The 72089-nt window shown below is 42.0% G+C and overlaps 2 protein-coding genes across 5 annotated transcripts in view; both read right to left on the bottom strand.

Annotated features, from left to right (window-relative positions):
* Window positions 1-15519: 15519 nt before the first annotated feature.
* On the bottom strand, window positions 15520-64829 carry TGS1 (trimethylguanosine synthase 1). 4 transcript variants are annotated; one of them, XR_004374773.2, is made up of 14 exons: window positions 64581-64829; window positions 55688-55752; window positions 53922-54100; window positions 51047-51908; window positions 48748-48868; window positions 47895-47981; window positions 46558-46732; window positions 42695-43040; window positions 40185-40367; window positions 38996-39139; window positions 36758-36974; window positions 34757-34835; window positions 30203-30359; window positions 15767-15843 (listed from the first exon to the last, which is right to left on the bottom strand). XR_004374773.2 is itself a non-coding variant. In XM_032788438.2 (13 exons), exons 1-13 carry the CDS (start codon window positions 64679-64681, stop codon window positions 15727-15729), a joined length of 2676 nt encoding a protein of 891 aa, XP_032644329.1. In that variant the 5' UTR covers window positions 64682-64829; the 3' UTR covers window positions 15520-15726. The 4 variants fall into 4 exon arrangements, 3 of the variants coding, with proteins under 3 accessions (XP_032644329.1, XP_032644330.1, XP_032644334.1); XM_032788438.2 differs by lacking the exon at window positions 30203-30359 and having other exon boundaries at window positions 15520-15843; XM_032788439.2 differs by lacking the exon at window positions 30203-30359 and having other exon boundaries at window positions 15520-15843; window positions 40185-40361.
* Window positions 64830-68501: 3672 nt separating this feature from the next.
* Window positions 68502-72089, bottom strand: part of LOC116829565 (DGAT1/2-independent enzyme synthesizing storage lipids-like) — a 16798-nt gene continuing 13210 nt past the window's right edge. The window contains exons 5-7 of the mRNA XM_032788435.1: window positions 71517-71577; window positions 71002-71141; window positions 68502-68606 (exon numbers count right to left, since the gene is read on the bottom strand). Of these exons, the coding sequence (XP_032644326.1) occupies window positions 68502-68606; window positions 71002-71141; window positions 71517-71577 (306 nt within the window). The remainder of the gene's footprint in view (window positions 68607-71001; window positions 71142-71516; window positions 71578-72089) is intronic.

The following is a 72089-nucleotide window of genomic DNA, read 5'->3' as shown; positions in this document are numbered from 1 at the left end:
CCCCTGCTGCAGCTCAGCTGTGCTCATAGGCTGCCAGGAGACCCAGCAGGCAGAGCTACACATTCTCATTCCTGCACTTGGAGTGTCTTCACCAGGGCCGTATATCCTCATTCCAGCTCATTTCTGTTCACAAGTTTCCAGCTGGCTATGCTTTTTGGTTCAGTTGTCTCTCTTAGAAAACTACATGGTCCATGGTGACCAAACTGATAGTCACTTCTAAACCAAAAAAAGGTCACTTCACTAAACCAAACTTTGTAATCTCAGCTATGTCATCTTGGATTCTTTGCCTCAGCCCAGGCACCACTGAGTTCATCTTTAGCCAGCAAGCAGCTCCTTCTAGAAACTGGATCTCTATGTCCTGCTTTCACCATACAATTTGTTTCTGCATCCTGCCTGCCACCCCCCACCCCACCCCCCATACACTCATATGGGAAAGCCCTGTGCAATAAGTCACATAGCATAGTCACATGGAAATTGTGATTCATTATATGAGGCTTCACTTGTTGTATATGCTGTGAATGCTTGGAACATTGACCCCTTGTAAATTGCAATTCAGCATAAAAACAAAGTTGGTCCCATTATGCAATTCTCCCTGAGAATAATAATAAAAAACAATTTAAAGACCATTTCCCAGCACAAGGTTTCTTACCTAGACTCTTGGCCTTCTCCCAGGAAACCTCCAACTTCCTGCTCTTGGAACACTTGTTTTCTTGATCCCTCCTTGGAGCATCTGTGTGAGCCTGAGTTGTAATTAACTACTTGTTTGCTAGGAACACACCCCCTTCCACTGGTCCAACTGCTCTACAGTAAAAAGGAACTCCACCATTAGGCTCAGTGATAACTAATGTCCATTGGCACTGGCTTCTGAGTCTACATCTGGACCAGAGAGTGTGTAATCCACACAATCCCCTATCCAAATGTGTCAAGTATCAGAGGGGTAGCCATGTTAGTCTGGATCTGTAAAAGCAGCAGAGAATCCTGTGGCACCTTATAGACTAACAGATGTTTTAGAGCATGAGCTTTCATGGGTGAATACCCACATCATCAGATGCATGTAGTGGAAATGTCCAGGGGCAGGTATATATATGCTAGCAAGCAGCTAGAGATAACGAGGTTAGTTCAATCAGGGAGGATGAGGCCCTGTTCTAGCAGTAGAGGTGTGAAAACCAAGGGAGGAGAAACTGGTTCTGTAATTGGCAAGCCATTCACAGTCTTTGTTTAGTCCAGAGCTGATGGTGTCAAATTTGCAGATGAACTGAAGCTCAGCAGTTTCTCTTTGAAGTCTGGTCCTGAAGTTTTTTTGCTGCAGGATGGCCACCTTAAGGTCTGCTATAGTGTGGCCAGGGAGGTTGAAGTGCTCTCCTACAGGTTTTTGTATATTGCCATTCCTGATATCTGATTTGTGTCCATTTATCCTTTTCCGTAGTGACTGTCCAGTTTGGCCGATGTACATAGCAGAGGGGCATTGCTGGCATATGATGGCGTATATTACATTGGTGGACGTGCAGGTGAATGAACCAGTGATGGTATGGCTGATCTGGTTAGGTCCTGTGATGGTGTCGCTGGTGTAGATATGTGGGCAGAGTTGGCATCGAGGTTTGTTGCATGGATTGGTTCCTGAGCTAGAGTTACTATGGTACGGTGTGCAGTTGCTGGTGAGAATACGTTTCAGGTTGGCAGGTTGTCTGTGGGCAAGGATTGGCCTGCCACCCAAGACCTGTGAAAGTGTGGGATCATTGTCCAGGATGGGTTGTAGATCCCTGATGATGCGTTGGAGGGGTTTTAGCTGGGGGCTGTATGTGATGGCCAGTGGAGTCCTGTTGGTTTCTTTCTTGGGTTTGTCTTGCAGTAGGAGGCTTCTGGGTACACGTCTGGCTCTGTTGATCTGTTTCCTAATTTCCTCGTGCGGGTATTGTAGTTTTGAGAATGCTTGGTGGAGATTTTGTAGGTGTTGGTCTCTGTCTGAGGGGTTAGAGCAGATGCGGTTGTACCTCAGTGCTTGGCTGTAGACAATGGATCGTGTGATGTGCCCGGGATGGAAGCTGGAGGCATGAAGGTAGGCATAGCGGTCGGTAGGTTTTCGATATAGGGTGGTGTTAATGTGACCATCACTTATTTGCACCGTGGTGTCTAGAAAGTGGACCTCTTGTGTAGATTGGTCCAGGCTGAGGTTGATGGTGGGGTGGAAGTTGTTGAAATCGTGGTGGAATTTTTCTAGAGTCTCCTTCCCATGGGTCCAGATGATGAAGATGTCATCAATGTAGCGTAGGTAGAGAAGGGGCGTGAGTGGACGAGAGCTGAGGAAGCGTTGTTCCAGGTCAGCCATAAAAATATTGGCGTATTGTGGGGCCATGCGGGTGCCCATAGCAGTGCCACTGATCTGGAGATATATATTGTCATCAAACTTGAAATAGTTGTGTGTGAGTATAAAGGCACAGAGCTCAGCAGCCAGTTGTGCTGTGGCATCATCAGGGATACTGTTCCTGACAGCTTGTATTCCATCTGTGTGTGGGATGTTAGTGTAGAGAGCCTCTACATCCATGGTGGCTAGGATGGTGTTTTCTGGGAGGTGACCAATGCATTGTAGTTTCCTCAGGAAATCAGTGGTGTCACGGAGATAGCTGGGAGTGCTGGTGGCATAGGGTCTGAGTAGAGAGTCCACATATCCAGACAGTCCTTCAGTGAGAGTGCCAATGCCCGAGATGATGGGGCGTCCAGGATTTCCGGGTTTGTGGATCTTGGGTAGTAGATAGAATAACCCTGGTCGGGGCTCGAAGGGAATGTTGATTTGTTCCGGTGTTAGTGTAGGGAGTGTCCTGAGTAGATGGTGCAGTTTCTTAGTGTATTCCTCAGTGGGATCTGAGGGAAGTGGCCTGTAGAATTTGGTATTGGAGAGTTGTATGGCAGCCTCCTTTTGGTAGTCAGACCTGTTCATGACGACAACACCTCCTTTATCAGCCTCTTTGATGATAATGTCAAATGTGATTGCTGTAGTCAGCTCTTGTGGTGTAGCTGGGCAAGGCTTCCTGCATTTAACCTTTTCTGAGGAGACTTTCATATGAAGTACTTATACATCAAGAATTCATAGCATGCAGTTCATTACCACCTTTGCCCTGACTTGTCAGCTGTCTAGGTCACAGCACCTGGTACAAGATAATTAAGCCATTGGGACCGGTCCTGCTCTCAAGCCATGACTGTTTCACAGTAAAGCTGAGTGGGCACAAAAGCTACTTACCAGAATAAGAACTGCTGATTGTCCTGGCACAAAAATGTGACAAGCCCACAGTGGTCTAGATGGCAGTGTCCTAAGATGTGACAAAGATAATTTATTCAAAGTATATCAGTCTGTGGTATAAATGCAGCGAAGCATCCTTCTCTGCACTGCACATTCTGCTTTTACAGTGTTAGGGTGAAGAACGAGGAAGTGCTTTATTACCATCTACAGACCCTGTTTATGAGAAATTTCTTTCCATCCAGGTGTTGATGAGTTCATTGTGCTGTCCCCATAGACCACAGGTGTCCCCATGAGAAAGCTGTTGTATTGTCTGGGGTCAGTTTGGAAGGGAGGGGAAAGACTTGTGACATTTAGGGAGAAGGAGAATGGGCTGTCAGAAGACCACAAAATCATATACTGGTGAGTTTTTGAAGATGTCACTGGCTGCACACCCCACATGACATGCATACAGTACTGCAGATTTTCAATAAACACAGGTAGCTAGAACTGCTTTAAAACTCCCCATTTTCAAAGAACCACAGAATGGCTGGCCAACACGTCCACTGATTGCCAAAAGGAAGGCATTCGAAAATTCATTTGTGTATGATTTGTACAAGGCACCTAAAGAGCTGATTGCAGAGCCAGGAGCCCTGCTCCCCAGAGACCAGATATACTGGTAGTTTGGTACATTTGCTAAAAGAAAGAGTAAATGTTGAAGATACCTGGCAGTTAACCCCGAATTTTTGTGTAATAGGAAGAATAGTCAAATGGCCAGATCTTACTCTACATTACTACAGCTGTTTTGCACAGCTTAGCAGGTCACTGGACAATTCTCACCCCCACTACCCCCAGTTTCAGAGAATCCTTAGGTAGAGTATAGTCAGGGCTGGCTCCAAGTTTTCTGCTTTTTGTCTTCTTTTCTTCAATATCTGTTCATTTAAAATATATTAAAAAAAAAAAGCGTGGCAGAAGATGCAGGTAGAATTAAGGAAACACGCGAAAAAATTTTGCGTGTGATGGTTTACAGACCCACACTAAACAGACGAAGGCATGACATGTTTGGGTCGGGACGCACTGCCATCTACTGGAAGCCCAGTGAGAGGGAGGAAAGATTAAGCTGCAACAGGAAAATGAGGCCAGGGTACATCTACACTAGGATATCCGATTTTACATAAACGGGTTGCTATACAAACAGAATTGTATAAAGGAGTGCACGCGAAACACATAAACACATTAATTCAGCCGGTGTGCGTCATGGTCCGAGGCTCGTCGATTTTGGAGCATTGCGAACTGGTGGATAGCTATCCGTAGCTGATCCCATAGTTCTGCAGTTCTCCTCCCTGCCCCTTAGAATTCTGGAGATGAATAGCCCAGTGCTGATGGCCAAGAAAGTCATGTGTCGTCAAAGGTGGTTTCTGGGTAAATGTCCTGTCAGTGTCATCTTCCTCCGGGAAAGGAACGACAGAATCAATTTCGCGCTCCTGTTTTCGCCTGTGATTCTCCTGGCAGACTCCATCTAACAGCCAACGACATGGACTCCGTTCGCACATTTCGCCGACCGGCGTCCCCACGACCTCCCCCAGTCGATGCTGTTGATAACTGATGCGTACGAAGGAACAGAGAGTGATAACTACGTAGCAAGGCATCTACACAAGCAAGCATTCATTTTGCTTTTGCATGTTAGCAGAGACGGATACATTGTTCCTGTACCGTCTGCATGCCACGTAAATGCCATATGAGATGACGGTTATCTGTCCTTCCGTCCGTCGCTGCATCTATGGGTACCCCTGGCCTGAGATTGCCAGCCGAAACGACAAAGGCAAAACTGGGGATGGACTCCCGAGTCAATCCTCCTTTAGGTTTCTAAAATAGAGATCAGTCCTGCTTGCCCAATATGGGCAAGTTGACTAAAACCAGTGTATCAGAGCAGCACAGCGCTCCCTGCTCAGATCCCGCAGAAATGATGAGCTAACATATCCATTCATGGGTGGGGCCCCATGCAACAGACCCACTCATTGCTTCCCTCGTCCCCACCCTTCCTGGTACTGCCAGCATGCCCCCCTATTGTGTGTCATGAAGTTATAAAGGAAGCAGAATAAGAAACACTGAGTTTTAGTGACATACCCAAAGCGGGGAGGCTAGCCTCTTGTTGTCTTAAGTAACCAGACAGGATATAACGGCAGTAGCGAGACGAGAGAGCCCCAGCATCCACTACTATAATAGTCCCAGGTAGTGCAGAATCTTGTCTTTCTACACATAAAGGCGAAGGGCGATCTGAAGTTGCAGCCCCCAGTTGCTATGGTGAAGACGGAGTTACCGCAGCCGTTCGTCCCATTCTACTGGGAATGACCAGGAATCATTCCTATTTTTACCCACAGCGTCCCTCGCCCCCCCCCCGGCCAGCCTACCTCAGGCCAGCCAGGGTAATTCACAGTTATCAAGATAGGAGCACTCACGGGTTGATACCAGGACCCGTACAGTCCTACTGGCACCATCTGCACTAGGAGGATGAGAGAGCGAATATGTGCTTCCTGCTGGCACGCATCGCTTCTACCAGCAGCATTAGGTAGATCAAGAATGACATTCCAATAAGAAGTCAATAAACGATTTCTTTCACCCGGGTGGTGGTGGGGGGAGTACGAGATTGAGGAGCTATTCCGAAACCACGGCGACAAGTGGTTTTCTCCTACAGGCATGGAGACCCTCACAAGGAATGCAAATACTTTTCAGAGGACTGCTCGTGGACTGTGGGATGAGCTGGAGTCCTCATACCCCCTCTCCCATGAGGATGTCCATTTGAGTCTCTTGCTTACCCGTTACGTTTTGTCACGCGCACTGCGTCAGCCTGGAGATTTTTTCTAAACGCGTTTGGCATTGTCCTTCTGTATGGAGCTGATGAAAGAACAGATGTGTTTCCCCGATACAGGTCAGATCCATGTCTCCCGTACATTCCATGATGGAGCTCCTTTTGGATTTTGGGACTGCAGTGACACCTGGCTGATCAAGAGCTCCACCTGTTGGCACACAGGAAATGAAATCTAAATTTGCGGGCTTTCTGTTACCTGGCCACAGCATCCGAGTTCAGATTGCTGTCCAGAGCAGTCACAGTTGGGTGCACTGGGGATACCGCCCGAGGGCAAATACGTCGATTTGCGGCCACACTAACCCTAATCCGATATGGTAATACCGATTTTAGCGCTACTCCTCTCGTTGGGGAGGAGTACAGAAACCGATTTAAAGAGCCCTTTATATCGATATAAAGAGCGTTGTAGAGTGGACGGGTACAGCGTTAAATTGGTTTAATGCTGCTAAAATTGTTTTAAACACGTAGTGTAGACCAGGCCTGATGCCTGGAGTTGTAGCAGAGCAATTGCAGCATTGGTAAGGCCACTCTGGGAGCAGTGGTCCATATTTCCTCCCACACTTCTTTGGAGCCAAGAACCTATGAGAGGCCTCAGACTGGGATGTTGTCATCCCCTGGCAGACAATGCAGGTACTACTAAGGCTGACCATGCCCCAAATAGGGGCACCACAGACCGCTAGGAAGTGAGCAGTCTGGATACTGGGAACAGGATCCTGGGTCAGGATCTCTTGGAGTGGGAGGGTCTGGATCCCCCAACCATGCTGCCCCCTATCTTGAGAGAAAGGGGGACATAGGAGAGACTGAAGCCCCCGTACATGACTTCACAGGGTGCCCTCTAAAAGAAGCAGACTGAAAAGAAATGTGAAACCACTGCCTGACCACCAAGCCAGCCAGCTATCAAACTCCACCACTACAAAAATTGGTGGAAAATTCGAGTGGGTGTCCTCAGGCCCAGGTGGTAGCCCAGACTCCAAAGGAACATTGCTGGTGGTGGCTCTGGCCTGAAGAAATAAAAGAGGGGTGCAGGCGGCAAAAAGGGTCAAGCTGGAGCAGTTTCTCCAAATTCTCCCACCCAGAGTATGGAAGTTGGTGGTGTGACACTAATCACAGAGTCTTCCAAAAGTAGTGACACTGACAAAGTTACATGCAGTCTGCCAGACCTGGTTTGGGAAATACCAAAGGTAGAATCTAGCTCCACCATGCTCAATGCAGAGGAAGGGCAAGGAGGGGAAGTGCAAGAGAAACCTGGCTTCCCAGTTCAAGGTTGGGATGGCCAACTGACCAGAGATTGCCCTTGGGAATTCAATCCCACAGAGAGATGAAACAGGAGGGAGGCTCCAGCCTGGTTAGATGCACTTCCATGGGAACACTGTTCAATGCGGGAGACAAGCAATGGAGGCCCTACACTGTCTGGCAACTACTTCATGTGTTGACAACTGAGCCTCTTCCAATGGACTGCAATTCAGGGCAGAGCTGGGTGGTGGAATCCAGAGCTCACAAGGAGGGACCCCCCCCAAATATTGGTAGTCTCACTGCAGGTTAATGGGGTCAGAATGCAAAGTTTAATAGATCTGGGGTGTAGTCAGATGATGGTCCAAGAATGCCTGTTAGGGGTTGAGGGAGAGCCAGGTTCTTAGCAGTATCGGTGAGTGTACTGGCTTGAAAGTCCCTCTGGAATTCAGCTACAGCTAGGATGGGTCATTCAGAGCTTCGTTTACAGAAAAAAAAGTTACTCCAGATGTTAGAAGCAGGAATGAAGACAAAAACAGAGAAGATGCAGCTGCCCTTCACATTCCATTTGCCATATGGCTTGAACTTCCTGTGTCCCAAACACATGCTTCACAGCACATGGCATGGAAAAGCCTTAGAGTTCTGTTCACAGGCATACCACCTCTTATGCGTTAGCAAGGCATGTATCCTCTGGTTCCTTTCAATGGGTCCATTGTACAGTTGATGACATCTGATAGGCCATTGAACAGGCTAGGCAGTGCTGATGCCAATCTGTCCAGGGGTGTCACCTAGATGCACAGCACAAATTTGGAAATACATATACACCATACATATCTATAACTCCAATACAAAGGAGATACAAGAGTATAAACAAAATCATCATACTTGGCAAACCATATCATTTTCAGATACCTTACATGACATATCTGTTCATATTCCTTGCAATTTTATAATATTGTATCAACAATATCATAAATGGTCACCCATATTCCATACAGTGTACTTAAATGTATCATGTTAACCTGCTGAAAGTGTGGAAAGAGCAGGAGGGACTTCTTGTTGTTCCATTCCCTCCTGAACTGGGCCCCCAGGCTATGATGGTTCCCCACCCAGAGACAGTAACAATCAGATAAGAGTTACTACCTGAACAGGACCAGCAGATACGGATGGGAAGGTGCTGAGGAGTTGAGGTATTTTCTGCCACCTAAGGTTGGCCTCACCTGGTGTCTCACCATATAGAAACCAAATCTGGATGAAAAGCATGGAAGAATATGTGACCACTACTCAGGAAAGTGTGGGAAACAGTGTGGCAGGACCTGCAGAATATGATGACCCAGGGTATTACTGAGGAGTCACACAGCAAGTGGTGAAGTCCAATAGTACTTGTGTCCAAACCAAACAGTTCAACAAAGTTTTGCATTGACTTTTGAAAAGTGAACACAGTATCCAAGTTCAACATTTATTCCATGCCATGTGTCAATGACTTGCTGGATAGTTTGGAAGCTGCCAGGTATATAACCACTCTCAATCAGACCAAGATTCCCCCTCACACCCAAATCCCAGGAGATTGCCTTCTATACACCCATGGGTTTATTCCAATTTACAACCATGCCCTTTAGTCTGCATGGGGCTGCCACTATGTTCTGGAGGTTAATGGAAAAAGTATTATGATCACATAGGCAGTATGCAGCCACTTGTATCAATTATATTTGTCATTTATAGTGAGACCTAGGATGACGACCTGAGACACCTCACAGTGGTCCTACAGGCACACCAGAAAGCAGGACTGACAGCCAACCCTGCTAAATCTTGTTTGGCCAACTGTGAACAACCTGAGAAACAGTGCGTGTGTGTGTGCGGGGGGTGGTGGTGATGATGGTGATGCCCACTGGTGGGAAAGGTGAAGGCTTTATCAGAATGCTCGATTCCCTAATACACTGAAACAAGTGTGCTGCTTCTGGGGCTAGCAGGAAGCCATACGTATCTCATCCTTGACTGTGCCACGATTGTTTCCCCTTTAACCGATCTGGAAAAAGATGTTTCATCAAGGAAGAGCCTCTGGATTGAAGCCTGTGACAAAGCCTTCCAGGTATTACAAGAACCACTGATCCAGGAACTTGTTTTGTTTCACCCTGACTTCTCAATCCCTTTTATTTTGCAAGCAGATTAATTTGTCAGCCTTGCACCCATACCGTCACAATAAGTGGGAGGAGAGAAACATTCTGTCCTATATCTTAGCAGGAAGTTGTTCCCATGGGAAGTTGCCTATTTGATTATCAAGAAGGAGATCCTATCTGTAAAGTGGGCTGTAGAACCCCTTCATTTCTATCTATGGTGTTACCTGTTCTGGCTAGCAATTGATCTCACCTATGATGGCGACAGTCCACGAAAGATCACAACTCCTGAATCATGTGGTGGTACTTGTCTCTGCAATCGTTCCACTTCAAAGTACACCAAGCTGCAGAGCTCATAAAAATGAAGATATTTTCCATGAGATGGGGAGAGGTCTGTCAACACAAGTGCATCTGCAACTCTGGAGCTGACGGGGAGTGTGTGTGTGAGACAAGGTTTACAGACCCCATTCCAAACCAAAGCATGGAGCAGTACTGAGCCAGGGAGTCCTGCTTGCCCACTACAGTCCTTAATCAGTAATAATGTATATTAGCTGCATTTTTACTAGTTTAAAATGGTTACACTTCAAAATAGAAATTTACAATTTGCTAGCCCCTGAAAATCCATCTCTAGTACACCGTACCACACTAAGATATCCCAGTGACAGGAATGTTAGAAATACCTGAATTAGACAGACTAAAACAATTGATTGGGTGAATTAGTTTAGACTAAATACAAATCTCAAGGCTATTCCTCCCCACCCCGACCTCAGTACTTAGAATCACAGGGAAAGGAAAGAGTCACCATGTAACCGGGCGAACTCACCCCCCGCGGCGCCCCCTGCTGGTTGCTTCAGGGAATTAGCTCACATACACAGCTTGGAGCACCCTCTGCAGGCCGGTGATCCACCTTCTTGCTTCCGCTACTGGCCCCGTGTCCCTCCCTGGACCCCGGTGCCCCTTCTACATGGGGTTCTGCCCCCTGGCAGTAACCCCTTTCTCTGAAGGGTTTCCCCCTCCTGGGAACCCCCCTCCCCCCATCCCCACTTTGCCTCAGGGTCTTGGCAACTGCCCAGTCATTAGCTAGCCCCCACGCCCTGGGGCAGACTGCAGTATTAGCCTCTCATCATCGGCAAAGGGGTTTGGACCTGCTGCCGTGGCCTACCCCTGGGTTGCACCCTGCAACCCCAGTACCTCTTGGCCGACTTCTAGGCGACAGCCTGGGGCTTTCCAGGTAGGAGCTCCCCAGCTCCACTGCCTTTCCCCAGCACTGCTTTACCCGAGGTACCTGCTCTGGTTTTTGGCAGCCAGGCCCTTCTCCCTCTACAGGCAGAGGAAGACTTTTTGGCTCCTGGCTTCTCTGCCCTTTTATAAGGGCCTGTGGCTCAGTTTGGGGCATGGCCCCAGTTGCTCCCACTTCCCCAATCAGCCCAGCCTAAAAGGCTGCTTTCTCCAGCCCCAGCCCCTTCCCTGGGCTGGTTTTAACCCCTTCAGGGCTGGAGCAGGGATCCACCCTGCTACACAGCATGTAATTGGGTTTGACTCTCCACAGTGGCATCTCCTGCTGGCCATCCTAGGAATTAGCTCGGGGTTGCCAGTGCGCCATCCTCTGGTGGTGTCTCGCCCATTGTCACTCCTGTTTCTTGTCCAGGACCCACATCGCTCCCCAGACAGCATTGTCCTTTTCTGGACACAGTCCTCCAGCTGTGTCCCACTCAGCACTTTCCCCCCTTCCAGGAGACCAACAGTCTTCAGCCCAACCACTTGCCTCAGAGGCAATCTGCAGTACAGGTTCTAGCCACTCATCTCAGTGGCAGACTGCAGTCCATGCACGGGCCATTCCCCTCAGCGGCCAGTAGGGGCAAGGTGCTGAGGGGGGAAAGAAGCCCAGGCCCACCCACTACTCTGGGCCCCAACCCAGGGATTCTATAGCCAGCAGCCACATACTGCCCCTCCTCCAACTCCACCATCTCCTTCCCTGGGCCACTTTCCCCACATCCCCAGCACCTCCTCTGCCCTTCCATAAGGGCCTCAGTTTGGCAGCCATCAACCTGGAGCTTTCTCATACTCTGTTGACCCTGTCCAGAGCTCCTCTGTCTAGGGCGCTTCAGCCCTCTAAGCAGCCAGCCAGTCCTCCTTCCTCAAACTCCAGAGAGTGACTGCCTTTGCTTTGCTCAGCAGCCCCTTCTTATATGGGCCAGCCTAGCCATGCACTCCTCCAATAAACCTTCCTCTAATTGGCTGGCATTACATGTGTTTTCCTTACTGGTTGCCTCCTGCGCAGCCTCCCCAGGGTGGCTTTAACCCCTTACATGCCAGTGAGGGGCAGCCGCCCCATCACACAGTGATAACATTCAATATCCAGTGATTAGATTGTTTTAAGAAACAAACTGATGATATAAGCACTTTCAGTAATGTTATTTGTATTATGTAAAAATGTCTGCTTCAGCAGCTGCACTTCCTCTGGAAGAGAAAGCTTTTGATCTTATTGAGTAGTCTTTAATTTGCTGGGTTTGATCCTAACTTTAGTACACTAGTGTTTCTTCTGTGCAACTTTCACTCGCTAATATTCATACTTGTGGCAACCCCTTAGCTCTCCCTTCTTTTCAGCGACACCAAGGATATGCTCCTACTGCTAGTATAGACTAGAGTTAACTGGGGTTTTCTCTCTTTTATTTTGGCTATAAAGCTTTTTGCAATAGCTATCCAAAATTCCCCTAGCACTCGTTTCCATAGCACTGACTTTTATTACCTGCAGACGATCTACTGATGTACTATACGCAGCTAATCTTGTGAACCCAGTGGAATTAGCACTGATCTCTTGCTTAGTCTTTTCTCTGTTAATCTGCCATACTGTACTCTAAGGTGAGCAGGGGGACTATTCACTGAGAATTATCCACCATGTTGCATTACATTAAGGTGAACAAAGGAACCAGCATTGATTTAGTCTTTTTGGAATTTGTTCCTCTGATATCCTGGGGTTCAACCCAGACCAGAAATGGGTTTTGTCACTGAGTGCCTCTGTGCTGCGCAGTTTTGGTTCAGAGCCCTGACACCAACAGTGTGCACATAGCCTCACCCTGACTTCCACCAGCTTTCACCAACACCCTCCCAGTCCTGAGTTCTTCCCAAAACATCTTTTTCTGCCACACTCAGCTCCTCTTACTATAGCACCTGCAAAACCTTGTCAAGTTCACGGCTCTTTTAAGGAGACCAGGGCCGGCGCTTCCATTTAGGCGACCTAGGCGGCAATTCGGCGGCTGGGCGTCCTTCCGCGCTCTGGGTCGTCGTCGTCAATTCTGCGGCAGATCCTTCACTCGCTCCGGGACCCACCGCCGAAGTGCCCCGAAGACCGAGAGCTCGGAAGGATCCCCCCCCGCCGCAGAATTGCCGCCAACGACCAGGAGTGCGGAAGGACCCCCGCCTAGGGCACCAAAAACCCTGGTGCCGCTCCTAGGAGTGACAGTACACAGCAGTGTATTAACAGGATTGACAAACCCTGTACTTCCATCAAAGCACTGAGCTGGCTTATGATAAACGTAAAAACTTTTATTAACAAAGACATAGGTTTAAGTGCTATCAAGTATAAGGACAGAATGGTTACAAACAAAAGTAAAAATATGCTTCCAAGACTAAAACTCAGTGTCTTTTGTTCAAAGAAGTTTGTCTCACCAGTTATTCTTCCAGAATGACTGGCCCGTTCTTTAGCCAGGACCCACTCACGGAACTCAAAGTGCTTGGATTTTTTGACTCTTTAGGTCACCGATAATGATGGGGTTCTAGCTCCTTTTTTTCAATATTCTAGTAAGCCACTGAAAGGTACTTTGACAAGTAATCCCAGACAAAGTTTCTCTTTTCTGATGAGGTACAGACATTATGCTGTTTTCCTTCCCGCTTGATAGCTTTGTTTGCTAGTGTGTGTCCCTTCATTGCCTCTGCCCAATGACCAGGCTAGTCAGACAAGCAAATACACATTCTTTTGTCTAGGGTAGACTGGGCTTATGCATTGCTTGCCACACGTTTTAAGAACATAATTCTAGCACATATTTATAACTTTGTACGGACCCTGTAAATATACCACACAAAGATTTTCAGGACCAGTTGTGTTACTAGTTTGTAAAGGATACCTTACACCAGGGGTTCTCAACCTTTTTCTTTCTGAGGCCCTCCCAACATGCTATAAAAACTCCATGGCCCACCTGTGCCACAAGAAGTTGTTTTTTGCATATAAAAGCCAAGGCCGGCATTAAGGGATAGCAAGCAGGGAAATTGCCCAGGGCCCCGCGCCAGAACTAAGTTGCTCAGCCTTCTGCTTCAGCCCTTGGTGGTGGGGCTCAGGACGAGAGGCTTCAGCTCTGTGCAGCAGGCCTTAGGCTTTCAGCCCTGGCCCCCAGTGAATATAATACTGGTCCTGCCAGGCAGACCCCCTGAAACTTGCTCGCGGGCCCCTAGGGGGCCCAGACCCCTGGTTGAGAACCACTGCCTTATGTGCCATCTTTTTACATACAGATTATGACAACTGTGTGGCATGTGTAGTGAGTGCATTGGGCCTGACAAGAGTTGCTGACACAGAGGAGTGAATCACAATGGACTTGTGTGTCTCAGTCCCTATGATGCTGCTTCTTAGAGAGGAGTAACATTTGGCTCAGACATTCCTTCAGAAAAATAAATGGATGACAATTCCCTGTCCTCAAAGAAGTTGGATTTGTTGTCTTCTCTCCCCACCAAGGTCCCCTTGGAGTCTCTTGGGAAAGATACTGTTGTTCAAGAATCAACTCCTCGGAGATTCTACCCCTTTCTACTGTACGGGGGCCACACTGGTTGGCATTTCCCCTTGAGGCCTGAGTTAGGTATATCAATAGAGATCCCGGAGGTCTGATATAGGAAGTGGTAGCAAGGAGAGGGAGTTAGGCCCAAAGGCCTCTTAACACACTTCCTGGCAGTGGCAGTGTCCCATGGGGTGTCCAGTGCCCTCCATCTACAGTCTGAGGGAAGGAGGAGTAGATGGATGAGCTCAACAGAATGTGGCTGCAGATGTGGTCTGTAGGGACTCAGGTGCAATCTTCTATTGGGCACACTGCCCTTCTGGATTCTCCCCCCTCAGAGATGAGGGAGAGGAGTTGATTGCCCTGGATCCAGTTCATTTCCAATCCTGATTGCCTCTTTCCCTTCCCATGGCAAAGGGCCAAGCCAACCCAACCCTACCTGGTTTGGGACTGCACTTTGCCCACAGAGCCAGGTGAGTTCCCCAATGAGATATTCAATAAGGAGGAGTAAGACACAGATCTTTCCTTATGCTTATGGCTTTTCTCTCTGAAGCCTGCAGGGGCCCCAGCCACTGCAAACACTTCAGAAGGGGAAGCAGGCAAACGCAGCCATGGGACACAACTGGGAATTAGATAGACACATCAGTGAGTCACACTGCTAGTTAGAAATTTGAAATAAAGTTTGGAATTTCCTTCTGAAAGATTCTGCAGTAGCAAGGGCTGGGTGAACAACCGGCCACTGGGAAGGCAAATAGACTGGAGGGAATTTCAGGGGGAAGGCTATTGCCCTGCTACCAGGGACTGACAAATCGGGTCCGGCCCACAAGCCTCAAGCAGGCTGAAGTACCCCTGGTAACAAGTCTGTGGACCCTAGCATGATGAACAATGACCACATAAATGTTTTCCAGCTGAACTGAGAGCTGCTTAACTCTGACTTTGGTAAGTCTTTGGTAGGTTTTCCCATATAGTAGCTTATTATGTTTAATTATTTAAGCATGGACCATAGATCTTTATACATTTTTTTTTTTCAGAGAAACTCCATTTTCATTATTTGTTTCTGGAATTAGTTTGTACTAAGTACTAGATCTCTCTCAATTTGTTCCGAATATTATGCAGGGTTGGAAAATTGATAAGCACAAATATAACTAATATAAAATATAATTTAGGTTCTGCATGCATATTTGAACAGAGCCTTGAACTCCTCTTAGACTGGTATTGTGACATGTATCATTCTGAAGGCAGCTTTCCCTAGATTTACAATATGATCTTTGATAATGAAAACTACTAAAGTTTTATTTTGTTAATTTAATTAAAGAAATGCATCTATGTCAAAAATCTTATTATAAAAGTATTTTATTGACATATTTGCAATGAACAGGATGAAAACATATTTCTCTAAACAAAAAATGAAAGGAGAAAAAAATTAAACAGAAGAAATTTAACCAAAGCCAACAATTAGAGACAAAGTGAAATCAAGTCTATATTATTAGGAAGCCTAGAATATCATGATCCATTTCTTAGTTGGGTATATATGCTCTGAGTTCAAGATGCATCTCGTCTGATTAGGTCACCAAAATAAACAGTTATTGTCTTCAATTTGTTATTGAGAAAATTTTGCTCTATTTCAACTTGACCTCCTGGCCCAGCTAAGGAAGCAACCTAAAAAGAATAGAAACAAATAAAAACAGAAAAACGAGCAATTTCAAAGCATGTCTTTCATTCATCTCACTTAACCAAACATCATCAAAAGTGTTTTCTTTGCTACTATTACTCCTCGGTAACACTGAAAATTTTCCCCCTAAATATTTAAACAAACAACAAAACAATGGCTGATTAGTGTCTATGTGCCATTTGTGCCACTGAAAAATCTCCCTCCTTCATAGCTATTAAAACAGTAGGACTACATATGTGGAAAAATGCCTGCTATTGTTTCACACTTCAGTGTTATTTAAAACAGGTTACCATAATGTTAATTCTGGGGTACAGGACCCTCAGTGTTTTGAGAGCACTGCAGTTTGTCCATCTCACTTGCAGCAAACAGCAATAGGAAGGCACCAAAATGCCCGACAGTCCCAAAATTTTATAGGGTATGAGAGCTAAATCTAAAGAATCAAGGAAAGGACGAAAGATTGCACAGGAGTTGACTGCTCAAGAAAAAATATGGGATGAGAAAAATGTGTCAAACCCCCCCCCCCTTGACTAGACATTATTTTTTTTTTTTTTTTTTTTTTTTACTTTAAAGTCTCACACAATGTTTAGAATAAAACAGCTAGCAAACTGACTGGCTGCTGTTGAATGTTCCAGATAGAAATCCTGGTCCTATTAAAGTCAACAGCAAAACGTCTTCTGAATCTACTGATGTTCAGTTACTATGCTTTGCAAATTCTTAATGCTCCACTAATTTTAAAGGAATATTTACAGGACAGTAGCTGCAGCAGGTGCTCTCATTCTATGACTATAGCATTCAGTAATTGTGTTCTTCCTTCTTCATATTTACAGTATGCAGTACCATTGTGCCAAGTGTGAGCAGCAGGAAATACTTGTTTATTACAGCAGTACATGGGATGGACTACCACAAGAAGGAAAGAAAAAATATAGGGAAGGTAATTGAAAATGTATCTTTAAAGGAAAAAAAAGAAAAGGTACCCCTGAAGACCCTGATCTGGCAATGTGCATGGGCAGGCAGTTGTGCCGATGCAGGGCCTCCTGATTTCAGTGTGGTTCCACACGTGCTGCAGTTTGCCTGCAGCTGTTAAACGACTGGGTGGCACCCAATATGATAAATTGATACACTTTACAGTCTTTGCCTCAGTTTTGCATTCAAATTACTCCCAAGAGAACAAAGGTACAAAGTGATTCTATGCTGACTAAAATATGAGGGTCATGGACTGCAATCCTGCAGTAGATTTTAACTGACCTTTAGACCAAGAAGCCCATGGTAGCAGCTGCTAAAATGCAAAGTTAAGTATGCACTGTTACCTCTTCTAAACTCCTTTGAGACTTATATATGAGTTTATATTTAAACATGCTGAACTTCCTCTTATTTTTGTATTAGTAAAAAACCATCTACTGTAATAGAGAGGAAATAAGATTAATTTAAATTGAACTTTGAACTTTTTTATGCAAATCAATAATTACCACATATTAATCTGAAACAGACATTTATTTTCTTATTTACAGTAGCAGACAAAAACAAAAGCATTAAAAGCTTTTTCATCCCACAGTTTAATGTCAAAAAGAAAAAACACTGTTCTTGTCAAAATGCAACCTAACACTTAGGCAAAAAAGCAGAAGCTGACTGTAGTATTTATAAATAGCACAAGAATTTGAATTTGGCAAGTGGTCAGGAATGTTAAATGTTCTGACATTTTTTCTTACTTGAAGTTTTAATGGCAAAGTTGTTAACATCTAAGGGCAAAACAAATTTAAGGATGTTAGTTTTGTGCTACTCTTCTTGAAGAATTCTGCATGAGAAAAAGCAGTAATCATCCCTTCAAAAGTGTTGAAATATGTATGTTTTGTAATTAGATTTGATTAAGTTATTACATCAATATTTTGGAAGAGACTACTCAGTATGAGAGCAGGTACCTACACAATGCCAGAAAAAAGGCATTTCAATATAATTTCAACGCAGGAATACAGTTTGCAGCATGAAATGTTTCTATGCTTGACTAATGAATTGCTGCTAAACAACAGAAGCGTTTAATAAAAATGTTTGACAAAGACAAAAAAGGGACCGATTTCCTTAATTTTTCCAGCGTCCCAGTAAGCCAAATGGAAACTACACAACAGTGTATAAATACAAAGAAAAATAAAATGTTGGACTTAGCTGAAATGCAGGACATAAGCGTTGAAGAAAGGTGGCACATACTGAATCACATTTGAACAATTACACTGTGTGTGGCTATTTATAGTTTCATACTATTAGATCCAGGATGAGCATAGTTACAATTTCAGTCAATCACTAAAAATACTTAAACAAAATGTGACAAGATTCCTTGAAGCCAATTAAATATACAAGTATAAACAATATAGGAAAATTAAACAAACTGTATTATGAAAGTATCAAGATTCCAGAATGCCATGAACTACACAGGTTGTCTGCTCAAATCCCACCCACACTCTATGCTACTTCCTCAACCTTCTTTTTGTTGAGGGGAGGTCCAGAGAAACAAACAGAATTCAGTACAGAAGTGCTGCTCACTCATATGGAACAACCTGCATGCAGGAAAAAAAATCTAAGAACATTTTCTGATTATGTTCGTGTACAAATTACTAGAGATCTAATTACGTAAAAGATACTTGCTGGCAATTCTAATCAGTAGGGTTCAAAGAACTCTGACAGTTATAGAGGGGAAAAAAACCCAGCATTACACAAGACTAACTACACACTAAGGGCTTGGCTACACTTGCAAGTTGCAGCGCCGGTGAGGGGGTTACAGCGCTGCAACTTACCAGGTGTCCACACGTACAGAGCTCAGCCAGCGCTGCAACTCCCTTCCTGCAGCACTGGCTGTACACCTGGTCCGCTACGGGTGTAGCGAATCCAGCGCTGCTGATGCAGCGCTGCTCATCAGGTGTGGACACTCACCAGCGCTGTTATTGGCCTCCAGGGTATTAGGAGGTATCCCACAATTCCTGATATACAACAAACGGAAGGTAACTCCCCGTCAGCTACTTTATCTAAAAACAAACACAGTTGCTCTTCTGCTGCAGCGATGCTAGCGACCACAGGCTTTGGAATGTTTCACAGCTGTTCTGCTTGATGGAGGACAACAGCACGGCAGGGGGGGGGGGGGGAGGGGAGGAGTCCTCGGAGAAGCTGGCCTTATCTGGTCTGAAGACTTTTTACATTTAAGAGTATTGACAGCAGGGGTGGGGAATGGCCAGAATTGCAAGCAGGGAGCTGTCACACAGTGGTCTGCTCAAAAATCCACTCTCTCTGTCTCCCCGACGCTCCCTGTCACACTCCACCCCACCCCCTCTTTTGAATTTGCAAGGCAGGGGCTGTCACAGTGTCGTGCTCCAAAATCACTCTCCTGTCTCCCGCCAGCTCCCTGTCACACTCCACCCCACCCCCCGTCTTTTGGAAAGTATGTTGCAGCCATTGAATGCCGGGATAGCTGGCCCACAATGCACACTCCCAACACGCGCTGCAAATGCCTGCAAATGTGCCACACTGCAGTCCGCTGGTTGCTGTCAGTGTGACACCACTGCCAGCGCTGGCCCTACACAGCTGTACGACCACAGCTGTAACTACCAGCGCTGCAAAAATGTAAGTGTAGCCATGCCCTAATTGACAAATGCTTTCAAAAACTGCAATCACTGCCTTCCTCGATCCCTATTCCCCCCTTTGTTATTTCCAAACATTCTGTTCTTTCATCTCCCATTATTCTTACAAATATCAACATGCACCTCCCATTCTTAGTAAAATTATTAAAAAAAAAACCCACAAAAAAACCCACAATTTTTTTGACATTTGTCCTTTGTACTCCAGTTACATTTTAAATAAAATATAAGGGGATGTGAAAAAGAAAATATGAGCACAAAATTAGAACTGGATAGCTATGTGATCTTAGAAAATGATTAACAATTATGTCTCTTTTTAGGTTAGTAATTAAGGTAATGTGCAAAGCTACTATATATGCTGAGAGTACCTGATCCAGCATGGACTGTTCCTCTATCATCATCTTTTTCTCCTACTTTCTTCAGACCTAAATTCCTTAAAGCAGCTAATCCAGGCATCAATTTCCTCCACTAGCTGGACTTACAATGAATAGACTCCCTTAAAATGCCCAACTTCTTTGATTGCTCACACTGTCATTTTGCTTTCTCTACAGAATCAGTCTTACAACAGTGTTGTTGCACCCATGTCACTTTATACAATATGCAGATAGAAAATTAAAATTAATATTCTAACAACCTAGAAGGTAACAAAAATCCTAACCTGTTAAGGAAAGGTAATATTCTTTAAATGCTTTGGGCTTTACACAGAATATAATGAAGTTCCAAATACCCGCTATCCTTGCAGGCAGCATTTTTCATGTAAATACCTTAAAGACTCAATGAAGAATGACAACTATGTTTGGAAATCCCTCAAAACTCTGGTGTTATTTAAAAACTGAGATAAACCCAAACCAAAATCCAAGATCCAAGCATCTTGAATTTTAGCAAGTCTGAAATCCAGAACTGATCCTGTGATTCTTTCTATTTTGTCTTGAGTCTCTGTTAAATATTAGAGAAGCTGAGTTTGTTTTATAGATGCATTTTAAAAGCGAAGTATAGTAAGTATTGTTATCTGGCAAAATCTATGAATTTAAGTTCTTCTGGGCCAATCACTGCACATTCAAATTAACATAAGATCTCACTGTCTCCCACTCTTTGCCTTTAACTATTCGGAAGGGAAGTTATAAGAAATATATCTCTCTATATAGATCAGAGGGTCAGGCTTTGCTATGTCTTAGCCTTGGACCTTGTTTAAAAAGCAATGCTAACCAAAGGGATCAGCAGCAGTTTTAAGGACCAACTCCTCACAAAGCTACAGAGATAGAAGTGCATGTCATACAACATCTGAAAGCTGGGTTAAGCTACACAACATTCTTTTCTATGCCTTGTAGCTTATCAGACAGACTATAAACAAATCTCATGCTTCAGGCTTCAGTGGGTTGTCTGCAGGGGTCAGGAAAGAATTTTTTTCCCAACACATAACTGGCTAGATGTGTTCTGGTTTATTTTTTCTCCTCTTCCTCTGAAGCATCAGAGACTGACCATAGCTGAAGACAGGTCACCATATAGGATGGACCAGTGCTCTTGAGGTGTTCAGAAACTCCTCTTTCTAGATGCCTGGATGGTGTGTCTTGCTTACATAGATTGCCAGATTTAGGTTGGGAAGGACTAGCAGGACCCTTGGGAGTTTCTCCTCCTTCCCCTGAATTGTGTGGTGTGGTTTGCCTGCTGGGATCATGCAGACATATCTTACCTAATCAATTTCCTGTCATTACAGGGGCCTCAAGCATTGGTGATACTTTAGTCTGTCCTGTTCTCTGCCAGTTGAGTCTTCTGAGGACTGAAATTTTTATTCTAAAAAAAGCCTTTGGGCTTAATATAGGGGTATATGGAGGAAATGTAATGGTTTGTGATATACTGAGGATCATACAAAATGATCTGATGGTCCTTTCTAGACATAAAGTCTATGGAAAAATATTCTACGAAAAAATGCAGTGAGTGCATACCTAGAATTTGATATTTCATGCTTTAGAAGTTAATGTTGTCATGGAAAATGTGGATTAAAATGCTGTGGACAGCTAGAGTCTTGGCTTATGCCTGTAAAAGAAATCCCGCTTTCACTGCACGTTTAATGAAACAGAATTGGATTTTGTTTTGCACAAGACTTTAGCTGACATCCCTGGGCAGTTTGCCTAAATCTTTCCCTTAAATTCAGAGGGAACTCCCGTGGGGCCACTGAGTAATAACTTATCTGCAGCCATCTTATAAATCATCATCCTTACCATTTTTGTCATGCTGTTCCAGTTATTATTCCAAACATGAGTATTTTGTTGGCTCTGTCAGCTTTACATAATTATGAGTCATTTGGCCAACAAGTCACCAATTAATAGCTCCCCTTCCAGTAAAGTCTCTTGTGTTCATTTTTCCTCACCTTATCCAATTGCCTGTGAAGTTTAATATTTTTTTTATAAAGGAGAGTTAAAGAGAAATGAGATTTGCTCAAGTGCTAAAAGCTGAAGCACAAGTCATTAGATGTTACCCAAAAAACAGAAGTAGCACTGCTCCTTTTCTTCTGTACTATTAAACTAATATGCTGTACCAAAAAAAAAAAAGGCAGCTGAAGAGAAGATTTTTTTCTGAATATTTTTGTGGCAACTAACAGGAAAAGACCTTTCCTCTTAATAAAAAAAAAAAAAAAAGTTTCAGTATTTTTCAGTTACTTCAGTATTTACTGATAAACTGCTGGTGCAAATATCTTACAATGTAAATAGTGAACAGCAAGTTAAAAAGCTTCAGAAGATCTTTAGTGCACAATATGAATCATCAGCACAAAGGCAACATACCTGACACCCTTCAGAACCCCAGGAAAGAGTTACATTCTGGCCTCTCAATTTAACGTATACGCATTTTCCCTCTGAAACCACGTTTACTCAATTTACAGAGAGATTTGTCTCTATCTTGAACCTACTTTGATTCTCAAATTAGTTTTTACTAGTCCTTTTTGTTTGACCAATACAAGACATTTTATCTGTAGTTACTATGGACAGGTTTTAACAATATCACTATATCCTGTATTGCCTAGTTTTAATATATAAAATAGAAGCTCAATACTATCTTGATTGATTTGGCTTATTAGGATAATATCATAAAGGTGAAAGGCCTCATCTGAAAATTTGTGCATCCTGCTGCTTTTAAGAGAACAAGCCACCTAATTTTATTTTTTCAAACCAAATAAGAAGCCTCTCGGGATGTAGAAGAATACACTCTAATCTTTGCAAAAACTTTCATGAAAAATATGTTTCTAGATCTAACATGATTGATCATAATGTCAATCACTTACAGAGTGTAACTCCACATAATTCACCACCTCATTATTATATATTATTTGTATTAACATAGCACCCAGGGGCCCCAATTATAGATCAAGACCCCCTTTGTGCTAGGTACTGTACAAACATGGAACAAAAAGATACTCTCTGCTCCATATGGCTTAATATAAAAATCTATTTTAAGTGAAAATATTTGAGTAATAACACTGGGAGATCTAGGCCTGTTCTACACTACAAAGTTAGGTCGATGTAAGTTGCCTTGTGTCAATATATTTATGCATGTATCTATGTTCAAAATTTGCATCTGGCTGACATAACCATCCCATGACAGAGAGACAGTGAAAGCACCTCCCTGAGCAGCACAGAGCCACGGTCAATCTACTTTGGTCAACGCAGTGTGAGTGTAGACTCTGCATTATTTAAAGCAGTAAAAGCAGCAAAGAGTCCTGTGGCACCTTATAGACTAACAGATGTATTGGAGCATGAGCTTTCGTGCTCGGATCTCAAAGTCAGTTCTCAAAGTCAGTTAAGACTGACTTGATGGCAAGACAGAGTGCTGAGATGTGATAGGTGGGTCAGCACTCTGATCACTGTAGTCTGAACTGGTTTCCCCAGTAATGGCTGATTGAATAATTAGCTAATCAGAAGGAAAGGCTAGGGAGGTAAGGAACTAATTAGATCTCAACAATTAGACCTGAACAACCCTGATAAATGCCAAGAAGGAAGTGTTATGTGGCGAGAGGAGGATCTGACTAGTTGAGTCTAGAATGAAGGCACTCCTTAGAGAGAGGGAGACCTCCTCTCCTTTTAGGGCCCTAGCAAAGAAGGGCTGAAAGAAGCAGAGGTTAAAACTGTTATGTTGCACTGCACTGGGGCTGGTGAATGGGTTTAGAATAAAATGCAGCCGACATACAAGAAGAAAGTGGGTCTGAGCAGTTTCTGCAGCATCAGGACAGAGCATAGCTCTGTTACAGCTGGGCAAAATCCACTTACTTCATTATTCCCTTCAAGACTATAAGTTTTTCTCTGAAGATAGTGAAAGCTGGAGAGATGTTAAAGGAAACTACAGAGGGACCAAGGAGACCATAGAAGAAATGGGAGGGCACTAGGATTTGCCAAGGAAGTAAGGAAATACCTGGATAAACTGGCTTTCTATACAGCTTAAAAGATAGCAAAGCTACACAAAGTTATTTGGGAAAATGGCTTTTGTATGGAAAATCTATCTGTGGCTTAACCTTTATGGAGGAATATACTATACTCATCCTTACAATCCTAACAGACGCATGCTGAGAAATCTTATCTCCTAACTACCAGCTAAAGAGCTCTAATAGAAAGCTCTGTGATGCAATGTAATGATTTAACATAAATCAGCATTCGTACACTGCTCTGAGGCTACCTTCACCCTCACCCTTTGTAACAAAGAAGGGCAAAATGGGAAGTCATTATTACTAATGCTTTCTGAAAAGAATCCTGCTCCCTCTCTCATCCCTGTTAAATCTTCATCAGGGGTAGGAGGTGAGGGAGAAGAGGAGAACCACTGTTGAAAAGAATCAGTGTAGATTACTTTAGAAGGCCAATGAAAGTTTGCTTGTTGGGAATAACAAGAATGCTTTCATGGTTGCTAACCCAGAATTGTCATTAGTCTTGATAGTTAAAGATTGCAATCACCTTTGCTGAAATAATGCAGAGTTGGTTGAATGAAATCCGATGATAGGGAGACAATTTACAGTAGGTTAATTACTGTATGCTGAGACCAAGATTTTCCAAAGGGACTAGTGATTTTGGGTACCCAATTTGAAACACCTTAAAGCAGTGATTCTCAGACCTATTTGATCATTCCCCCCTTTTTTGTGTCCGTAGTAGTTTACGCCCTCCCTCCCCCGTCATATAAGTACATATACAGATAAACAAAAAATCAACAAGCAACTCTCACTAAATATTAAGAACAGTAAGGCATTGATTCAAACAGAGCCAACGATCCATTGTAACAAGAGGAAGAGCAAAACTGTGATTGTGGTCAATGCTTACAATTAAACGTGCTCACTACATCCTAGCAAACGGATTAACGTATAGATGGCAACAACTTTGTATAATGCTGTGCAAGCTTAACAGAAATCCATCAAAATGCATAGCCCCTTCTAGAGTCAAATGCATAGCACCATCTGAGGACCTGATATGTCTGGACGAATCAGCTTTGCTAATTATTGACTGCTTTGGATAATATGTGCACAGTACATTCCCCCCCCCCCCGATATACTTCTCATGTCCTCCCCCCCCAATATATACTGTGCCACCCCTCCCCGGGGGGGGCACAGTTGGAGAATCTTTGGGTATGGCTACACTCACACTTTACAGCACTGCAACTTTCGCGTTCAGGGTGTAAAAAAACACCCCCCTTGAGCGCTGCAAGATACAGCACTGTAAAGCGTCAGCGTATTTCAGAGACGCCTACACCCGTAAAGGATGTGGTTTATATGCAGCGCTGGAGAGCTCTCTCCAGCGCTTGCCGGCTCCAACCACACTCACACTTCAAAGCCGCTGCCGCAGTAGCGCTTTGAAATTCCAAGTGTAGCCATACCCCTTTGTCTTAAAGGAACCCAATTTTCAGAAGGTGAACGCTTAGCACTTTCTGAAAATCAGATTTCAAGATCTCACAGCTGAGCACCAAAAACAGAGGCTCCCAAAAATAGATACTCTGCAAAATTGACTCAATGATTTTAATCTGTGAAAAACTGTTTAGTGGACTAAGTGCACTTTGCAACAGTTGTTTTAATTGTTTTACCATTGCATGCCCTATTTACAGAACTGAAAACAGACCGGATTAGAAATAAGGACAATTCATGGTAACGTACATTATAACAGTCTTTTTGCGAAAAAGAAAAAAGAGTAAATATTCACTCAACTACTAACTTTAAATGCAATTTGATTATTTTTAAAATTAAAATAGGATACTCAAGTGCTCAGAATACAGTATCATGGAACTAATTAACCAGAGTCAGAGTGGCTAGCGATATTCCAATTTCACAAGCTTCTTGGTAATAGCCCCCAACAACACTGGTAAAAATCATATTAGTAAGTGATACTTGAACTGGGAAAACCAATTTTACCACCTGTAGGTGATTTGCACTAGGTGTTCTCCTGTCATTTTATTAAGCTGTTCCAGTTCTCTTTTTGCCAGTGAAAACCTACACAGTTTTAAATCCAGAGGTGTCACATGCAGGAGTTTCAGTAGAATATATGAGGAGGGGCACTCCACAAACCAATTTCATTTGCCATTTAATGATAGAATAGATGTCTCAGAGTTAACTTTTGTGTTGTTTAAAAAATAACACTGGACAGAAATCTCATAGATGTGTCATGTTAGGACCTAACCGTGATAGTTTCCTTCTAAGGTTATGTCTACATTACGCATCTTTTAGCAACACAGCTGTGCTGCTAAAAGGTGTACAGTGTAGCCATCTTTTTGTCAGTAAAATTTTTGTTGTTCAGGGTGTGTACATTTTTTTCACACCCCTGACGACAAGTTTAGCAGTGAAAGCGTCCAGTGTAGAGAAGCCTAAGGGCTTGGCTACATTGGCACTTAACAGCGCTGCAACCTTGCGCTCAAGGGTGTGAAAAAACACCCCCTGAGCGCTGCAAGATGCAGCGCTGTAAAGTGTCAGTGTAATCAGGGCGGCAGCGCTGGGAGCGTGGCTCCCAGCGCTGCACGCTACACCCATAAGGGATGTGGTTTACATAAGGGATGTGGTTTACAAGCAGCGCTGGGAGAACTCTCTCCCAGCGCTGTGGCTCTGACTACACTCACACTTCAAAGCGCTGCCGTGGCAGCGCTCCCACAGCGCTGCCGGGGCAGCACTTTGAAATTTCTAATGTAGTCATACCCTAAGAGTCAGATCATTCATGAGCGTACTAGAAAGAACATCTCCTCCAACTTAGGTCAAACTCTTAGCAAAGGTATTAACAGTCTGAGAGAAAGGAAAACAGGTCAATATTACTCCTGGGAGAATTCTGTGCATCTGCGGATGCGCAGAATTCATCCGTCTCGCATAATTTTGTATTTTCCCGCATAAAAAACATTTTGCCTAAGAAGTGCTGCAGTTCCGTCTTTTGCCCACCAGGTTGTGTGCATGCTAGCTGTTCTAGTGCCATAGTGGCCTCTGGTGGGTAAAAGGCAGACCTGCAGCATTTCTTAGGCAAAATGTATTTCATGTGGGAAAATACAAAATTCTATGCCCAGTGCTACAGAATTCCCCCAGGAGCAGAATTCATCACAGCACCCTACCTACAGAACCAAGTTAGGACAGAGTGGGGCACACAAGGCTGCTGGGTGGGTCACAGACTGGGGTTCAGAATGCCAAGTGTGTGCGGGAGAGGGGGGACAACACAGACTGGAGAATTGGCTCAGGAGTAGTGAGGTGACAGCACTAAGCCTGGGGATGGGGGAGGGGAGCAAACTTGCCTGACTGAAGGGGAGAGGCCTGGGGTCAGCCAGGGTCTGCATGGGGTGGCTTCCTAACACTCTAACAATCCCATCTCCTCCCCCACCCCAAAGAAAAACCTCTCACCCACACCCAACACCCTACAGGTTCACTCCTAGGCTCCTTCCCTCTTCCTCAGCTCCTCTGTTACCCCTGACTCCCACAAGCCTTTGCACTGCTTCTGACAGGTGCAGGAAATACAGTTCTATATTGTAATTTAAATGAATTATACAAAGTTCTGTATTAATATACACAGTAAAGAATCTATTTGTCAAAAAAAAAAAAATACCAGAATCTTTTTTTTTGTCTGCATTGTTACAGGCATACTTGCTGACAGATGTTTTGAAATAAATTAACAAAATAATTGTAACTCGCATGATTATATTGTGTTATTTTCACAAATAGAATATGCAGAATTTTCAAATATAGTGTGCAGAATTTTAAATTTTTTTGGCACAGAATTCTCCCAGAAGTATAATATGCACTTTTTCAGCAAGTATAAAAGGTTGCAACACTTCAAGAGAGAGTAGCAAAATCCACTCAAGAAAAAACAAGCTATGAAAAGAGCCAGCACTACTATCTTAGGGGCAAGTTCTGCTCCCTGATCCTGATGATTTTACTACTTGGTTTGAAAAAACATTGTAAGTGAACAAGTCACCAGGAGAAGTCAGTGAGGTTCTTCAACTATCTGAATGTTCACAGAGTTTCCAGTGTGCTTGATTTTGGAAACTGTAAAACAGACAAAACAAATACTCTAAAGAGAATAAGGAAGTCTCTTTAAAGCTGTGACTCTAATCCTTTTCTTTAAACCTGTCTCTCCAGAAGAGTTTTTCCAGGTGAAATTTTGTGCTATGGTATGTAAACGTACAACTAGCAGCCAATTAAAGTGATCTCTCAATCCAAGCCTTGTTAAATAGTTTGACTGATAGTTTTGATACTTTGAAAATTCGAGTTCTGGACTTTTTTTTTTTTTTTTTTTAAGAGAGAAAATATACTCATTGCATTAAAACCCTGATGCAAAGAGATTCAGCACTATGCAGTATGTCACACATACAAAGAGTGTAGGGCTGTCAAATTATTCAAAAAATTTATTGCAATTAATCGCAGTTAAACAATAATAGAATACATTTATTTAAATATTTTTGGATGTTTTCTTCATTTTCAAATATATTTATTTCAATTACAACACAGCATACGAAGTGTACAGTGTTCAGTTTATATTTATTTTTGATTACAAGTATTTGCACTGTAAAAAACAAAAATAGTATTTTTTCAACTCACCTAATACAAGTAGTGTAGTGCAATCTCTTTATCATGAAAGTTGAACTTAAAAATGTAGAATTAAGTACAAAAAAACCCCTGCATTCAAAAATAAAACAATGTAAAACTTCAGAGCCTACAAGTCCACTCAGTCCTACTTCTTCAAATTCAGCCAATTGCTCAGACAAACAAATTTGTTTACATTTGCAGGAGATACTGCTGCCCTGAAAGTGAGAACAGGCATTCTCCTGGCACTGTTGTAGCCGGAGTCACAAGATATTTACGTGCCACATGCGCTAAAGATTCATATGTCCCTTCATGCTTCAACCACCATTCCCGGGAACATAAGTAAATGCTGTCTTGCTCGTTAACCATCCAAAGCAGCGTGGACCGATGCACGTTCATTTTCATTATCTGAGTCAGATGCCACCAGCGGAATGCTGGTTTTCTTTTTTGGTGGTTCAGGTTCTGAAGTTTTCACATCAGGGTGTTGTTCTTTTCAGACTTCTGAAAGCATGTTTCACACCTCGTCCCTCTTAGATTTTGGAAGGCACTTCAGATTCTTAAACCTTGGGTTGAGTGCTGTAGCTATCTTTAGAAATCTCACATTGGCAACTTCTTTGTGTTTTGTCAAATATGCAGTTAAAGTGTTCTTAACATGAACAACGTGCTGGGTCATCATCCAAGATTGCTATAACATGAAATATATGGCAGAATGTGTGTAAAACAGAGTAGTGGACATACAGTTGTCCCCCCAAGAAGTTCAGTCACAAATGTAATTAATGTTTTTTTTAAAAACGAGGAAGCATGTCCTTTGGAATGGTGGCCAAAGCATGAAGAGGCACAAATGTTTCACATATCTGGCATATAAATACCTTGCAATGCCAGCTACAAAAGTGCCATGCAAATACCTGTCCTCACTTTCTGGTGACCTTGCAAATAAGAAGAGGACAGCATTATCTCCTGTAAACGTAAATAAATTTTTTTGTCTTAGCGACTGGTTGAACAAGAAGTGGACTGAGTGGACTTGTAGACTCTGAAGTTTTGAATTGTTTTGGTTTTGAGTGCAGTTATGTAACTAACAAAAAAAAATCTACATTTGTAAATTGCACTTTCACAACAAAGAGATTGCACTACAGTACTTGTATCAGATGAATTGAAAAATACTATTTCGTTTGTTTTATCATTTTACAGTGCAAATATTTGTAAGCAAAAATAATATACTCTTTGATTTCAATTACAACACAGAATACAATATGTATGAAAGGGGAGAAAAACATCCAAAATATTTAATAAATTTCAATTGGTATTCTACTGTTTAACAATGTGATTAAAATGGCAATTAATCGTGATTAATTCTTTTGAGTTAATCGTATGAATTAACTGTGATTAATCGACAGCCCTAAAAGAGTGCTTAAAAACAAGGAAATTAAGATTTATAATTAGCACAAATAGAAAGAACCTTTTTTTAAAAAGTTAAACAGGTCTTTCATATTTTACTGGGGCAGTTCATCTTCAATTTGACCTAAAAATGCAACACATGAACAATTATTCTTGTAACAAGATCACAATCATAGGCAGGTAAATTTGATGGGATTTTAAAAAACCAAAACAGTTTATTGTACATTTCTTTAACACTTTTCCCCATGTTTTATTAACATTACTACTCCCTCTAGAGATAGAAGAATGAACTGAAGAGAAACAATTTGATTAATTGTACCTTACCAAGGGCTAGTCTACTCCACTAGTTTGTCAAACAACAAAGGTTATCTTCCACATATGCACACAGAATTAATACTGCTTATCAAATCTTCTCCACGTGCTGGCCATGTACAGCATAGCACAAATTGGCTTGGTACGTTATGGATTTTTTTTTCTTCCTCTAGTTAATGAATAAAATAAACAAACAAAAATCAGGAATTGGCCACTCCTGTAGGCAAGATACCAGACTTGAAGGACCAATGACCTGATCCTGTATGACAAATCTCCCAAGAAGCTCTCTGGGGATGGGACTGCCTATTCTACTTCTTTTGGTTTTTTGTGTTTTGTCACCTTGTACACTCCAGCACTAAACAAATGTAATGTTATTTAAGTAATAGTGAGGGGAAGGAGGAATGAAAACTAAAAACAATTGGTTTGTTTTCTTATATCCTGAACAAAACATTCTAAAAAACCCCTGCTGTTTACAAACTGGGATGGGCACAATTTTTCAGGAATAATCCTTCTGCATTAGTACTTACTATGACACTGTATGGAATATGGGTGACCATTTATATTATTGATACTAATATTACAAAATTGCTATGAATCTTACAAGATATGACATATGGTATCAGTGGCAAAGTTATAATGGGCTAAGTATGATAATCTTGTTTATATATATGTATCATCTTTGCATTATGAGTTATAAATACATGTAATATATCTGCATCTCAAACCTGTGCTGTGTTTCTGAGTGACACCCTCAGACAAACTGACATCAGCACTATCTAGCCTGTTTGATGGCCCATCAAGGGCAATTAGTGGTACAACGAACCCACTGAGAGAAGCCTGGGGCTATGCCTGAGACAGCAGGACATGTCTGGACAAGTCTGTGGACAGGGGACTCCCAAGAGCTTTTCCATGCCCATGTGCTGTGGGCTTGTGTTTGGGACAGAGGATATATCCTTTGCCATGTGGCTTGTATAAAAAGGGAGCTGCATCACCTCCATTTTGTCTTCAATCCTGCTTCTCTGATAGCTTTGACCATTTAATTCCTCTCTTTTTGTTCTTTTCTTTTCTAATAAACCTTTGTTTTAGATATTAAAGGATTGCCTGGTAGAGTGGTACTCTGGGTAAGATCCAAACTAGTATTGATCTGGTAATGTGGCTGGCCCTCTGGTGATCAGAAGAACATTTTGTATAGTTTTAAATACAGTTTAGAATAGAGTTTTAAATAACTTTTCACTTTACTGGACCTGTTTGCTGATTGGGAGCCAGAGACTGGAATGCAATAAAGGGGGCTGTGTGATTTCTTTGTTTCTAGCTTCTTGGTAACCAGGAGCACACTTTGTGACTGACTGATGAATCTAACTACAGTGTTAACTATCAGTTTTAGGAGAATCTATTCTCCTTTTTGCAGCCTGTCCCGCCCTTGGCATTTTCAGTGTGGGCTACCCTAGGCACCTCGGGTCACACTTACCAAAGACCTTTTCACATTACAGACAGAGCTGGTAGTGATGCCTATAGTTGAGGGAGCCTAACACTACACAATTCCATTTTCAAATGCTCTTAAAACTCTGCCAAAGCTTAGTTTTTCAGGCAGAAGTTTTCCATGCTTGCTCTCTGTCTCAAGGTGAATATTTTAAAGCAGTGGTTCTCAATCTAGGGCCGCCGCTCGTTCAGGGAAAACCCCTGGGGGGCCAGGCTGGTTTGTTTACCTGCCACATCCGCAGGTTTGGCCAACTGTGGCTCCCACTGGCCGCGGTTAGCCACTTCAGGCCAATGGGGGCTGCACGAAGTGGCGCGGGCCAAGAGACATGCTGGCCGCCCTTCTTGCAGCATCCATTGTCCTGGAGCGGTGAACTGAGGCCAGTGGGAGCCATGATCATCCAAACCTGTGCACTTGGCAGGTAAACAAACCGGCCCAGCCTGCCAGGGGCTTTGCCTGAACAAGTGGCAGCCCAAGTTTGAGAACCACTGTTTTAAAGTTTCAGCTCAAATGATTCAGTCACCATGCATCATAATAGTATATGAGGATGTAGTTAAAAACTGTTCTACAGCAGGCATGCCTCACTCAGTGCACAGGATGGACAGTGAATGAGACAGAATTGTAAGAAGAGTATGAATGTTCTCTTGTGGTTAAGACACGTAGAGTGAGATAGAAGAGGGCTGGGTTCTATTCCTGACTCTGCCCAAGACTTCTTTTATGATTCATAGATTCCGAGGCCAGAAGGAATCATTGTGATCATCTAGTCTGACCTGGGCAACACAGGCTACAGGATTTCCAAAAAACAAGTCTTGTTTCAACTACATATATCTTTTAGTAAAACATCCAATCTTGATTTAAAATTTCCAGTGATGGAAAACTAACTTGACAAGATCTAACTGACAAAAATCTCTCTTTGATGAAATTACACGTTTGGTGGATAAAGGTTATTGCGCTGATGTAATAAACTTCTGCAAGTCATTTGACTTGGTACAGCACTAAACTTAAATTCAGAAACTAGAATGCTACAAAATTAATATGGCACATATTAAATTGGTTAAAAATTTATTAACACGTCTCAAAATGTAGCTAAATGGAATTAACATCAAGCAGGTATTTTTCTAGTGGGGTCGTACAGGGATTGGTTCTTGGTGCAACACTACTTAACATTTTTATAAACAATTTGGAAGAAAACAAAACCACTGATAGTCTGCAGATGACAAAAGATTGCAGGAATGTAAATAATGAACAAGACAGGTCACTGAACCTCAGCAATCTGAATCACTTGGTAAACTGGGAGCAAGGAAACAACATGCATTCATTCGCGCCAAATGTTAGGTCTATATCAAGGAAAAAAGAATGCAGGTCATATGTACAAGATAGAGGATTTCATCCTGTGAAGTGGTGATTGAAAAAGACTTGGAGGGTCATGGTGGATGATCAGCTGAATGTGAACTCCCAGTGTGATGTTATGACCAAAAGGGCTAACGTGAACCTGAGATGCGTAAACAGGGAACTATGGAGTGGGAGTAAAGACATTATATTATCTCTGTATTTGGCACTGGCACAACCACTATTGAAATCGTGTGTCCAATCCTGGTGTCCACAATTCATAGGGTGACCAGACAGCAAGTGTGAAAAATCAGGACACGGTGGGAGGTAATAGGAGCCTATATAAGAAGAAGACACAAAAATCAGGACTGTTCCTATAAAATCATGACATCTGGTGACCCTAACAATTCAAGAAGGATACTGAAAAACTGGAGAGGTTTCAGAGAAAAGCCAGAAGAATGATTAAAGGATTGGAAAACACGCTTTATAGTGAAACTAAAATAGACTGAGATCCTTGAGTCTAACAAAGAAAAAGAAGGTTAAAAGATGACTTGGCCAGTCTACAAGTATCTAAATGGGGAACAGAAATTTGATAACAAAGGGCTCTTCAATCTAGCAGACAAAGATATAAGAAGATCCAATGGTTGGAAGTTGAAGCTAGACACATTCAGACTGGAAATAAGGTGCACATTTCTAATAGTGATAATAATTAACCACTGGAAAGATTTACCAAGGACTGTGGTAGATTCTCCATCACTGGATATTTTTAAATCAAGATTGGATATTTTTTAGAAAATCTACTCTAGTTCAAGCTATTGGACTTGAAACAGAAATTAATTCAGGAGGGTTCTATGGCCTGTGTGTAGGTGAGGCTAGATCACAGTGGTCCTTTCTGGTCTTAATCTACAAAGTCTGCATAGATTATCGCATAGTGTAAGTGGATGAAATTAAATCAATCACTTGGAAGAAATACAGTACAGAACATCCACTATACCTATTTACCAAATGTTATTAGCATATCCCAACCAAAAGGGGTTATTTCACTTCTACTAACAGTGACAATGACTGTTCCACTTTAGTAGGCTTCTTGATAGCCAATGAATTTCACATTGCACATGACATAACTTAATCATGAAAATTCCTGTACTAAGTGTACACTGGAAGAACAAGTCTTTTGTTTATATGATTTTTTCATATCTCTGGATCATCTAGTCATTTATGTTCATGAGTTGCCTATATATGAACAAGCAATTGTATAGGTAACTAATGTCAGCTCCGCTGATATTCTAGAGCCCAAAAACATTGTTTATTTTGTACATTACTTAAGATGCTACTCGAACTGGTATTCCAGGATGTATAATGATTTTCTTCAGCTTTATGTACTGAAAATCTGAATACTGAGCTTTGTTATTCAACAACTCTCCTCAAGTCCATCACTGGTTAAAGATACATGCTATAACCAGTTTGATTGATATGAAGAAGCATTAGTTACACGCCCTGCCAAAAGCATAGGAGTTGGAGGAGAGCAGCACACAAAATTGAGAGAGTAACATACTGTTGTTCTAGAATGCAGTAAGGAAAAACAAACTGATATGAGTTATTCACTATCCAGTTTCCCAATATGTTAAGATATGTTTTAAAAGATAAAAGTTATTAACTATAGTCCTCTACTACAACATTCGATTCATTTGAATAAGGTTAAAAGATAAATTTATATCAGCAAAGTTGCTTCTGAAAGCTGCTTGTGAATGATAACTTACCTGGTCAATGTCAGCATTGCGTGGCAGGAAATACACAATGTTGTTTGTGATCTTCTGGGACAGCTTGAAAATTTCAAATGTAGAGGCCAGTAAAGGAAAAAAAACCTTGACATGGGTTCATTTGCTATGTTAGAATATCTCCCATCTGGTGGTTAGAGACATTATTTTTCTAATTAGTCTATTGGTGCTATGCATTAGATACTCTTTTGAAATCTCAGAACCAGCACTACCAAAACGGATAAACTCCTCACATTCCAGAAATTTGCCCAGATGTTATGAAATGTTTCATGTGTCAAAGTTTCACAACTGTAACACATTTTTCATTTGCTGGCTATTTTCTATCCTATATTCTGGCTTGATACTTCTAATTAATCACACATATATAAAAGATTAATTGAAAGTTATACACACGCACACATATTCATTATCAAGTTACCAAGAGGCCACCAGTTGCTACAAAATATCAATATATAAATGATCCAGTAACAATAAGACTGCTTTGTGCTATTGATTGGTTTCCTAGGATACAGGCATCTGCTACGTTTCAGACAGTCTGGAAAAAGACTCTAAGTAACCAGGATGTACCATTCATAAAACAATCAGAAAATAGATAACTAACTCTGAAACACAGCCCATGTGCCTTTGTAGGTAATTTCTTGAGTTAGGGAAAGTTTGTCTTGTTACATCAATTTATAATTTTATCTGAAATATTTTAACACACTGGAAAGGAGCTCAAGAGTATTAGATGAATGTTTTAGAAATAATTTATAAATGAGAAAAATGTTAGTAGAAATTCTAGCTTTTAAAAGATTTTTTTTTTCAATTTTGAACAAAATATCTTAAGTATATATGTACAGTTTATTTTTATTTAATTAAAGATTGTCAGATTTTTAAAAATACAGGCAATCATATCATCTAATAAACATGCAGATAATTAGGGTACCATGTTTGTTTGGGAGCTTTTTACTATAATTTAGAAAGCTGATATACTTCTGTAGCCCACAGATGGGTCTTATCACATGCTTTATGCATTACTGCCTACAGGAAAAAAAGCTTTCTTGTTTGTCAAAAAGCTACCAAAAAATTACCAGTTGTTCCAAATTCAAGTCCCAGCCTGATATCAAAACAAAGCAAAATACTAAGAATATCTTGGTTTTATTATCAGCATGACAAATGCCATTAATAGTGATGCACTGATTTAAAGACCTACCACAGTCTCATTAATTTTTTTGAAATAGAAGTCTGCGACAACTTTGCCTACTCTCACCCACTCCAGTTTTTTTATTTTTAATAATTCAGTACATTTCCTTAAAAAGAAAAAAAAAAAGGCAACAGTTGTTTAGGACTCTTCATATGTTCCTGCTGCTTACTACTCATTTGAATTCTTAAGGCCAAATCCTCTGTTAATAAAGGAGAAAAAAATCTGTCCCATAATCCTCTGGTTGCAACACCACAACTGATTAATGTGAAGATGATCATGCCATATAAAATTGTGGCCTCAAGAAAGAAAATAGAGGCAGGGAACATATGAAAAATCCTAAGCAACAAGATCATGTTTTCCAACAAATATACTTCATAGTTTTTTTTTTTTAATTGAAAGAAGAAAAATCAAAAGCGATATCAACAATTGTTTTTTGATAATTTTGGAGACACGAGATCTAAACCCACTGCACACCAGTCTTGAAGGTAGATGCTCCTGAGCATTAACTCCAGCTCTAACACTACTCTCTCCATGGGCAAGTCACTAAGGACCAAGTTTCGTAAGCGTGTCCACTAATTCTGAGCACCTCAATTTTTGAGTATCCAATATAACACATCTAAGGCCTGATTTTCAAGAGTGCTGTGCACCTGCAATTCCAAATCAAGTTCAAAGGAGCCCAAAGTATCAACAGAACAAGACAGAAGCAAAGAATCAAGCATTGTTTTATCCTGCTAAAAGAAGTGAAGCTCTAGTTAATGTGTGAGAGTTATTGCTGTGAACATATGACTTTGAAAGGATATCCATCAGGCGATATCATTGTTCTAACATCAAAGATTTCTGCTGTGGCATAGTCAGGACCCCCCCACGGAGGGCTGAGGAACACAACATCTGATTTTATATGAGAAGCCAGCAACATGAAGTCTCCACATATGAAGTCTATCTGATCAGCTACTCCATACACTTCTGCATTATTTCGGGCAAGACTGATCTTAACAGGGTCAATATCAATCGCAATCACTGAAAATAAGGTGAAAGGAAAAAGAATTAACACTATGAAACATAAGCTGACAAAGCCATTGGGCAGATGTCCATACTGCAAAACAAAATGTTCCTTTGATTTAGGTGCTATATTGTAGTTCTTTGAGGTGCATAATGCATTTATAAACCCACTAATTTTGTGTTCCCATTCGGGACTTCTATAACTTTTGTAATATACCAATAGCCAATTATCTCAAACTTGTTGCTAAAGCACACCAAACTGTATTTCCTCAAAGGGACAAATTCTTACCCTCCAACACTTCAAAGCAGAGGTTCCCAGATGCTGCAGAAACAGTAGAGTTTCATACTGCATGAAGGAGGGAAAGCAGGTGAGATTTGGGAAAGCTGGCTGTGGTTGTACATACCCTGCATGCTGTGAAGCACAGTTCTGCAATGACTCCCTGTGCATTCCTGAGCTGGGGTATTTGGAACTGTGCATCTACCAACTCAACATTGGGCTGGAGCCCTGGTAGGTAATGCATTCTGGGAGGGCAAAGACTCCTTTCCTTGACACCAGCAGAACCCCCTAGGATACATGGCTCAAACTCCTTGGCTGGCAGTTGATCTCACCCCAAGAATAAATGAAAGACAGGCTGCAAGAGATGACACTAATCAATAACTCTTCTGAAAAGTAAACTGAAACTATGTGCACCTGGGACAGCATGAGAGCTGTTATGATACAATATAAACATTTACACAAAACTCAAGTCACAAAATATAAAGGAAATAACTAAGTTTAGATGAAAAGAATAGTTACAGAAATAACTGAATGTGAACTGCCAAATTTAGCAGAGATCATATCATCACCTGCCTTCCCAAGAAAATATTCAGCACTAGAATATGAATCTATTTTATACCCATGAATGTTTAGTGAGAGATTCCATGGAGAGCAATATTTAGTATTCTATGTTTTCACTGAAGAAGTTGCTTTCACTCCATTAGTGCAGTAGCAATAAATTATCAATGTAAAAATACGCTTAGTTTGGATTAACATTACTTTCCAGCAACTGACTCAGCTGCACCAGCATGTGCTCCCATTATTGGCAGTATTTTATAGACCATATGTAATGTGCTTATAAGAGCTGTACAATTGCATACTGCATAGTTGTCATGGAAAAAAGCAGTTGTAAGCTGTTCTTCTGACACACACACTGCTGATAGCTTAACTTTCTGTACCTCACCAGAATCAGATCAACTGAATAAGAAAAAACAAAACCTAAAAGATTCTTGGGGATTGTGGGATTATTAAACCTGATAAATGATTTCTTGAGAAAAACTATTCTTGGGAACATCTCTTATACACTGTTTTTCTTAACCTCTTGGAGTGAAGAGCATTTTCCTCCCAAATTCTTTTCATCTCTTTTTTGGTAGGGAAGACTAGATGACACTTTTCTCAGAGCCAGTCAATCATGCCCCTTAGTTACTCATAGATATTGTCCCAGGAAGTCTATTACAAGCTGGACCTAACTTCCACAGCAAATTCTTTAGATTCTGCACCATTCTGATGTGGGAGACTGGAAATTTTGCAGCAGCTTCATTCAAATTAAAAATTAAGGGTCTTCATTAATTTGTATTTATTCATTTTAATCAGTACTGTAGCCCACGTGTTATTTATTTGTATATTAAATTATCCCAGCCCAATCCCTACAGAGCTATGGGAGTCTACTTGGGATTGGGATATACACATCATACAGATTAGCTATTTTACTAAAACACAAAATAAAATAACTTTGAATAATGCAACAAGTGATCATCTTTGGCTAAAATAAATTGATTAAAATATGTATGGAAGAAATACAAGAGCGGCCCTGTTTTTTTTCAAATATATAAACAAAAAGGTTGACATGCTTATGCTGGAATAAAAAAATTCATCAATAGTACATATTGCAGTAGAACATAATGAATAAGGTAAAACACATGTAGAAAGCCTGTATCAAGACTACTGGCAGAGAGACCAGGGGATGGGGTAGGGAAACCACTATATACAAACAGATGATTACCTCTTTTTGATGCCAAGGCAAACTGAATAGCATTTCCTCCAACTCCACAGAACGCATCCACTACTACATTACAGTTGAAGGACTGCCTGACACGGCTTGCAATATGCTTAGCAATCTTCTCAGGTGTAACAGAAAACCAACCCTCTGATGGAGGCAGTGTGGGAAGGGATGGAAAGAAAATTTGTCAATTGTTTCCAAAATCAATCATTCAAAAGAACTAAACAGAATCTGAGCATTAAATTAAGCTCAGCAACTTTGGCACCATTCATTTGACTAGGGAATTATAGAATTCATCCTGTAAGGTTCTGAATACTAATTCGATACAGCAGTTTAAGTCTAGGAGTAGTCCCACTTAAGTCAGCCTCCTCATGTAATTACACCTAAACATGTACTTCAGTGCTAGACTGAGCCAAAGTGCTCAGCACCTTGTAGAATCAAGCCCTACAATACTGTGATGAAAAGATAATGGTTTATACTTAAGTCACAACACCACCACTCTCTTACAAACAAATATACAGCAGATTTGGAATTTATGTTAAAATTAAAACAGAGCTGAAATAAAATGGCAGAGAAGACAGAACATGGGTCTTTATAACTGAAGTTTTGTGTGCCTATTACTTCTCCTTATATTTACATGGGGACTGCTTGAAAATGGGGACTGCTTGAAGTAAGATGATAAAAAAAACACAAGAAGTTGTTATACAATCACTAGCCATTCTGCAAATCATTGAATTTTTCCCTTGGAGAACCCATACAGATCTATGTAAAGCTGTATTTTAGCAACTGACTAAATTTAGAGCATTTAATATGCAAACATGACATGTAATCAGCATATTTCAACATTGGAAGTTTATTTGGCCATATACAGCTTACACCTTTTGCCATCTGATTTCTGAAGACCACTGCTGACAAAAATTAATGAAACAGAATATGGTATAATTACAGGCAGCAAAGTTTTCAGAAAAGATAAAGTCTGACATATGTGGCAGATACTCAGCAGAGAACAACATAGCTCTATTGAAATCAATGAGCTATGCTGATCTGCACTAAATCACTATAAATTTGTTAATAGATGCCACAGTGATAAAATTATTATTCACTTTGCTTTGTTGTTTCTTATCAGATGATGAAAGTTCAGGGTTAAATACCTTTACATTGCAATGTTTGCATGCTCCAGCTAATAGCATACCTCTATCTAATTTAATCCCCTCATCAAACCGAGAAAACAGTCTGTAACGCTGTGCCCAGTATTTGGCTAGCTCAGGATCAGCAGCAATCTCAGCAGGTAAAGATGGTGGTGTGGTTCTGTTCTTTTTTTTCTTCTTGTTTTTTTTCTTTTGGGTATTTCTTCTTTCAGTTGGTTCAGCTACAACTGAAAACACCAAATTACAAAGTTTAGCATCATTACAGAAATCCTTCATTTCAAAGGTGCGGACTGTAGCATATAAGTAATATATGGCAACAATTATAATGCCCTATCTAAGCACACTGCTGGATTACATATGTGGTCATTTGCAGGATTCTGCAGGTTGGTGACCTGAGCTAGAGACGTTCATGGTTATGTTTGTGCAGGTTACAGTGTTCCATACCAAATTTCCAGTACAGATATAGCTAGGCCACAAACCCATTATTAAGACCGAAAGGGGAATACTGAGGAAGTATCTTGTGGTTGGTTTGGATTGGCAGGACAAAGGGAAGAGAATGAGAGCTCAGAGTGGCATTAGGAACTTGGAGAGAATTTACAGTTGGAGCACCACCCGCTGACAAGCATCTCTGATCTGCACCTCCGCCATAGTGTCAAACCCTTCTGCTCACCAATGTCTAGTTATCTTGGCTGCCTGGTTCCTGTACTTATCGCCCCTGACTTAACTGTTACGCTGACTGGTTAACTGACATAGGGGTGAATCTCAGCAGATTTACCATTCTTTTCAGCAGATGGCAATATAGTCAACATTGCATAATTAACAACTGTTGACCAAATCAGAGGGCAATTTAGTGACCAACTATAAGGAACTGAATTATACATTGTATTTAAACCAGAAATCAAAACTGATCTACACAGAAGAATTATGTAATACCAATCTTATATTAAAATAAGGAAAACTGCAACCATAGGAATAATGGAATGTATATAGAATCCTCAGTAATCCTATTCCTTTGGAGTACAGTAAGTTTAAATAATTAAAAAAAAGGCTCATAAAATACTGGATTTTTTCTAGAAAATAAAGTAATGTTAGTATTGACACATTATATGTTCCTTACAATAACATATCCAAGACCCCAAACTCTTGACAGTCCAGACATTTCTGTTTCAATTGAATCAGTCCCTACTAAGGACTCTCCCTCACTACTGAAACAATGCAGCTGCAATGAGGGAGTTCACTGGAGTAAAGAAGATTGAAAATCTGCTGTTCATTACAAGCCACAAAGAATCATTAAAAGCAGTGGCAAGATCGGAATTTATTCAGAAAAATGCCAAAGCCACCTTCACTTGCACTAACACTGCACAAACCAAATCTCAGTTTGCAAGATTTTGACTGAAATATTTAAGAATATAGTAAGTGTCACTAAGTAAATATAAAATGACAAGCAGCAGAGAATCCTGTGGCACCTTATAGACTAACAGAGGTTTTGGAGCGTGAGCTTTCGTGGGTGAATACCCACTTCGTCAGACGCAGGTAGTGGAAATTTCCAGGGGCAGGTATATATATGCTAGCAAGCAAGCTTGTCCCAGACCTTACTGCAAGACAAACCCAAGAAAGAAACCAACAGGATCCACTGGTCATTCACATACAGCCCCCAGCCTAAAACCCCTCCACGCATCATCGGGATCTACAACCCATCCTGGACAATGATCCCACACTTTCAACGGTCTTGGTGGCAGGCCAGTCCTCGCCTACAGACAACCTGCCACCTGAAACGTATTCTCTCACCAGCAACTGCACAGCGCACCATAGTAACTCCAGCTCAGGGAACCAATCCATGCAACAACTCCATGCCAACTCTGCCCACATATCTACACCAGCGACACCCATCATAGGACCTAACCAGATCAGCCACACATCACTGGTTCATTCACCTGCACGTCCACAATTAATATACGCCATCATATGCCAGCAATGCCCCTCTGCTATGTACATCGGCCAAACTGGACAGTTCACTACGGAAAAGGATAAATGGACACAAATCAGATATCAGGAATGGCAATATACAAAACCTGTAGGAGAGCACTTCAACCTCCTGGCCACACTATGCAGCCTTAAGTGGCTATCCTGCAGCAAAAAACTTCAGGACCAGACTGCAAAGAGAAACTGCTGAGCTTCAGTTCATTTGCAAATTTGACACCATCAGCTTGGACTAAACAAAGACTGTGAATGGCTTGCCAATTACAGAACCAGTTTCCTCCCTTGGTTTTCAACCTCTACTGCTAACAGGGCCTCACCTCCCTGACTGAACTAACCTCGTTATCTCTAGCTTGCCTTCGCTAGCATACATTACCTGCCCTGGAAATTTTCCCTACCTGCGTCTGACGAAGTGGGTATTCACCCACGAAAGCTCACGCTCCAAAACGTCTGTTAGTCTATAAGGTGCCACAGGATTCTCTGCTGCTTTCATAAAATGACAAATAGATTGGTAAAGAAACCTTACAGTATAAAGTTTATAACCAATTTGCCTCCAGTTATTAATAACTGTACATACCTTGACTCACACTTTCTGTTTCTACTTGAAGATAATCTGGAATATCCAGAGCAATTAGCTGTCGTCCAGAATGACAGTCCTGTCTTCCTGAGTTTTGAGAGACAGAGCCACTAGCTGCTGCATCTTCCTTCTCCTTTTCTTCAAGGTTATTTGTTTCAAGTTCATAACTAACAATGCTGGAAGATAGCGGGTCATGCTTTTCCGCACTGAGATTAGTACTTTGTGAACTTTCCTGTTCCTCTGAGTCACTGCTTATAGAGGAGTCCTGCACCTTATCCTGAGCAAAGGATTCCTGGGACATAGCTTCCTCCACAGGTTCACTAACCTGTTTTAGGAACTTCTCTACCTGGAATTGTCAAGCATCACAAATAATTAGACTGCACCATCATCATGATGAAAAAAGGCAGTTTAAAACAGTGGTCTCAACCTTTCCAGACTACTGTACCCCTTTCAGAAGTTTGATTTGTCTTGTGTACCCCCAAGCTTCCCCTCATTTAAAAGCTACTTGCTTCCAAAAATCTCACATAAAAATACAAAAGTGTCACAGCACACTATTAATGAAAAATTGCTTATTTTTTCTTATTTTTACCATATAGTTATAAAATAAATCAACTGGAATATAAATATTGTATTTGCGCTTCGGTGCATAGTATACAGAGAAGTATAAACAAGTCATTCATTGTCTGTATGAAATATTAGTTTGTACTGACTTCGCTAGTGCATTTTATGTAGCCTGTTGTAAAACTAGGTAAACATCTATATGAGTTGATGTACCCCCTGGAAGACCTCTGCGTACCCTCAAGGGTACGCGTACCCCTGGTTGAGAACCACTGCTTTAAAAGTCTCTTCCACTGATATAGCAATAGTTCATATTATCGTATTATATACCCTAAAAAAACTGTTGAAAATGTTAGGTCTGCACAATTAAAAGTGAACGTGCAAACTGCTTCTTTAGGCCAATGAATCAATATATGATCACATTAACTCTTCAATATAGATTTATACATAATAATACAAATTTTCCTTTACAACTTTAGATACGCATTCTCTGTATATGCAGGAGACAAAATCCATGCAATTAATTAATATAAGTAGTACAATAATCCAATTTCACAGAATTCATTAGAGATGAAAACAAAGAATAACATGAAAAAAAACTTTCTGGCATATGCAGGGCAAATTTACAGCTTTTTAGTTAACTGTCCCATCCTGTGAACTGCATTTAAAGAAGGCTGAAAAGTGCATGTAAATTAGCTCCACGTTAGCAACCTCATCCGCTGAATTGTACCTAAGGAAGGCTGTGTGCAGTAGCAAATTCCACCAAAATAAGTTTATTCTCTCTTTAGAAGAGAGAGAGAGAGAAATCTTCAATGTGAAATGCCCTGGAAAAAAATTACCAGAACGCCTTATCTAATGTTAACAATTGGAGCCCTGATCCTTCAAAGATCTCCACATATGGTTAACCTTAACATTACCGCTATTGTCTTTGCAAGACTGGGCTTACATCAGCAGGAGACAGCCCCCCTCATGTAAACCGCAGGAAGTACAGTAACTCCTTACTTAGTGTTGTAGTTAAAGTTGCATTTTTCAAGAACATAAGTGAAACGATGTTAAACGAATCCAATTTTCCCTTAAGATTTAATGTAAATGCGAGGGGTTAGGTTTCAAGGAAATTTTTTGGGGGGCAGACAAAAGGCGTTATATACTGTACTGTACTGCACTGTACTGTGGTGGGGAGGTGCCCCTGTCTTACCCCTGGGGCTCAGGGCTGGAGATGCAGGGTCTGAGAGGGAGTTAGGGTGTGGGAGGAGGCTCAGGGCTGGGGCAGGCAGGAGGTGCAAAGCATTTACCTGAGGCAGCTCCTGTTTGGTGCAGGGGGTGTGCAGGTGGCTCTGCACAGCGCAGCACCGCCCTCATGGCCGCGATTCTGGGAGCCATGATTCTGGGAGCTGCACCCCCCCACCACCACAGGCAGGGCCACCCGGAACAGGGGCTTCTCTCCAGACAGCTTTGAAAGCGTAAGTGCCAAAGTGCCGCTCCTCTCTGGCTGCTGGCTGCATGGCTGCCCCTGCTCCTCTTGAGTCCTCTGGCCCGTGCTCACAGGGCCGCATTCCGAAAGAGGCTTAAGAGCTGAAGGCCAGGGACCCAGGCCCCCTTAGCCCAGGGCCCTAAAGCCCCTGTGTTCTGGGTTGCCCTGCCTGCCCAGGGTGTGGGTGGGGGGAGGGGTAGGTTCCCCACTCACTCTCTCCCTCCCAGAAAGTCCTACGTGCCGCCAAACAGCTGTTTGGAGGCAGGGAAAGCACTGGGAGGGAGGGAGGGGGAGGAGGCAGAGAAGAGGAACTTAACTTTAAATGAGTATGTTCCCTAATGGAGCAGCGACATAACTTTGAAACAAGGTTAAGCAGGAAGAAGTTAAGTGAGGAGTTACTGTATACAGTTATTTTCAAATAGCCACATATTTCGTTCTTAATCCCCCACAAAGTGGAATTTTCCCCAGAATTACACTGGCTTCAGGAGCAGGCAGGGTGGATAATACTCAGTCTTACATCAGTGACAAGTTTAAAGTCCAACACACCACTAACCACCAGTGTAGAAAATAAATTTTGCATTAGGAGAGTTGGAAATCCTGTGAGCCCTAGAAGAATGTGAGATAACAAATCTTAAAAAGGAGGCTGTTAACCAGAAAAATCACTTGTATAACAAAGTTTTTCTAAATATGTTATTAATTCCTAGGCAAAAACTCAATAGAGTTAAGGTTGAGATTACATTACGATAAGTACAGGTAAACAAACCCAACAAGAATAGTGATGTTATCAAAATAACATAATAAGGGAGAAAAAGTGATGACAAAAAATCATTGGCTACAATCTACAATAGTGAACAATCTAGCAGCTTCTGTTGAGTCAGGCTGAAACCTAAACCAATGATTTGGGTGATCACAGCAACGATATAGCAAATGTCCTGGTGATGGACAAAAGAATGTATAAAGTTTTGGGGTATTTTTATGTGCAATAAAAAAAGTTATAGAGGTGTATACAATTCACTGTAGCATACAAATATCTTTTCCTCCCTATTAATGCAGGTATTTAAAAATGCAAACACACGCATTTAAAAAATGCAGGTAATTCAATGGTCAATAGGAGTGGTGGGTAACGCATGCAGCCTATCAGGATAATCTGACTGCAGGCCGTAAAACATTTTGCTGATGCTGACCACCCACAGGCACCGCCCCCCACAGCTCCCAGTGGCCACAGTTCTCTGTTTCCGGACAATGGGAGCTGTGAGAAGTGGCAGCCAGCACGTCCCTGTGGCCCCTTCGCCTGCAGACTTCATGTCCCACAGCTCCCATTGTGCCGCGGCCACTGGGAGCTGGGGGTGGTGGTGCCTGCAGACTGTCAACTTCAGCAAAATATCTCGCAGCCCGCAATCAGATTACCCTGATGGGCTGCATCCGGCCTGCAGGCTGCAGGTTGCCCACCATTGGTCTATATAGAGAAACACAGATACACATTACTGAACAAATGAGGAATCTAGAGGTAAGGAAAGCTGTTTATATAAGATGGCTGTTAAGATGACATTCTTAAAAAGTGACATTCTCCAAAACAACTCATAAAGAGTTTTTCACTGTTTTGAGATGCTTCCTGACTAGAGTGCTTTTTACTAAAGAAAGATGTGTAAGCAATAAACAGACCCAGGTTGATGCTTAATAATGTGCATTCATTTGATCTTTACTGGCCTAAACCTTCCTGTTTTCACAGTTCAATAATAGTTATCAGAACAAACATGGATACATCTATGGTACTGCAGTTAGGGTGCTCTGCTATACCAGTGCTAATAAATAAACTTATAAGAAACATTTATACCTTACTCAAAGTTTTACTTTTTTGGCAAGATAACATTTCTGACTCTTCTGTGAAGAAAATGTGTTTGTTTTTTCTCTTGACTAGTTTGCGCATGTCCAAGAACTGGGATTTGAGCTTTGCATTTTTCTCCAGATACTGGACCTTTCTGCAGCTAAAGTTTGAAATTCCCCCATATCTGCAATCAAAAAGAATTGATTAAGAACAGAAGTTTAAATATGTGGGATTCAGCTGTTACGAAATGTTAGAGAGAGACTGTCAGGGTTGACAGGCCAAACATTATCTTAAAATTACACTTTTCAGCCTAAATACAAATTTAACTATCCATATCTCCCCATAAAATTAAAATATTTGCATATTACACAAAATATATTAGTGACACCTTATCTTACAGCAGCCCAAGAGCCAAGTAAAATGGACACCATACTGGATGGAGCCAAACTAAAACATCCTCCCTCGCAAGGTTGTAGACCATGCCATGAGCCAAATGGAAACTGTTTTCAAGATGAAATAAAACACTGTCAACATTTGCATTAACAGGATGGTGGCTTTGTCCTAATATAACGAAGCCGCAATAAGTTCCTATCTGGCTCCTAACTAGACACCAAACTTTTAAAAGCTGATTAACAATCAGAGCCCTCAGGAGCAGAGAATTTAAGAGAATAATTTATAATTTCACAAAACCAAGATATCTATAAAACCACAAGCATTTTAACAAAAAATGATTTATACTTTAGGATGCCATCTAATTTAAATCTTCGTTATTTGTTACTTTCACTTCAAAGTACTTTTATTATTCTCTAATTCATCTTTAACACTTTGCATCCCTCCTTTCCACTCCTATAACACCTAGAGTCAAACCTACAGTATTATTAAGCACAAACACTATGGGCTTGGCTACACTCGAAACTTTAAAGCGCTGCCGCGGGAGCGCTTTGAAGTGCGAGTGTGGTCGCAGTGCCAGCGCTGGGAGAGAGCTCTCCCAGCGCTGCAGGTACTCCACCTCCTCATGGGGATTAGCTTGCAGCACTGGGAGAGAGCTCTCCCAGCGCTGCAGCACTGTTTACACTGAGGCTTTACAGCGCTGTATCTTGCAGCGCTCAGGGAGGTGTTTTTTTCACACCCGAGTGAGAAAATTGCAGCGCTGTAAAGTGCCAGTGTAGCCAAGGAATAATTTTCAAAACAACTTTCAAATAACTTAATAGTCAAAAGGAACAGAGATTGCTGGTACACTTGAAAATAACACTTGAAAAATATGGGGCAGCTAGTGCGTAAAAGGAGCTAATTTTCGGGGGAGAGGGAGGGAGACAGGGACACTGAATTAGATTATAAGTCATTACTTTTGTCCTGTACCATGCTTGAGTCCCAGAAGAGAACAGGTTTCCTCGGGATCTGCAACAGGATTTTCATCTGCATCCAGTTCATGACTATAAAGAAACCCAGACATCGGTTACTTTCTGTAAAAAGTTATCATTTTTATTACAGTTCCTACTAAGAGAAGAAAATTCCCATTAACACTGGCAGACTCCACAGCCTGTACTCTTATCTTCTGGGTTTTAAAGGTTACATCATAAAGAAACCCAAGTATTAATGAAGTTTTAATATACACATCAGTAAGTATCACAGATAGTGACCTTCCATTTATATCCTTCAAGTCGCAAGCCAGACAAGGGCAATCTGCCCCTATGAATGGAGATAACAGGCTTTTTCTACCTCAAGGCATAAGCATTTCTTGTTCTTATGCTACTAAAACGATATTAACACCTTAGCATCACCACCTAAACTAGTAACTACTTAATTCTGTTCCCATTCCTTTTCTCATCATCCCCAAAAATAAAAAAGCAAGTTTTTAGTGCCAATTACATAGACAAATCCATTCTCAACAGAAGGTGCATCCCATCCAATTTAACAATCTGGTGACAAGTGTGTATAAACCTCCCATAGAGTTTGGAAGTCAGGGCTCTAAATTCTTTCCTTGGAATAAAGAGACAGAGACCTCCAACCAACATAGAAGCTCCATGCTGTCAGATGGGAAGGTAAGGAGGCAGGAAAGCCCATTATTATTACTTGCATTGCAGGAATAGCCAACAGATCCAATCAGGATCAGGGCCCCATTGTGCTAGGAGCCCTTCTAATACACGGGAACACACAGAAACAGATTTTAGAAATAGAAAAAACTAATTTATTACTTGCCTCCTCTTGAGTTTGGCATGTTTATATTCAGGTGGCTCTTCCTCTTCTTCGTCTTTTTTCTTATCATTGTTGTGTGATCCTCTTTTGTCATTTGAATTTGGTCTAGATGGCTCCTGTGAATCTAAAGAGGCATAAAAACTGTTTTTGTTTGTCCAATCATCTCTTCTCCAGTCTACAAAAAACTAAATATTTTGGAGCTTTTTTTTTTTTAACGTAGACTTATATGTTATGTTTCCTCTGCTGTTTTAAAGAATCTTTAAATATTTTGCAACATTAGTTTTAGAGACTCAAAGGTTTCCATATATGAAAAGTTTATACAGGACAATCCCCACATGGCTTCCCTGCCCTTTTTAAAAAATAACTGCAAGTTAACAAGTTAAGATTTTCATCTCTTCTCTCATCTTAATGGTTGAAAGCAAGTCTGCCAGGATAGTGCAGTGACATTGGCTAACGAACTCACAGCAGCACTCAAACGAAACTTGCTGGCAGTCCCAGGATTAGCAATTTAAGGAGAATAGAGGGCATTCAGAAGGAAAGGAGGGAGGCTGCTGAGACTTGGCTCCAAGCTCCTGCCTCTGGTGTTTCTGTGAAACTGCCAGGAGAAGGGGGAAAATCTGTTCACTATCTACACTCCTCAGCAGTGGCTACTACAGGTTTCTGCATCAACCTCCTAACACCTCAGCCACTGCTAGTCTTGTATATTCCACCCCTCCTCCTAACCAGAAGAAACCACAGAGCAGTATAAAAGGGTTACACGTGCTGCCTCTGGGGAGCGCAGGCAGGCAAAAGGCAAGCAGCTCCTGGAAGCGTGTCCCCCCCTCTCCAGCTCCGAGGCACAGCCAGGCAGCTCTGTGAGCTGCCCTGTCCGCAGGCACCACCCCTGCAGCTCCCATTGGCCGGGATCCGTGTACTACGTAGGAGCTGGAGTCATGCCAGCTGCTTCCTGGGAGCAACGCAGAGCAGGGTAAGCCCCCAACCCTGCTCCCCAGCTGGAGCACCGGAGCAGGGCAAACCCCCAACCCCACTCCCTGGTAGGAGCTAAGGACCAGAATAAATGGTTTGATGGGTCGGATGTGGCCCATGGGCCATACTTTGCCCATCTGGCTTATACAGTACCACCAACTTGATTTGTTCATAGCTAATAGTTTATAGAACAGTAAGAAAATGGATGCCTTGCGATATTACATACATTGAATCAAACAAAAACAGATTTTCAGGTACAGCATTTGTGGGCAGACATGAGAAGGTGGAGTGAAGAAAGGACTGTATGTTTATAGGGACTTTCCTTCAAAATTGATCTTTCACAGGCCAGATTTATTAAAACATCTATTTCTGTTCTATTTGCTCCAACCTACTGAGAGAGATATATACTAGGAGGAAGCCAATTGATCTGTCTTTTTACAGTAAATGCTTTGTTAAATGGCATGTTGGGGAAATGGGGGGTGCCACTAAGTCAAGAAATCTGGTTAATTAAGAGGGTGGAAGTTCCCAGATCCAGCAGCCCAAACCCCTGCCCCCCTCCCCCCCCACACCCAAACTCCCTCCCAGAGCCCATGCCCCACACTCCCTCCCGAAAGGCCAGTTTATAGAGCTTTCTGGTTTGTAAAGTGCCAGATAACACAGCTTTTCCTGTGTGTGGATAGTATAGTAGCTGCATACCAGAAAGACTTAAAATGAGGAAGCACTAATACTGTTATCCCACCACTTCGCTAGTACAGCCAGAGATTTATTAAAAAAGAGATATTCCATTAATACCCTTTTATCCAACGAACATGTTCAATAATAAGGTCTAAGAGGAGAGAGATGAGGCTTGAGTCAATCAGACAGAAGAAAACAGAAATAAGTTGTTAATCATTCTACAAAATACTCAATTCCCAGGGTTAAACTGAGTAACAGAGACAGGGCTAAGGTCAGTTCTTGTGTTATATCAGGGGTACGCAACCTATGGCATGGGTGCCGAAGGCGGCATACGAGCTGATTTTCAGTGGCACTCACATTCCCGGATCCTGGCCACAGGTCCAGGGGGGGCTCTGCATTTTAATTTAATTTTAAATGAAGCTTCTGAAACATTTTGAAACTTATTTGCTTTACACAGAACAATAGTTTAGTTATATATTATAGACTTATAGAAAGAGACCTTCTAAAAAGATTAAATTGTTTTACTGGCACGCGAAACCATAAATTAGAGTGAATAAATGAAAACTCGGCACACACTTCTGAAAGGTTGCCAACCCCTGTGTTATACAGATCCATCTGGAGGAATATTACCAGAATCAATATTAGCTAATCCTACACAGACCTGACTGGTTTACGCTTTTATCTTCAGAAGATGCACTTTTCCTGGTTCCTCCATTGCTTGATTCCTTCTGGCTGGAAACACAAGGACACTGCCTTGTACTACTAGCTGAACTCAGGTTTTGATGGCCATCATAAATTGTTAGGGCTAATTTGCTCTCCTCCACTGCCTCCAAATCCAGATTTATGTTACTAATCCCGAAGAGGATTTCATTATGGTACTCATCATGTGAACTACAGTCTTCTTTACAACTGATCTTGGAGGGAGGATAAGAAGAAAGTTGTGAGTCCAGCACTTGATGAGATACAGCATCTGTACTAACACAGTCTACTTCTCCTGGCGGACCTGTTTCGAGTTCAAATGCATTGATTTCTGTGCCATCATCTAGGCTGTCAACAGTCCATCCTTGACTTGCCCAGTACTGAAATTGTTCCCAGTAATACCAGTATAGTTCACTATAATGCTGCTTCCACTTTTCCTTGGTGTCAGGAGAGTTCCAAGGCTCAGAGGTAGGTGCATTCTCAGACAATTCTACTTCCATGTTCTTCTCCAGCCAACTTTGCCACAGAAGACCTTCTCCATACTCACTCCAATATTTTTCCCATTTCTCTTTCAGCTCACTGGGTAAAGCATCATTAATAGGGCAATCTCTGTTTTCACAGTTGTCCTCATTCAGAAGCTGGCATGGTTTTTTCTCCTCAATATGTTCTGTATGTAAATCTGGATCATCTGAAAAAGACTGGTTATGATCTTCACAATCTTCTTCCCAGGTTTCCCGCATGATCTCATTCAAGTGCTTTTGCTGCAGCTTTTTCTTCTTTTTCTTCTTCACTATCTTATTTCTCTTTCTGGAATTTTCTGATACCTAAAAATCAAAGAGAAATAAAATGTGTTTTTAAAAACTGCCCAGAACCAAGTAACTCACAAGGGAGAATTTATTCTTTCCTCCTTGTTCTGTCTTCCTCCTTCTTCTGCCCTCCACTCAACACTCAGAAGGCTAATGCAAGTATTTTTTCCACAGATTCCGTGACTTTCCGCAACCTCTGCGAAACTGAGCCCCTGCAACAGCCCAGCTACTGCGGCAGTGGGGGACTCTCTGCAACTCCCAGCTGCCATGGGTGGCGGCATCCCCCGCAACTCCCACCCCTGCAGGGCAACAGGTGATTCCCCTGTAGCTCCCAGCCCTGCAAGGCAGGGGGATGCTCCAGAGCATCCCAGCCCCGGCTGGCAGTAGGGTATCCCCCGGAGTGCCCCAGCCACCACAGGGGGCCCCCCAGAACTCCCTAGCAGGCAGTGGGGGACCCCAAGAGCTCCCAGTCACCATAGGCAGTGAGGGGATCCCTGAGCTCCCAGCCCTGAGGGTAACAGAGGATTCCCCCCACCCCCAGCTCCCAGCCACTGGACAGGGGAGCTACTGCTCCCCACCCCTGCATGCAGTGGGGCAGGGTGCTGGACCCTCCTCCCTCCCCATTTTGTCATGGATATTTTTAGTGAAAGTCAGGGACATGTCATGGTTTCCATGTTTATTGCCCGTGACCTGTTCATTACTTTTATTAAAAATATCCATGACAATATCGTAGCCTTACTCATGAGATCACTGGTAGAATATACTAAATAAGCTTTTGGAGGGGAGCCAGGGAAGATATAAACTTCTGCTACAGCAAATAACCCTTCCATCTGCTGCCCAAGATACAAGGCAAACCTGACAAAGCTATCTAATGGTGAAGGAGAAAAGACAGGGAAACAACTAATAGGAGGAAAAAAGTAATAAGATGATCAACTTGGTGTTAAACTCATCATTGGTATGAACAAATGAAACTCCATTCACTTTGGTGCAGGAATGCTTGTTTACATAAGCAGCAAATTTGGCGTGTAGTCATTTTTAAAAGCCATCGACAGAGAACAAGAAATTGTTTCACTAGTGCCGGACAGTGGATCTTTGGCTAAATCCATGAAACTATTAATTTGGCAGTAAGATGGAAAGAGAACAATCCTTTTTTTCCACTGACTACAACTTACTAGGGCCAACAGCTACAAAAAAACCCCTTATCCTGCACAGAAGTACGTCCCCAAACTTACTTCTGAATCACAGTCAGCTTCACTCAGCTTTGTAGTGCTGAGGAAAGAAGCTTCAAAGTTCATTTGCATCAATAGCTGAGACTTTCAAAAGAACAAGCAGTGTTCAAGTTGTTAAACTGGAAACCCATTTTCAGTTGCTGTCAAAGTTCAGCTAGAACTGAAATGCTGTGATCCAAGTTTTGCAAAGAAAACCTTACTCATTTTTCCTTAATGCATGCTGGATAAAAGACATCCAGAGTTACCTAATGGGGTTGTTGTCTGTACAAATATCTTTGGAAGTACCTATATTTTAGAACAAAACTTTTCTATTATGAATCTGAAAAAAGTCAAACATGAGAGTTACTTAAACTCAAACCTGCTCTTCAGATTCTGTGTGGCCACTGCACAGGCAAAAGCTGGACCATCGATAAGTTAGTTCCAGAGAACAAATACCAGTCTTTCACTGATGTTACTTCCTTCACAGCTCTCATACCATACTTTATTTTAACATACACTTTTTTGTAAAGCACCACTCTTACCAATGTTCTATAAATTAAAAGTACTGTGTATTCATTTCCCATTCAATTCCTTTGTCCCATAGTTTGTGTACCACTGTTTTTAATATTGTGTTTTGATCAGTTTATTCACAAATTGGTTCATTCAAGAAATTAATCAGTTCCTAGTCCTACAACTTGCTCTGTGGACTAGCTCCTTCACGCATGTGCAGAGAAACCCACATCACACAGTGTTCAATTTACTTTCATAGCCCAGAGTCTGGAAATACAAAGACGCATAAAAAGCACAGTAAGCTGGGGTATACCACAAATTCCTTATGAGCTGACAGTCCTCCAAACTGAAGCGGTAACCCCATACTCCTCATGAGTTCAGCCTCTGAGTCCAGTTCCTGCTCTTCCAGGCCCAAAGAATGATTGTTGTTTGAGTTTTTTGCCACACTGCGATGATGATTCCCCTCCTTCTCTTCCTCTGTTTGCTCTTCTCCTATAAACAAGTTATATTAATTTACAATTTCATAAATTGGTTTCAATCCTACTCAGCTCTGCTCTGTATCTTTCTGATGGAGAATCAGGAAATCTGCACCACGAGTTTCTTTCCCCAGTTACATTCTATAACAACATCTGAAAGCTGCTTAGTAGGCACAGCTTTCTACATCTCGTGCTTTAGTTGATCATTGCAGCAAAATGACTTATCTCCAACTCATCTGAAACTGACTAATTTTGTTGATTTTTTTTAAACATAGCAGCCAAGAAATACATACATGAATTCTGAACTTTTGAATGACGTCATTATTTCAATTAATTATAACAGAATAAGGGCCTCGGGTTTTGCCTCCATGATTTTTGCTCCTGCAATGAACTGCAGTCAAAATAAATTCCCAAGAAAAAGCATGAATAGAGTGGGGACATAGAATTGTGGGAGCAATTCACTACAGGCACAATTTTGTGCCTACAAAATGGAGACCCAGTTTGAAAATCAAGTCCCAGCTGTTTAAATATTTATAAAACACATACTGCCTGATAGTATCTGGCCAAAAATCTAAAAACAAGGGAGAGAGTACAGAAAGTAAATGCTTCACAGGACGTCTTTTGGCATATCATTAAACCATGGAAATGGTCAACAAATTTACGAGTGTACTATAAATGGGGTAACAAAGATCATACAATATTACAAAACACGGCGTGCCAAGAATGTCACTAAATCATCTCAAAAAGGCTACAGACAGCTATCAATTTGCTCTTCTCTCAGTCTTTACATTAAAAACAAAATTGACATAATTGCAAATTTGTTTAGTGCCACAAAAATCATTGCCAAAGCAGACACTGCATATTAATGAGGCTGGCTAAACACAGAAATTTGTAATTCTGTAGAGAAAATTGATTCTTAAGCATTTAAAAAAATCATAGTTTCCTAGCCCAGAATATATTTATTATGCAGATAACAAGGATCTTCAAGTTCATCTACTAAAATGTGCTCTCTTTCCTTTCACCTCTATGTTTTGGTTGGTGACTGGCCCCAGAAATTCATCCATATACCTAAAACAAGTACGATTGCCTTCGTTTCTGACCCCCATCACTCTGACAACTCCAAGTTCTTTCAATCTCCACTTTGTTGCTCTTTCTCAACATGTGTGGAAAGTTTAGCCTCCTCTCTAAGCAGAGCTTTTGCTTTACAAAATATTTACTATCCAGCCCGGGTAGGAGTGACAGGATGGTAAGGAGGAAATCAGGGGAACCATATTCATGTAGGCATCTTGATGGGGAGTGCTAAGGATGGTAGCCAATCAGAGCAGAGGAAGTTACAGTTGCCAGAACACAATGTACACTTATAATTATGTTATCCTTATGCAGGACAGGGTCCTCTTAGCAAAAGCATTGAGGAATGGAGGAAAAATGAGTGTATGATTATGGGTTAGCAACTATACAGCACTACTGCACCCTGAATAACTAATGTAATCAACATAATTACACATATTACCACAAAGCACATATTTACTACATAATTAGTCATTATTTTAACCACTTGAACTAAAATCAACCCTGGAGTCTTTAATTATCAAGCATACTTTACCTGTACTGTCATAGTCTTCTTTACCATAAAACCCCTTTAGTCCTAATTTGTACAATTTTCGATCCCTATAAAACAAATGAAAACCCCCCAAACATTAAAACACATCATCATCAAGGGCATAAAAAGAAACAGAAAAACACCACAATAACCATGAAAAGACACCACTGACGAATCACAGAATAAATCAGCAAGAACAAGAAAAAACTGTAAAGACTGGCTGAGAAATAAGGGTCTCCTCCATCTGCTAGATAGAAGGAAAATCTAATGCCCCAGTTCCACAATTAACTGTTCATGGGGTGCCCCTTGCAAGATCAACAGTCATTCATGGCAGTATCAGGGCCCAAGTGCTCAGATTTCTTCTGAGAGGGTGCTGAGTGGAATATGCCTTGTCACCCACAATGCTGCTCCTAACACAATGCCAAGCTCATTGCTCGCATCATTTTTTACAGTGCAAATATTTTTTGCTTACAAATATTTGCACTGTAAAAATGATAAAATACATAGTATTTTTCAGTTCACTTCATACAAGTGCAATCTCTTTGTCCTGAAAGTGCAGCTTACAAATGTAGGGGTTTTTTTGGTTACATAACTGCATTCAAAAACAAAATAATGTAAAACTTCAGAACCTACAACTCCACTCAATTCTATTTCTCGTTCAGCCAATCGCTAAGACAAACAAGTTTGTTTACATTTACAGGAGATAATGCTTCCCTCTTCTTATTCGCAATGTCACCCAAAAGTGAGGACAGGCATTTGCATGGCGCTTTTGTAGCTAGCTTTGCAAGCTATTTACGTGCCAGATTTAAAAGTTTATTAGAAAATATTAAATAAAGATGATACAAAGAGTTTGATGTGTCAGTCATTAGTCATCGGGGGCAACATACAGAGTATGGGGGGACGCTGGTATTTGGTTATGGTTCAGCATATAATACATACAGCCTGTGATGTCCCCAATGCGGGGTGTACGGTGGGTGGGGTCAAGATATAGTAGGGGGGCAGTGAGGGTACATCGCTCATATAGTGGGTCACCACAGTCATAGTATGAGTAAGCGGGCCGGGTTTAATGGGATGGGTGACCTCACGTGGTGGAATCCAGATCCGGTAAGTTCAAAGACTCAGTGGAATAGTTAGTAGGGGGTTGTCAAGGGGGGTTCCCCCTCCCCCCCCGTGGCCGTGCGTTGGAGTCCACATCGCTCATCCTAGTATGGCGAGTGGCCGCGTGATGTGTTCATAGTAAATTGTCTCAGACCACCGGATAGTGTCCGAGACCATCAAGCGTCTCATGAGTCGCGATCATAGCGCGGCCCCCTTCCCGCAGGCCTAAGACACGTTCGTTCGGCGCGTCAGGGGTCCCAGGCCGCCTGCACCCCGACAGATCAAGCGTCGGTAAACCTCGTAGCCCTTTGCCGCCAAAAAAAAAAAAACACAAAAAAAAAAAAAAAAAAAAAAAAAAAAAATGTGTCAGTCGCAAGGGGGCGTATTTTCGAGTTTACGGGCTCGGGCTTCGCGGAACGCCGGGTTCCGTTCCTCGAAACGGGTACATCGTCACGTCGACGAGGATGATCTTTTATCCGCTCATGTCGTGACGACTATGCTGGGCGCAGCGGGCTGTCGGTGCCGGGATGTGCGGTTGCACTGCAATCTCACCGAGATTGGGGCATGCCTTCCTAGCGGCTCTGGACGGCGTTGTGGCGCAGCAGCTGCCCAGGCTCTTGGCGTGGGGCTTGCTCTCACAGACATGGGGCGGGTCTTCAGGGCTGTACCGCACTTCCTGCACGCTTGTCCCGGTTCCCGTGACGGATGGCTCCATTGCAGCGGTGACGAGTCAGCCGGGCGCGGTGTAGAACCGCCAGTCGGCGAAGCGGATGAAGCTGCCCGCAAGGGGGAACAGTGGTTTGCTGAGTCCCACTTGCTGTCACCTCAAAGGCCTTGCCCTTCAGGTTCTTTTTCCTCCAGGGCGTCACGTAGAGCGCGTGACGCGCCTTCAGGGGATCTCCAGCACGCCTCGAGCTCGGGGCCTACGGTTGATGCTGCCCTCCAGTCTCCGATCTGCAGGCACCATAACCTCCCAGCTCCTGTGCGCCCCGCCCCCCCCCCTCCCCCCCCCCCCCCCCCCTACCCAGCGGCAGCCAGTCGCTTCCCTAGTCGCGTCCATGGCGTTGTGGGCGCCGGGACCACAGCAGGCGTGTGTCCCACCGTCTCGGCCGAACTCGCCGTCCAGGGACGCTCACGGAGAAGGTGCTAACATCTCTGGCGGAGGCAGGCCCCACGCATGCCGATTCGAGTGTCGAAACATGGTCGGTAGCGTGCAGGCGGTCGCCGCGACGCTCATAACTGTGGTGCCGGGCACGTCAGGAGGCGGAGGCGTGCGTTGATGACCCGATATCACCAGCAGCTCTCCCATGCGGGACGTGTTGGCCTGCCACCGTGTCTGTGAGCGAAATATATATTTGACTCGTTGCTGGCTCTCTGAGGCGGGACAGGACAGCCACTTTTGACCAGCTCGCCGGAATGGTGTTGTGCCTTGTTAGAGGCAGCCTGCCACGGCGGAACCTTCAGACGAAGGGCGATGCGGGTCAGAAGGTGTGAGGGCGTTGTCTTCTGCCTGGCGGCAGCAGTTAGTCGTCGATCTTGCAGGCGTCCTGCAGATTCTCCACGGATAGTGTCTTACTATACTGGAGCCGGAGCCAGGGCCCGAAAGCAAATTATATGCCCCCTTCATGCTTCAGCCACCTTCCAGAGGACATGCTTCCTTGGCTGACGAGCCGTTAAAAAATAATAAGTGTTATACATTTGTGACTGGAATGTCTTCGGGAAACTGTATTTGTCCTGTCCTTGTTGTTTGCTTTTTCTGTTTCTATCTTTTTACCCAAATTCTGCATTACTTCCGTTACAAGCATCTTGGATGAGACCCAGCACGTTGTTCATGTTAAGACAACGTTCACGGCCAGAATTCACAAAATGCAAAGAAGGGTAGCAACGTAAGCGTCTAAAGATAGCTACAGATTTGACCCAAGGTTAAATACTGAAGTACCTCAAAATCTCATGAGGGACAAGAGTGGAGTTGCTTTCAGATGTGCTTAAAAGAGCAACACTCCAGGGCGGAAACTGGAGAGCCGAACCACCAAAAAAGAAAATCAACTCGTCTGCTGGCTGGATCAGATGAGTGAAAATGGAATATGCATCCGTCTGCACTCCTTTGATCGTTACTCAAGCAGAACCCTCTATCGCATGACGCATGTTTCTGGAATCGTGCGTTGAAGCTTGAAGGGACATGGAAATTCTTTAGCGCATCGCACGTAAATAACTTTGCGAGCCCGACTACAAGAGTGGCATGAGAACACCTGTTCTCACTTTCAGGTGACATTGTAAACAAGCAGCGGGCAGCATTACCTCCTGCAAATGTAAACAATCTTGTGTGTCTGAGCAATTGGCTGAACAAGAAGTAGGACTGAGTGGACATTCAGGCTCTAAAATTTTAGATTGTTTTATTTTTGAATGCAAGTTTTTTTTTTTTTAACATAATTCTATATTCGTACATTCAACTTTCATGATAAAGAGATTGCACTACATTACTCATATTAGGTGAAGTGAAAAATACTATTTCTTTTGTTTTTTACAATGCAAATATTTGCAATAAAAAATATTAAGTGAGCACTGTACACTTTGTATTCTGTGTTGTAATTGAAATCAGTATATTTGAAAATGTAGAAAACATCCAAAAATATTTAAATAAATAGTATTCTATTATTGTTTGACAGTGCAATTTTTTTAATCGCTTGGCAGCCCTAGTCTTGATCACTCGCTTTACTACGTTAAGGCCACCGTAGTGAGGAGATGTGGCCCTTCTCAGAAGTGGATGCGGAGGGAGCACTACAAGCCACCTGGTGGGCGGAGCCAGGAGGGCCACGCCCTGCACACCAGAAGCGGCGAGCGAGGACAGGGGGGACAGGAAGGGGAAATATAAACGGCCAGCCCAGCAGCTGTTAAGAGGGAGCTGCTGGAGGAGACAGATGTTTCTTTCCCACTGCTGGAGTGGAGCACCAAGGAGAACCACTGCTGCCCCAGGGACCCGCAACGTTCTCAATGTGGAGGAACTGCTACCACTACCCCTGGCAGTGTATCTCGAGGAGACTGAGGACGACCTTTGAACACAGGTATGCCTGAGGCAGAAAGAAGGAAGCAATGCAGGGGAACCAGGCAATAGTCTGGTGGAGAGTGAGCCTCAAATCAGGTCAGCATGTTGTAGGCAGATCCCTGCTGACCCAGTGGCAGACTACTCCGCCACTATTAGGGCCTTGGATTGGGACGCGGTAGAGTTGGGCAAGCCCATGTCCCCCCTGCCATCCCACCACTGGGGTGGCAATGCTCCCCCTCCATAGGCCAGGAGGCCTGTGCTCCTCAGCTCACCCCATACTTGAGCCCCCAGGGATTGAGTGTGGCGCTCACTCCTACACTGGGCTGGTACTACAGAGCTGCCTGATTGCTTGGGTGCTTTCTGCCCCACCCTGCTTAATGGCTCGGCGAAGAGACTGTTACCACTCTGCCTGGTTACAGGATAGAGCCCAGACCGTTTATGGCCTCACTCTGTTTGAAGGATGAGCCCCTTGAGAACTGCTAATTCCCCCCTTTTTTCCTTTGATCGGAGAAGGCTCTCATGGATCCAAACAGCAAGGAGGCGTGCCCCCCTCCCCCAGTGTAGATGCGGAGGGATAGCCATGCCAGCTTACAGCCACCTGTTGGGGAAAAAGGTAAACTGGGTGAAAGCTGAGCACCTTGGTTGGCTGGAATTTTTTTGAACAAACATTGTACATACCGATGTCTTGTATATGACATCATCAATGTTTGTGGCAGTTCAGACAGCACATTAAACAAGGTAAGCGACTCTGACTCTGCCCCAAAGAGTTTGACTTAAACAAACTAGACAAATATATAGAAGTTAACTTAGAAGGGAGTGGGGGAGCAAGAAGCACATTCATAGACATTAAACCTTCTCTCCCAACACAGGGAAAAGATGCACAGTCACTAAGCCTCTCCCTTGACTAAAGTATCACAGCTATTAAGCCCCCTCAAACACTTTCCCCACCCACACCAAACAAGACAACCCATATTAAATGCCCATGTAAATAACCCGTTTCTTCCCTCAATAAAAATCCCTTTCATAAGCCTTCCCACACAAATCTTGCTGAGAAAACATTTTATGTTAATGAGGAGTGTTGACATCATATCTCTGTAGAGGCCCCTTCCTTCCCAAAATCCTGCTCTATTCCTCCTCCAACTGCTGCTTATGAGTCCCTTACGTTTGCTGTGGGGAGGAGAGGCCATCTGCTCCCCACCCTCTCCACGAGATCTAAGAATCTGTAAGTGTCCTAGGAGGGAGAGGGCAGCATGGCCAAAAACATTTTGATTGGCTGGAATCTTCTAGAACAGCAGGAGTTAGAAATAGATTTCAATCTAAGTGTAGACATATAGTTCTAAGAGATGCTTGATAATCTATTATGCAGAGTCAGGGGAAGACAAAATTATTCGCATGGATATTTTTTTTTTAATAGACATGAATATGTAACAACTGCCAAAGTTAAGTGCAATCTCTGGTTTTCTGAGTATGTGACACATGTAGGTAGAAAGGAGAAACATTTGTTGAATTCTTGAGGTATATGTCCAGCTGCTGTCAAAGATAGATTACTGAAGTCAAACAACAAAAAAAGGAAAACCAGAGTGCATCAAAATTTGGTTTTCTTCTGTGCATTCTCCTTCTTCTTTGTCTTTGGCAGTACCATCATGAAATCTGGAGTCTTTTGATGAGGACAGTGATATAAGTGACAATGAAAGTGAAGCTAATTTCATTTCTTCGTCTTCTAATACGAATTTTGCTACCCCATCCTGCTTCAGCATCAAAAACTTCTACTCCTGGAAAGTCTTCCAATGTTCATCAAACTGGTATCAAGAGATTTTTGGGTAGAATGTCCCATGACCAGAAAAATAAATTTCACTGTGTTTGCTAGATGTCTATATGAAATGGCTTAAATATAAAAATATGCTAGAATGTTTTCATAAGTTGTGTCTAATTTACAAAGTACCTATTAGGAAGCAGCCTGCAGGCAGTCTTCTGAATGGCAAAGAGAATTATGAAGAAGAGAGTTGGTTTTATCGCAAAAGCTCCTCACTGGTCTCTAGTAACTGGAGCAATATTGCAATGAGGACGTCATCACCTTCGTGATAACAATTCCACAACAAGCATTCACTCATTCCAGTCAACAACTGAGAATCACCCCACACAGCCCAATATATTGCTAACCAGTTAAAAAATATAATCAATTAATTGGATCCATGGAAGGTTATTTTGTTGTGATCTACAATGGAGTAACAAGAAAGCTACTTGGACTTTTAGTTGATAAATGAGAATACAAACATTCCATGTTACTGATGTGCTGCCTATACAACAGGGGTAGGCAACCTATGGCACATGTGCTGAAGGTGGCACGTGAGCTGATTTTCAGTGGCACTCACACTGTCTGGGTCCTGGCCACTGGTCTGAGGGGCTCTGCATTTTAATTTAATTTTAGATAAAGCTTCTTAAACATTTTAAAAACCTTATTTACTTCACATTCAACAATAGTTTAGTTATATATTATAGACTTAGAGAAAGAGACCTTCTAAAACCGTTAAAATGTATTACTGGCATGCGAAACCTTAAATTAGAGTGAATAAATGAAGTTGGCACACCACTTCTGACAGGTTGCCGACCCCTGCTATACAATGCAGCTTTTCACTGGTGAAGTTGAAGAGCTGGCAACTTTCTTATCACATCTGTCAGAACTAAAAAGCATTGACAAGTTTTTCAAAAACAAACAAGTTTTTCAGCATAATTTACTACAGTACTCAGTCTCATTCACTCTGAGTAACTCCTATGGTACCCTATGGGCATCTTCTATTAAATGTCTCAAAGATTTTCAAATACACAAGAAGGCTCTTCAGTTGGAGTAAGCAGTGTTGTCCCTGAATTATCTGCACTGACATTCTTGATGACAATGAATTCTGGATGTGAAATTCAAAATTCATTTTACTGAGTGAACCCCTTCAGTCCATTCCGAATATGGAAAATAGTTCTACATCAGTGGTTCTCAGACTTTTGTAATGGTCACCCACTTTCACACAGCAAGCTTCTGAGTGCGACTCCCCATATAAACCTCACGACACCCTGAGAGGTCCCAACCCCCAGTTTGAGAACCCCTGTTCTTCACTGTCTGATGCTTAGAACCAGTTCCTGAAAGTTACGAACATATTTGGGAAAACACAGTCCACTTACAAAAGCTGAAGAAAAAAAGATAGACAAAATAATCACAGAAAAAGCAAGTGATCATTCCCACAGATAATGCTGCCTAGCTTTTTAATCTATGCTTCCAGGGCCAAGGCCTTACTGATGATTAATTTGTTTCAACCAGTGACCTCATAGTGGCTATTGCAAATTTTAAAGGATAGTCAAATGAACAAACACCACTAACAAGGTAAGAAAGCATAAAGCAAAAGGTAGACAATTCAGTCATAAAATAACATGGAGTCCAGTTTCAGCAATAGAATCAAAACAGCTTTCTCCTTCATTGTGGTGGAAAGGGTTGTGACCTCCTTGCACTATAGTTACAGTGGCAGATGTTCTTAACATATGTATTACTGCATGTGCAAAACAAAACTGGTCTATTGGAGGAACCACCCATTCAAAAACCAGAAACTGAAGACCTTCTCTTTCTGGGAAGCTGGTGACAACATATCATAACTTGAGACTGGAGAACAAAACATAGATGAAAAGTTGACTCAATATGTCAGATAAAGAGGAAGGGGATACTGACAAATGCGATGATGAGGACAAAGATATAGACAAAGCCGCTGAAGCTGACAAAGAAAATGAAGATAAAAAAAGAAAGATGCTTGAAGAGTTGACCAGCTGCCTTACTAGCATGCGTGCATTTAAAGATTATTTTTTTCTTTTATAGTTGCTGTTTATTTTATTGCTACTTAAATTTTATTTTTCTTTGAAACTGCTGAGTCTTGAATAATGTTCTCATTTGTACGCCACAGCATGGCTAAAAAGCCAATAATAATTATTCTTTCATTTGTAAAGACATTATTTTCTTTTTGGAGATTTTTCTGCATTAAAATAACTTAGTTATATAACTTGCTGTTTGTAGTAAGGCTGGGCCTACTGGAGACCAAAAAGACTTGGCCCTGGTCTATATTACAGAGTTAGGTCAACATAAGGCAGTTTACATTGACCTAACTCTACGTGTACACACTAAAATGTAGCTCCCAGTGATGTAACTTGCCCACTACACCATCATGTAGTTTGGTTGATGCAGTGTCACTGTAGACACTGCTTTGCTTACATTGACAGTTGCTGCCTTTCAGAAGCCATCCCGCAATGCCCTACATTGACAGTTAAATTGGTAAGCGCTCCTAGTGAGGACACACACAGCCAACACAAGGAACATAGTGTGGACATGCAACAACAATTTAATTACTGCGGTGGCTGTATGTCAACGTAACATAGACCAACTTAATTGCATAGACATGATCATGTTCTTTTTGTTATCATTCTAGTATGACAGCAATTTTAAACATTTTATCATTTTTGACACTGAAAATATTGGACCAATGTTTGGCCAGTCCCTTGACCAATTATTTCGGGACGGGTCCAATGCCCAGCCCTGCTGTGGAGCACACAGCTATCTCCCCTGCTGACCTGACATTTCTGATGACACCCACCCGAGAGGTGAAGCCCCGATCCTCCCACCCCGGAAAGAGGCAGCCCCTGCATTAGCGCTAGTTACCAGGCCAGCGCCCCCAGGCCCGCCCAGGGAGCTGAGGTGCCACCCCCGGGGGAGGCGCCCGTACTCACTCCACAAAGGCCCGGGAACAGAGGCACAGGATGCTGCCCGCTCCCTCGTCCGCCTGCAGCAGCAGCTCCGCCACTAGGCGGCTCCGCGGTTCGTACGGCATCCCGCACGCGGCCAGCGGGGGGAGGCGGGGCGCAACTGACACGCGCCGCTCCCCGGGGCTCCGGCCACGCGCTGCTGTGCAAGTCTGGCGGCCGCCGCGGGTCAGCCCGAGCTTGAAGCGGAGGCGATGCGCACGCAATGGCCCCGCGTTCCTTCCGCCGGAAGCGTGGTCGGGGTGTCGCACCCAATGCGGTCCGGGCGGAGTCGCGGGAGCGCGTTCTTCATGGCTCAGGGCCGAAGAGGGAGCCGCGGCCGCCGCGGCGAGGGTGGGAGCGAGAGCCCGGGCCGACCGGCTTGCAGCTCACACCGCAGCGCGCCGGGGCCGCTGTCCGCGCTTGGGCTCCCTGGCGTCGGCTGGGAAAATGCCTGCCTGAGCCTTTCGTTACCGGCGCTTCCCGCGTTAAGTGAAGCGCAGGGCGCCCTGCTGGCCCTTGGGCAGGGTCCGTGTCCCGGGCACTAGGGGATGAAGCTGGTGGCTGCCTTCTACTCCTCGGAAATTGTCCCCACTGCTTCACAGCGCGCTGCTTTCCTGCCAGACTGGCTCCCGCGCCCTGCAGCGCGGTAATTGCTACCAGGTTTTTTTGTTAGGAACAAATTCTTCTATTATCTGAATACTGTTGGACGCGGCTTCTCAAATCCCTACAATAGTGATGTCCTCTCCTGAGATAAGGTGCTGTTCTAGTACTGGAGTCCTCTTTAAGTGGGCAGAGGTGTCTTGTATACAGGACGTTTCAAACATATTGTTTCTGTCCTTCTTTGTGCCTTTTAAGTACATGTTGGTCTCTCGGTGATTTCTGCATGTGTTATAGGTATTGTAACTTCTCTCTCTTTATGGTGTATTTTTTCCTTTCTAAAAGCTTTGTTAGATGGTGCACAACTCTTTAACAAGTTCACCAGACTAGAGGAGGACATGCCTCCACTACACCATGCTGAGCCTATCTCATTTCCATCCCTGGCACTGAGTGCAATGACAGTTCCAAGGGGACACCAGTACTAGCCTCATCATATGCTACACTCTTTCAATGGATAGTCAGCAGCATATATGTGGGAGCCCCTGCCAAAGAGATGCTTCTTCGTATCACCTCCTCCTAATTTAAGTGTGTAATTGTCCATTTCCTAGCAGGCATGTGAAACCTAACTCAAGGCTCAACTTTAATATGGTAGAAACCACAGGCTAAACAGATCACCAAATACATCACGTTCAACTGTCATGGGACCAGTAGGGTCACTCATCAAAATGGCCAGTTTTTTCATCATTGTTCTGTCCCTGTGGAGTGTCTGCTACCTGTTTACTTCTCCCTCATTGCTCATAATTGTGCAGAAACACATCTTTTAGATGAGGAAATGAAGCAGCCAAGGGACAGAATGTATTACTAAGCTGAGTGGGAGGAAAGGAAAATTAGGGAAGCTGCCAACTCCCTTTCTTACATGGGCTAGCCCTACTCTGACATCTAAGACCTTGTCTTCACTCAGGGGAAAAAAGGCATAATCTAAACTTGAGTTAACTAACTCATGGTAAAATCCTAGGGAAGACAAGGAAGTTTTTAGTTTTCAACATGAGTTAGCAGGTCGACTTGAAGAGTTGTTATGAAGACTCAACTTTAGTGTCGTTATAGGGTAAGCAGAACACTACTTACTCTTGACCACTTGAAGGTATAGGAGAGGTTCACTACTCATGATTAACTCAAAAGTGCATTTAAGGCCTAATTCAAAAACCATTGAAATTAATGGAAAGACTTCCATTGACCTCACTGGGCTTTGGATCAGGATTTTTAGTGGAAAAATGAGTGATCATTGGGGATGACATTTGGTAAATAGCATTGTATATGATCTAGAGAAGAAATCCACATATGATAAATATAAACTCAGTTCAATGGAAGTGAATCAATTCGGGCTCCAATGGAAACTTTATTTTTATTTAGGGCTTTATCTATTGTACATACAAAATTGATTTGAATGACTAAACAAGTACATTTAACATTGAAGGAAGAGTTATTGCATTTGATTTTGACACCAGAACACTTCTGTTTCCACACTTTAAAAATCAGATCTTGAAGAAAACAAAACATCTAAAGACTCCTGAGGTGCATTTGTTTTTATGCAAAATGACCACTGACTTTTCAAACTCAGTGGACACATTTTAAATACTAAATAAAGCATCTTGTTGTACTGAAAGACAAATTATTTCTAATTTTGCTCAATAAGATTTTACTCTTACCATTTTCATCAAGTGGCTTTTACATGAAGATTAAATTTCAAAGGACAACAGGATAAACATTTGTCTGCCCTTTTAGGGCATAAAAATTAATAGATACTAACAATCAATGGCTGTGTAAAATAAAGGCAAAATGTATTGGTATTGGAGAAGTAATGTTGACATCACAGGACACTGGAAGCTGAGCAGGGAGAGGTTTTTAAGTCAAACTGGTTAAAGCACTGGGGAAGGGTTGGGGAGCTGTTTGTTCTTTTTGCTAGCACCTATATAACAACATAATGGAAACACTCCAACAAAGGAACACCCCAAACTTTCAATGAAGAACTCACAGGACACATCCAATATCCTCTAAAAGTTCTCCAGCAAAACCAGAATCTACATTTTATGACCTTTCTAAGTTTAAAAAAACCCCAATAGATCCAAACTCTTTTTGGTAAAATTAAGTCTTCTAAAGCATCTATACCTCAAAGACGCAAAAAGGGACAAAAACCCAATTATTTCAAAATGCTTTGCAGGAACTGTTTGATCTGTTATATATTCAAACATTTTGAATGGTTAAGCATTTGATTCCCTGTGCACAAAAGCAGGATATAAATGATTTGCACATTTAAGTTTGATAATAGAAACTGGAAAGAAACTGTAAATCACTTTCTTTGTTTTAAGTACATTACAAAGGAATAGCAAGGCCTTGATCTTCCTTATTTCTCAGCCCAAACTCATTCATTCATGGGGACACAGGAATGCAAAACTGAGCCATAAGATGACAGACACATCTGGTGGATAACATTTAAAAATTAATGTTAAAATCAAAAGTCTGGTTTTAATAACCATTTTGGCAGACCAAGGGTAGGGGCAGTTGTCGTTTCTACGTGTTTGGGTAAAATCTCCATAGAGCAATAAGACAATTGGATACTTTCTATCTAATGTATTTTCTGTCATTACATAGGTACCTGGCTTCCCTTGATTGCAAACAGACAAGTGTATAGTTAAGATTCTTGCGATTTCTGCATAAAGAATATTGCTTTTCACTGCTTAAATTCCAACCCTTCAAGTTTAAGTCAAAGACAAATAAATTAGAAACTAGAAATTCACAGCAAGGAATATTTTCTGCAACATAAATTACAGCATCACAGTAAAACGCATTACAACAGTAATGGAAAAATGTGAGCAAAAGAGCACTAGCCAACCATGTGCTGTTTCAAACATTCTTGCTAAAGTTTATTCTGCTCATCATACTTATTTAGCACTTGGCACACAAATTATTCTAGAACAAAGTGACTTTTATTCTAGAATAGAACATCCACAAGCGGAGCTAATCCAGAAAGTTTTCCTGGGTAGACAAGCCTTTAGCAAAGGGGGGAAACCAAGTATAGCTGGAAGTGATCTTTATATGGGGAAATCAACACCAAAAAAACCTTTTGTTTGTTTGTTTTTACCCTGGAAAGGTACTGTTTATGTCCAGAGCACATCAGGTGAGACACAGCAATAATTATTGAAGAATTAACAATAATGCTTCTTAAAAGAAATCACAAGTCTACAGTAACACATGCAATTGTAAAGCTCTTTTACTAGCAAATGCGTAAATGTTTCAGTATATTTGAACACACTAGTCATCTTTCTGATGTTTATCGAATCGTTCCAATAGAGCTCTTAGTATATTTCCTGGTGTTTTTTGGTGCCTGTCTCTTAGAGATTGGATTGCAGTCTTTGCCTGTTAAGCGGAAGAAACAGAGAATTTTACTTCTTTATAAGAACACTGCAGCTCATAGACTCACTATCATGCTTGCTAATGATACATATTTTTAATAATCTGTGGAAAAATGTTATTAGGAAGGGGAAGGGAGGAATCCCCCTCAATATCCTTTAAAACTCATGATGAGAAAGTATTTCATATTTAGCTATTAAAAGCCCCCAGTATATTTGACTATAACCCCAATCCTGCAATGTAGTGTGCCCTCGGGGAGCTCAGTGCAGGATTTGGCCCTATGTCCTGGTCATGCTCAGTGTTAGCTAAGCATGTGAACTCTTCGTCAGACCACACAAGCAAATAACTTAGGGAGAGAATGGAGGAAGAAATTAAGTAAATGGAGGCTGGGAAAGTCTGGAGGGAAGAAGACCATGTCTGTACTGAATTTACTGACTATCTGAAGGGAAGATACAATACTATATATTCAGATTATTTACTACTACCAATGGCTCTAACAATTTTTACTTCCAGACAACAAATATTTATACTATGGTAGTACGCAAAGGCCCCATTCATTACTGAGACCTGTACCAACAGAAAAAGAGAGAGCCCTTTCCCTGACTTCTTATCTAAAGAGACAAACACATGAAGGGTAGGGGATGGGGATATGCACAAAGCCAAATGAATAACATGAAGAATTGACTCATCTTTGCTTACAGTTACGTGCATTGTCGAGTTTTTTTAAATTGATTTTACAGGAAGGGTGTAGGAAAAGGATAGGAGAATAGTAATAATCACAGCTTGTCATCTAACTAGCTATGAGAATGAGGAGTACTGGTGGCACCTCTTTCTTTTTGCTGATACAGACTAAAACGACTACCACTCTGTAACTAGCTATGATAAACATGCTGGCTTTTGTAAGCATTGTGGCAGTGGAGAGTTTTAAGGAGGATTTTGGAGAATGATGAGGTAGTGGCTGATCAGATTTTATCAGGGAGTTTTTCCCCATGCAGAAGAGGCTACCTGGGAGGAAAAACTGAAATATTTAAGGGAGGAACTGAGTGGTAGATAGTAAAGACTGGGGATGCTGGAATTCAGTAGATCCATATATTAACAACTGAAAAATGTTTTCAGAGGTGTGATTGTCTATTTTTGAAGGCAAAAAGAGACCATAGATTTTGATCCTTTGCTACACATTTTGAAGGGCTCTGATATGTATTCATGAGGTTAGAGGTAGGATTTAAATAGTAGATTTGTCAGATAGGCTAAGTTGTTGTGAAACCTTTGCCTATTTCTGCCCTGTGTAGTTCCACTCCCAGACTGATGCCTCTGTCTTTTTACCAGGCTTAGGTGTTTAATAGAGCATCGCTGGCTTCTTTGTCTCTACGCTTCAGTGTGAGAAGCTGCTAATTAATTATTGCACAAGTGGGGCTGGCCCTATCTCCCTTTAAAGAGGCTAGTTACCTGGTGACGATAATCAAGTTGCCTGAAACTGACTGCCCTTGCATCACGTTTTCCACTCCACTGAATAGAATAGAATAGGTTTCCTAAATCCTTTCACTCTGAGTAATGATTATGTGAATCACTTCCCTTCTCTTTTGCAACCAGATAACATCCCTGTGACAAGCTAATTGCTTCCATGGAAATGAAATGGGGAAAGCTTTTAATGAAATGTTTACTTCTTTCTGTGTAGTTTAGCAGCTGGTAACAAGTCCAACCAGCACCAGTGCTAGCTCTCCATAAATAACCAGCAAGTACTCCATGTATCATTGTTTGGAAACCTTTGGTGTAAATTACTGAGGGAAAGCGGCAGGGAGGGGGGTTTTGAGATTCAAACCAGAGCTGGTTGAAACTCACAATTTCCATTCTACAGGAAATTGTGACATTTCAAAATTGCCTTTTGTCCCAATTGGAATGAAGAAAATAGAAGTTTCAAAATTTCCTGCAAAACAAAAATGTACTGAAAACTTTTTTCAGAAATATCAACACAACCATATGAAAATGTTTTATATATATCAAAACGATCAAGTCAAAATTAATTACTTTGATAATTGTGTCAATTTTTTTTGTGAAATTGATACATTCCCGCAGAGTTTTTGATTTAGTTGGATCAGCATTTCCTATTACAAAACTGTTCCATCATAATTTTTTTACCAGCTCTAATTAAAACAACGTACAAATCTATGAAAGATTATGACAATTTAAGACAATGAGGTCAGGAGCCAATGGCAGCCACTGATTACCAATTACAGTCACTAGCATCGGTTAGTGAGCAATCATTCACTATGTGACAGATGACTATAAAACAGTTTTACTTTATAAAAAACTATCAGACATTTTATTTTTGCCTTTTACCCTTGAAAAGCAACAATTTAAATATAGAATACTCGACATTTGACTATTCAGAAAATCAAATTACCTTTTCAGCTAGTTCTGCAGCAGTTACATTTGGATCATATGGGATGGGATCGCCAATATATGTGCGAAATTTGACTGGGAACCCTCCATATAGAGGAACTACTGGCAATCGAGTATATTCATAAAGCCACCTAAATGACCCTGTGAGTTTAAAAAAAAAATTGTAAATGGCGAGCGATAGGTTAGAAGCTAGCTGAGTCCCTTAATCCAAAGAATGCCTGGAGTGCTTAGTTTGCAAAGTGACAAGAGCATTTTACCAAGGCGATGACAAAATAAGCAAGACAATTCGCACGGCATAGAATCTTGGGGGGTGGTGGGGAAACAAACCCTCTACTTACCCTTGCTTTACCTCATACATATTTGATATGCACTCTTATTAATACAGTAAAAAAAACAGTTACCAGAGTTAAAACAGAAGTCTCCATAGATTTACAAGTGTATTTCTAAAATATAGTATATATTGCACATATTAAAAACATTCTAAACTTGAAGGGATACATATGGATTATATCTTACATATTTTTCCAAGTGTCCTGTATCCTTCCCGAAGATTCTGTGTGAACATAGGGATGATGGGCTAATAAACGAGAAAAAAGTGGTGAGGATTTGGATAACATTTCAGTCTAATTTTTTAAAAATCCATCATCTCTGAACTAGAGAGGCATTCCATCTATCACATGATCATAGCAAATGTTACCATCTCATTAAATTGAAATGAAACTGATAAATTTTTATTAGTAAATGAAAGAAGTCATGTGTTTGTTTAGAAAAACTACAGCTAGTTATGTACCATGGGTCTGATCTAACTTAAAAGGGAAGATTCTCAATAAGAATCTTTCCATTGACATCAAGGGGTGTTGGATAGGGTCCCAAAGTACACAAACACTAAAACAACATTGGTGATTAGCATAAAATTTAGAAGCAGAAAGAACAGATTGCATAAATAGTGCAGAACCATTCCAAAGGGACTGCTTCAGAGACATAATCCCAAGGCCGGTGCTACCATTAAGGCGAACTAGGTGGTTGCCTAGGGCTTCAAGATCCAGGGGTGCCAAAAAGCGGTGCCCCCAATTTTTTTTTTACAGCGGT

Source organism: Chelonoidis abingdonii, chromosome 2, assembly GCF_003597395.2.
Source record: "Chelonoidis abingdonii isolate Lonesome George chromosome 2, CheloAbing_2.0, whole genome shotgun sequence".
Lineage (NCBI taxonomy): Eukaryota > Metazoa > Chordata > Testudines > Testudinidae > Chelonoidis > Chelonoidis abingdonii.
This window is presented reverse-complemented; position numbering and strand designations above follow the sequence as displayed.

Coding starts and splice junctions, on each gene's coding strand:
- TGS1 (XM_032788438.2), bottom strand. CDS start 64,681: ATGCCGTACGAACCGCGGAGCCGCCTAGTGGCGGAGCTGCTGCTGCAG. Junction 54,101..55,687: donor AGAAGACTATGACAGTACAG/GTAAAGTATGCT, acceptor ACTTGTTTATAG/GAGAAGAGCAAACAGAGGAA. Junction 36,975..38,995: donor TGCCTTGGCATCAAAAAGAG/GTAATCATCTGT, acceptor CCTTATTTTCAG/TGATTGCGATTGATATTGAC.